Here is a 72089-nt window from a genome sequence, read left to right as displayed (position 1 = left end):
ATCAGCTTACTCAAATTGGCATAGAACTCTCAAACTAACTCTTCTTCAGGCAATGATCATGCATCATAAAAATAATTCCAATTAAGGGCAACAATTGTCTTTCGATTTGGCAAAGGCACAACCATCTTATCATTGTTTTCCAAGTTGAAGCCTTTTTTCAGCATCATAGGTTAATTCTTGAAGATGGAATCAAACCTTTCTTTCACCTCCTCATCTTGAATCACATTGGGATTGTCAGTAGAGGTCTTGGAAGATCTAGTTCTTTTGCTAGACATGGTGATTTTTCCCAAAAAATTGGCAAAATTTTGACAATGGATGAAGCAAGGGATTTGCGGCGGTGATTGACTTGCAACAATGACGGGCCTGCAGTGGCGTGAAGCTTGCAATGGTGGTGGCAATAAGAGTACGGCAGCGATAGGGTTGCTTCAGAAAAAAGCTTGTGACAGCAAGACTAGGTTTTTACAATAAGGAAAGGATTTTGGGGAAAATTTTCAGGATTTCAGCCAACGGCTAAGAGGAAAAAATATGGTGCTAGAGAGGGGATTATATAGAGGTGAATTAGGGAAAATTTGCAGCAAAATTTTAGCTACTTTAAGTGACTTGGGCAGCAAGTAAAAATGGAGGGAAAAATGGTGGATAAATTAAGGTTTTAGGGAACCCTTATGGATGGCAACAATGGGTAAATTTCTCCTCTTTGTTGTTCAAGCTTTAAACCCAAACTGTATTTACAAACTAAACTGCTTAAAAGTAAATAAATTGATTAGTACTTGGGCCAATTTGACCCCCTTTATTAAACATAAACAAATTAAATTAAAATTAAAGACAAAGATAAAGATAAAAATGAAAAATAAAAATTTTTAAATTAATTAGAAATTTTATTCTCAAAAAATCCCAATTGATATTGTTCATCATAGGGTAGTACTCATCTTCCTAAACATCAGGTAAATTAAACAAATCATTAATGGACTTAGAAGTAAGAGATACATTTTTCTTTCGAATGATCACTTTAGTAACATCTTGTGTAATCAAACTAGCATAGAATTCTCGAACTAGTTCATCATTGGGAAGTGAACGAGCATCACTAAATCGTTCTCACTTGAGAGCATTGATTATCTTTCTAATCGGCACAGGGACAACCATCACATCATTGCTCTTCAGGTTAAAACTCTTTTTCGGCATCATAGGTTGATGCTTGAAAATTGAATCAAATCGCTCTTTCACTTCTTCATCGATCAAAATTGGGTTTTCAAATGTAGTTTTTGACGATCTAGTTTTTTTGCGAGAAATGGTATTTTCCCGAAAATTCAGGAAATTTTCTCCTTGCAGAGGCAAAAGAGAAATTGACAAAAGAGGGTGGATCTTACTTCGACAAACCTTGTGACGACGAAAGAGTTGCGGCGACGATGACAACGTACGGCAATAATGGTGGTATGTGGCGGCAATAACGGGTGCGTGTGGCGGCGACGTCGATGCTTTGGCAATTCTCTTGCGGCGGCACTAGGTAGTTTCAGCTAAAGTAAAGAAAAGGGCTAGAGATTCCTTCCGGGATTTGAGGCTAGCGGCACAAAAAGAGAGATTTTAATGAATTTTAGGGTGTAAGCAAATTACTTTGAGGGATATGAAATTTAGTAGAATGGAAAAGGGTTTATATAAGGAAAAATTAGGGCAACATGTAGCAAAATTTTAGCTAAATTAAAGTTACTTGGGCGACAAATAATGGGTGTGACGACAAGGGTTAAATTTTTCCCTCCTTTTTGCTATCTTGGGCCTCAAACTCTGACTGGTATCTCACTAAAAAAAACTTATTAGTACTTCGGTCAAATTTGACCCTCTTTATTAATATAAAAATTTAAAATTTAACAAAATAATTTAAACTAGAAAAACATTTTAAAACCTAATTAGAAGATTTCTTCTTAACAAATTACATTAAATCAATTCCCAGGAAAGGTTGGACTGGTCACAGCGGTCCCGCTTAAGTTTCAATCTCCTTAGACAGGATTAATTAAATGTACTTAATTAAGAAAAATAAATTCTAATTATTTATTTATTTACATGACGAGTTTATGAAAAATCAAGGGTTTGTTAATTTGAACGAAGATTCAACTTGCTCAACTTCACCATCCCAGTAATGCTTGAGACGTTGACCATTAACTTTAAACGTACCTCCGTAATTGTCGTACAATTCAATAGCTCCACAAGGATAAACTCGGTGGATGTTATAAGGTCATTTCCATCGGGATTTCAGCTTCCTAGGAAATAACTTTAGCCTTGAATTAAACAATAACACCTTCTGACATTCTTTAAACTCGTGAGGTTGTATATGACTATCATGCCATCTCTTTGATCTTTCTTTACACATTTTGGAATTCTTATAGGAAAACAACCTCAGCTCTTCCAACTCATCAAGTTGTAACATTCTTCTCTCACCGGCTTCCTTAAGATCAAAATTTAACTGCTTCAAAGCCTAGTGAACTTTATTCTCCAATTCTAATGGCAAATGACATGCCTTTCGAAAGACTAACCGATAAGAAGTCATTCCTAACCGAGTCTTGAATGCTATTCGATAGGCCCATAATGCATCATCGAGCCTTCGAGACCAATCTTTTCTGTTAGGGCATACTACCTTTTCAAAGATACCTTTGATTTCACGGTTCACTCTTTCAACTTGTCCATTAGACTGGGGGTGATAGCCAGTAGCAATCTTGTGCTTCACATCATATTTGTCAAGCAACCACTTAAGCCATTTGTTCACAAAGTGAGAACCTTCATCACTAATAATAGCTCTTGGTGTCCCAAATTGTGTAAACACATGCTTATGTAGGAATCGCATGACTACCTTAGCATCATTTGTAGGGTATGCTTCAACTTCAACCCACTTGGATACATAGTCCACAGTAACTAAGATGTATTTGTTCCCATATGAAGAAGGAAATGGGCCTAAGAAGTTAATGCCCTAAACGTCAAACAATTCAATCTCTAAAATGTTTATCAAGGGCATCTCATTCCTCCTTGATATATTTCCGGTTCTTTGGCACTTATCACGGTTCTTCACATAAGCGTAAGCATATTTAAATAGTGTAGGCCAAAAGAAACCTGCTTGAAAAATCTTTGCCGCAGTATGTGAACCACCAAAGTGTCCCCCACTTGGAGATGAATGGCAATGATATAATATCTCAGCAATCTCACTTTCAGCTACACACTTTCAAATTATATTATCTGCACACTATTTAAACAAAAACGGATGCTCCCAAAAATAATACCAACTACCATGAAGGAATTTCTTCCTTTGTTGGTATGTCATTTCTCGAGGAATTATTCCACATGCAAGATAATTGGCAAAATCAAAAAACCAGGGTATTTCATGAATTCGACTTACCTCAAATAAGTGCTCATCTGAGAAATTCTCGTTGATAGGCACACCAGACTGGGTTACCTTATCTTGCTCCAACCTCGACAGATGACCAACTACTTGATTTTTGACACCTTTTCTGTCTTGGATCTCAAGGTCAAATTCTTGGAGTAAAAGTATCTAACGAATTAGCCTTGGTTTTTCATCTTTCTTCGTAAGCAAGTATTTAATGGCCGCATGGTCAATAAATACTGTAACTTTGGTACCTATAAGATATAAACGAAATTTGTCAAAAGTAAAAACTATAGCAAATAGTTCCTTTTTAGTTACCATATAATTGAGTTGGGCTCCCATCAAAGTTCTACTTGCATAGTAAATGGGGTGGAATACTTTATTTCTTCTTTGACCCATCACACCTCCAACAGCATAATCACTTACATCGCACATCAACTCAAAAGGTGAGTTCTAATCAGGTGTAACGATTATTGGGGCTGTAATTAACCGATTCTTTAGATCTTCAAAAGCTTTAAAACATGTTTTGTTGAAATTGAACAATGTATCTTTCTCTAACAACAAGCACAACGACTTAAAAGTTTTTGAAATCCTTGATAAACTTTCGGTAGAAACCAGCATGGCCTAAAAAACTTCTGACTCCTTTCACATTAATTGGGGCCAGTAATCTTTCAATTACATCCACATTTTCTTTGTCAACTTCAATTCCTTTCTTTGAGATCTTATGACCTAAGACAATTCCTTCATTGACCATAAAATGGCATTTTTCCCAATTAAGGACAAGATTTGTCTCTTCGCATCTCTTCAGTACCTTAGCCAAATTACTCAAACAGATATCATAAGTGTTACCAAAAATAGAAAATCATCCATGAAAACCTTGACGAAATTTTTGACCATATCAGTAAATATTGCCATCATGCATCATTGAAAAGTTACAGGTGCATTGCATAAACCAAAAGGTATTCGCCTAAAATCAAACGTGCCATACGGACAAGTAAAGGTTGTTTTATGTTGGTCCTCCTAGGCTACAACTAATTGGTTATATCCCGAATAGCTATCTAAAAAATAATAGAATTCATTACCTGCTAGTCGATCTAACATCTGATCCATAAAAGGCAACGGAAAATGGTCTTTTCGAGTGGCTTTGCTCAGCTTTCTGTAATTAATATAGATTCTCCAACAGGTAACAATTCTCATTGGAATTAACTCGTTATGCTCATTTTCAACAATCGTGATTCCACCTTTCTTCGGCACACACTACATCGAACTTACCCATGAACTATTTGAAATAGGATAGATGATTCCTGCATCTAACCATTTAATCACTTCCTTTATCACAACTTCTTTCATAATAGGATTGAGCCTCCTTTGCCCATCAATCCGAGCTCTTTCACCTTCTTCTAAAATGATTTTATTCATGCAAAAAGAAGGGCTTATACCTCGAATGTCAGCTATGGTCCAACCAATTGCTTTCTTACATTTCTTTAGAATAGTAATTAATTGCTCATCTTGATTTTTTGTCAGTTCCGCTGAATTAATCACAGGCAAAGCAGAACAATCACCTAAATACACATATTTCAAATGGGAAGAAAGTACCTTTAGTTTGAGTTTAGATGGTTCTTCGATTGACAACTTGGGTTGCACAAATTCTCTAACTTCCAACTCCAATGGTTCAAACCGTATGGACTGAATATAATTTCTCGGATTGGCTTTCATCAGAGCCATGTTTTCTTCACCTTCTTCATCCTCCAAAGGGTCAAGATCTAAAGCTTTCTCCAATGGATCTTCTTCAAAATTGCTTTCCAAAGAAACCAAAGTTTCTATCTCTTCCATAACTGAACACTCCTCTGCCGGATTGATAAATTTCATTGCTTTAAGAATGTTAAAGGTTACCTGATCGTCTTGAACTCACATGGTGAGTTCACCTTTCTGCACATCAATTAATGTTCTTCCCGTGGTTAGGATAGGTCCCTCAAGGATGATCGACACTTCCTTGTCTGCATCAAAATCTAAAATAACAAAATCAACAGGAAAAATAAATTTATCAACTCTTACCAAAACATCCTTGATCTTTCCTTTAGGATATGCCAAAGATTGACCCGCTAGCTGAAGCGTCACAGTTGTAGGTCTTACTTCACCTATTCCTAACATCTTGAAAATAGACTTAGGCATCAAGTTGATGCTCGCTCCTAAGTCACATAAAGCTTTACCACAGTACGATTCACCAATGTTACAAGGTATAGTAAAGCTTCCTGGGTTTTTCAATTTTGGTGGCAGTTTGTTTTACAAGAACGCACTGCACTCCTTTGTCAAAGCAACAGTCTCATACTCACTCAGTCATTTTTTCTTGGATAGTATATCCTTCATAAACTTCACATAATTTGGCATTTGTTCTAACGCCTCCACCAATGGAATATTGATGTGTAACTGCTTCAAAACATCCAAAAACTTCTTGAATTGCACCTCCTATTTCTTCTTGTGTTGCTGCAATCTTTATGGATATGGAGGTGATGGAACTTTCGGTTGAACCGGACAACTTTTCTAAGTAGGTAAATCTGCATCCAAAGAAGATGTTAGAATATCTGAATTCACTAGGTCAGGGTTTATCTTGTCAGACTTTGCAGATTCTGATTCCTTTGGTGTAGGAACTTCAACAGCTGGTTGACTTTCCTCCTTTTCAACATGCTCATCATCGACATCAATCAATTGGGGTTCCAGAGTCTTTCCACTTCGCAATGCCACTGCCTTGATATGTTCTTTACCCAAATTTCTTGGATTCTCAGTATCGCTCGGCAAGGTTCCTTGTAGTCTATTACAAAGCTCCGTAGCCAACTGATCCATTTGGTTTTCCAAATTTTTCAGTGTTGCTGGTTGGCTTTCGATCAAAGCGTCATTCTTTGCCATGTACACTTTCAACAAGTTCTCCAAACTGTTTGATGCCTCTGCTTGTGGTGGTTTTGGAGCTTGCTGATTAAACCCTTGAGATTAGTTTGGTCTTTTCTGTAATAAGTTATTGTTCGGTCCATTTTCATGGTTGCTCCGAGTAAAGTTAGGATGATTACGCCATGAAGGATTGTAGAAGTTGGACTGGGGTCCTTGTCCACTCTTATTTTGATATCGGTTCCCCACATAGTACACTGACTCGAGATTTGATGGACAATTCTCAAAACAATGACCTTCCCCAAAATACACATAGGAAACTACTTCAAACAGACTTGGTGGCTAAGCTGCAAAATTATTAGTACTATTAGCGGTTAACTATTTTAACATAAAGGAAATAGACAATACCGAGCCGATAACGGAGTGAGGGAGTCAACTTGAACTCCGGCTACACGTCTTCCTGAAGCTATTTGATTTGTTGGCCATTGATAGATATTACTCGCGATCCTCTCGATGATCTTATAAGCCTCATTATAAGACTTAGACAAAATTGCACCATTTGCGGAAGCATCTACCATCAATCTTGTATGTGCATTGAGACCATTATAAAATGTCCCCAACTGGATACAATGAGGAATCCTATGATGAGGACACTTACGAAGTAACTCCTTGAATCACTCCCAAGCTTCATACAAAGACTAGTCATCTAGTTGCTGGAAAGTTGTGATCTCGTTCCTCAACTTAGCATTTTTGTTAGGTGGGAAATAGTTAACCAAAATATCTCTGCTAATTCTTGCCATGTAGATATGGAACTTGGTGACAATGAATTGAGCCATGCTCGTGCTCGATCTCACAACGAGTACAAAAACAACTTCAACCTCAATGCATCTTCAGTCACACCAGCTATCTTAAATGAATCGCTCATCTCCATAAACAATCGGAGGTGGAGATGTGGATCTTCCGTGGGCATACCACTAAATTGGCCCACCATTTGTAGCATTTGAAACATCATTGGTTTCAATTCAAACTAGGTTTCCTCAATATCTGGCCTTCGAATTCCTGTGTTTAACTCGCTAAAAAGTGGCACAGCATATTGTCTGATGTATCGATCCCTATCATCGGCAATGAGGATGGGATTTCGTACATAATCAGCTTCATTACCTTGGTCTTGATTCTGATTTCTAAGGTCCATCTCGACTTCTCTTTGAGCTGTTCATTCACGTCTTCTTTGTTTGAAAGTTCACTCAATTTCAGGGTCTACAGGGAGTAAATCGATAATTCGATCTATGCTCATAAACACCTAAGAAGAAATTCACAAAAATTAAAAAGAATAAGTTAGTAATGTTAGAAATAAATCAAACTAAAAATAAATAATTTCACAAAAAAATGATTATGGCAACAGTTGACAATCCCCGGCAACGGTGCAAAAAACTTGTAACGCTCGGGTTTGTGCAAGTGTACATAGTCGTTATCAAGTAATAAGTAAGTATCGAGTTATCGTCTCCACAGGGATTGTATTTGTCCTAAGTCACTTAATTTGTAAAATTATATTAACAATTTGAAAAATAAAAACAAAATATAGTTTAGAAGTGGTATAAACTAGATCCAATGATCCCTAATGTAAATTATCCTAATATGCAGACTATATGAACGAAATAGATTTTTGCAAAATTTAACGCAATTTGCAACAACTATAACATAAATAAAGTAGGAAAATTACTTTAATTAAACTTAATTTATTATCATCATGCTTAATAATATTCAGAAAAACATTCCATGCTTAATAATATTCGGAAAAACATTCCATGGTAACTAGATCTTTCATGAGTTTAGAAACCAAATTAGGTCCTTTCGGAATTCTTTACTTAGTAAATACGTATTTTACCGATCCTTATTTACTAAGGGTTTCTTAGAATTAGTGTGAGGTAACAGGGACGTGTTAGGTTTGAAACAATTTAATCACACAAATCTAAAGACTATACAAATAACAGAGCCTGGTTAGGGTTGTTATGCAACCTACAATTTTATCAGGTTAGGATCTAAATTGAGCATGCACATTTCAATTATGCATCCATTAGCCATCGTCTGGCTAGGATCGCTCAGCTAATTCAGGTGCATTTCAATCACATATGAACAAAATACAGACTTGATTTTAATTGAAAACATGATCGATTGAGGCACAAACATTATAAGCATGAATCAAATAAATATTATCTAATTAAAATAATCATCCTAGCTTAAATAAAACTAAGGTATCATTGTTGTAAACAAGAACAAAGAACTCATAGCAAACATCTTTAAATTAAATTAAAGAAAAGAAAGATTAAACCTAATTCAAAGTGGTTGTCACCCAAGACTCTGACTGACGAGGCTCCTTCGCTTCTTTGCGTTGCTCCTTTGCTGATGGCTCTCCAAGGTGGCCGACCAAGGGCTTTTTAAGATGCTAATTTGATAAAATCCTTATGCAAGGATGATGATAGGCGTGAGAGCTAAGAGAGTTGAAAGAGAGGATGAGAGATGAGAGGGATGAGGGATGATTGAAAAAGTGAGAAATGAGCTCTTATTTATAGGTGAGGCAATGGAGCTAGTTTGCTAAAAATGGGAGTGTCCATCCTTTGAAACCTCCTCTAAGAAGTTTTTTCTAAAATCTTCTAAACATGCTCTGTTAAAATAAAAAAAACATTATCTCTTTTCTAAAAGCATACATAAAGGTTTAGAATTTTTTTTAAAATTATTAATAAATCTACGATAAAATTCGACATGGCTTAAAAAAATTTTAACTCCTTTCACACTAAATGGAGTGGTAATCTTTCAATTACATCCACTTTTGCTTTATCACTTCAATCTTGTTTTTGGAAATTTTATATCCTAAGAAATTTCCCTCATTAACCATAAAGTAGCATTTCTCCCAGTTAAGGACAAGATTCATCTCCTCGCACATTTTTAGTACCATTTCCAAGTTACTCAATCACACATCATAAGTGTTACCAAAAACAAAAAAATCATCCATGAAAATCTCAACATAATTTTCAACCATATCAGTGAAAATTTCCATTGTACATCGCTGGAAAGTGGCAGGTGCATTACATAAGCTGAAAGGCATTCGCCTAAAAGAAAATGTACCGTACAGACAGGTAAAAGTAGTTTTATGACGGTATTCTGGGGCTACAACTATTTGGCTTTATCCTGAATACCCATCTAAAGAGCAATAAAATTCATTACCTACCAGTCGATCTAACATTTGATCCATGCAAGGCAATGGAAAATGATCCTTACGAGTGGCTTGGTTCAACTTTCTATCGTCAATATAGATTCTCCAACCCATGATAGTTCTCATCGTGATTAACTCATTTCATTCGTTTTTGACAATCGTGATCCCACCTTTTTTTGGCATACATTGTACCGGACTTACCCAATAACTATCTGAGATGGGGTAAATAATTTCTGCATCTAACCATTTGATCACCTCCTTCCATACTATTTCTTTCATGACAAGTTTAAGTCTCCTTTGCCCATCAATTTTACCTTTTTCACCTTCCTCTAAAATAATTTTATGCATACAGAATGAAAGGCTTATACCTCGTATGTCAACTATGGTCCAACCAATTGCCTTTTAAAATTTCTTTAAAATAGCAATCAATTGTTCCTCTTGATGTTTTGTTAAGTTAGCTAGAACAATCACAGCCAAAGTAGAACTGGATCCAAGATAAACGTGTTTTAAATGGGATAGAAGTACCTTTAGTTCAAAACTCATGTAATTAAGCACAATTTAACATTCTTTATAAATTCATACCCAATATTACTAATTAAGAAAAATTCACTTATTTTAATAACAATTTCCCAAGATTAACATATTTATTAAGTAAAAAGGTGGTACAAATATATAGAAAAACCCTATACATTTTCGAGTTTACAACTATTCGGCAATTTTATCCTTTTTGCCTATGTCAACAACTTGATCTAAATAATATTTAAAATTCAAATATCAATACCAATCTCATAATACTACTCAAATTCATGCTTATAATCTTTAAATTTTTATTTTACATACCTTTTCTAAACTTTTACATTTTATTTAATTCACCCATAAAATCAAACTTATCATAGCTTTGAAATTTGAACTTCAAACTTTAAACCAATTTCAAATACATTCTATTACACCACCTATTATAAAAAATCATGGAAATTTCATATCAATTTCAAGATATTAACAATCAGTCCTTATGTTCAAAATTAACAAAAATCACTTTATAAAACAGTCCTTAAACATTTTATAGCTTCCAAATCTACCATTTTCTAGAAAGAACATATAATATTCATCAATGGCAAGTTTTAAAATCTTTAACAGTTTTGAAATTGGAGATACATGTTAGCTGAACCTAGTTGCAACGATATCAAAAATATAAAAATTACAAGAAACGAGCTAGAAATCACTTACTAATTGAAGCTTTAAACTTGGACGAGAGTTAGGGATTGTTTTTCTCTTCACATTCGGCTTGGAGGTTGAAGATGACAAGCCAATTAATTGTTCTTTTCCTTTTTTTTATTTAACTTTTAATTGTCATTATCTTAAAATATAAAATTAACATATTATTATAATAAAGACAAACACAACCATTCACTATGGTTAAATACCATTTAAATCCTCAACCATGGTTTCATAGCTAATTAACTCAAATAAACTCATAGCAATTAACTTTTACGAATTTTACAATTTAGGCATTTTTCTTTAATTAACTATCCAAACGTTAAAATTTTTTGATCAAATTTCAATACACCTATATAATATTAAATATTTAAGGGCTCAGTTTATAGAAACAAACCACTTATACTTAACTAATTATCCAATTAAATGAAATTATCATATCAAAATTCACTATATCATAATGCTTGACTCGTAAATATTAAATAATAATATTTATAGAATTACTCTTCAGAATTGTGGTCCCGAAACCACTATTTTCAACACCACTGAAAAATAGGTTGTTACAGTCGCTCAGCCAGCCACATGTAAGAGTTTATCGCCATGTCCTCGATAAGTTGACAAGCCTCGGCATATGTCTTTGACATGAATGCTCCCGCGGATGCTACATTAAGACTAGAGCATAAGTTTCCATCAAGCCCATTGTAGAAGACTTGAAGTTGCGGCCAAGCTTGTAAGCCATGATATGGACACTCATGCAGCATTAGCTTAAAGCTCTCCCATGCTTCGTACAATGACTCCTTCCAGTTGCCGAAAATTTGTAATATCCAGTCGAATCTTCACTGTCTTGCTCGGGGGAAAATACTTTACCAAAAAAATTCTCACTGGCTCGTCCCAAGTATTGATAGAATCTATCGGCTATGAATCTAACCCCACAAAAGCATCATTAGTAAGAGAGAAAAGGAATAACCATAGACAGATAGCGTCATCAGATACCCCCATTATATTTAAATGTATCACAAATTGTTAGAATCTCTTGAGATGTTGGTTTGGATCCTCATTCATTGACCCTTGAAATTGAAAGTTCGATTGTATCATTTGGATCATGGCCGGTTTGATTTAGAAGTTATTAGCATTAATTTTGGGGAGATTAATGCTTCCTTAAACAGCATCTAAGTTGGGCATCGTATAGTTGTGCAAAGTTCGTTACTCCATGGGTAGGCGTGGTGGTTGTTGAATCTCTACTTGCAGATATTCGATGGGTTCCTCTCTTTGTGGAGGTGGGACGTCTCTAGGATGTTGCGGCCTCTTCACGTTTGTGATGATACATTCTGGTTCTGACTCAAATGGTAAGACCCCGTTACCGATCTGAGTCATACAACGTCTCCTACAAGCACAAAAGAGCGACGAAAATTAACTAAAAATTACAAATGAAATAAACACAAATAAGAACAATGTCGTATCTATAAATCCTACTTTTGCTACTTATCTCTACTTAAAATGTTTACTAAAAATTGCTCAATCTTACACCGTCACCCCAGCAATAGTGCTAAAAATTTTGATCGCGTTTGTATGTGCACAAAAAACAAATGATTTTATAAAACAATTTTATAAGCGTGACTTTACTTCAAGCGTACAAGTCAGTTGTAATATTTATAATGTTACAATGGAACATCAAAGCATTCCAAGGATCGAACCCAAAGGAGAAGGCGATTATGCGATAAATAGCATACACGACAAAGTCTAAGTGGTTACTAATATGATTTTAGAGTACGGAAAATCATAACAAGAAAATTTTGCAAGAAAATTAAATATGCTAATCTAAGGACTAAATTGAAAAGAGTATAAAACTAAGAAATTAACCAAATAAATAACTAATAGTGGTTGATTGATTTTGCTATGGTTCATCGGTTATTGAACTAGGGACTTAAATTGCTTACATTACTAAATGGCCCCATTTTATCTTTCGATCTCAATTTTACCTACTTAGATGAATTAATTTTGGTTTATCTCTCGCTCTCACCGATTAATCCGAGACTAATGAGCGAGTGCGCAACAAGATTACCTTTTGGTCTCACTTGCCTAGATATTTCATTTGGGGATTCACTTCTTAAGTTTTTAGGTCTCTTTGATTTAGTCCAATTTATTATGATTTAGACATTTGTCCAAAAAGCTTACCCACATCTCCATCAACCAACCACTTTTTAGGTTTAGCTACTCATGCTGAAAATAAAGGGAATGAACATGGAAATGAAAAGCAAAGAAGCCATTAAAGTAAAACTAAAGAAAAATATAAAAGTTTGGATTGTTATCAAATAAAACTTCAAGAACAAGAAATTAAAAGCATTCAACAAACAAATATAAAACAATAAACATAAAAGGAACTAACTTTAACAGATTTAAAGTAGAAGAAACTGAAAGTGTAAATAAACCTAAGCTATAGTGATAAATAACTTAACTAACACTAAGAACATCCAGAACAAGAAGTAAATGCAAAAAAATAAACTCTAAAACTAAGAAAGAAGAAAAGGAAATGAAAACCCTAGAAAATGTGCAGAAAAACTAAGGGAAAACCTAGAGAAAACTAAAGCTAAAATTAAGTTGATGTGTGTGTGTCTCCTCCTCAGCCAATTTTGGCTAGTTTAGGTTAAAAGTTGATGGATTTTCATTGCCAAAATTGCCCCTACATAGGTCTTGGGTGATTCGTGGCCTGGGTGGACAAAGACTACCCTTTTTTTCCAATTTTGTCCCCCTAACAATGTCTATGTCACGATACCAATGAATGGTCTCTCCAATTTTCCATACTATTGGAGGTATCGCGATTCCAAGGTGTGGATATCACGATACCCTTTCCTTTGGTTCCATTCTCGCTCGTTTTTAACCTCCAACATGTCCCTACACTGGTCAATCATAGGTTAGGCCCCCCAAGGGCACTATTGGCCAAATTAGGTCACAAAATGAGCAAAAACGAGACATTTTCACTTATTAACTTAAAATCTAAAAATTATGAAAAAAATTTTATTTTGCTCGAGAATAAGCTCCTTAAGTATTTCGGGAAAGCCTAATTTGCCACATCAATTGGCAGATCAACTTAACATCTTAAATCTATTCACAGTGTAATAAATTAAACTAATTAGTCTAAAAGTAGAAAATTTAGAATCAATTATTATCAAACTAAATTTATAGATTATCTACAAAATCCTATTAACATGTTCTTAACTAATAACTTGTATTTCTACAAGCACAAGAACATAAAAACACGTAAAATTAATAGTTTAAAAATTACTAAAAGTAGAAAAACAACATGAAATAACAGAAAATTTTAAAAATTTTCCTAAGTCACCCCACACTTTATTCGGTACATTTTCCCTAATGTGCAATAAAAATATAAAGGAAAGAGGTTACCCGATTGGTGTGATTCATGCAAAACAATTGGTGGGACTACTCATTTCAGTTTTGGCTCGCATTGGTAGTGTCGTTAAAATTTTAGGGTTCCAACAAAGAAAAATTAAAAAAAACAAATATATGTATAGAACACTAAATCCTAACTAATTAAAACAAAAACTAAAAATCAACCCAAATAAAATTACAGTACAAAGTTCAAAAATTTAAAAAAATGTTCAGAACTAGTAAGAATCAGGTTCTGACTCCTCCATCATAAGGGCCTTGCCCCTCTCGCACCTTGCCAACGCTTCAGTAGCTCGTCTTTTCGAAGTCTAGGTCGGGATGCGATGACTAGGGTCGCAGATCACCACTCCCTTCATCGATGAGCGATCTGGTCGAAATACGCACTCATAATCTAATGACACGATCAACATCTCCTTCTCCTCCTCCTCCTCCTCATCATCATCACCATCATCTTCGCCATTGGTGCCCTTCTAGCCTAGTGGTGGAAATTGCTTGAACATTTCTAAGAGTGGTATTGGTGTTGGCCATCCATTTTGTTACCCAATTTGAATTAGAATTTCAACCATATCTTGCATCCATCGTGTCTGCCACTCTGAAATAGGCATGTCTGTGAATCTTGTCGTCTTCGACGTATATGCTTTACTTTTTCTTTTCATCGACCCTCTAGGGACCGCTCCTATGTTTCATCAGTTGCTCCTTCTTCCTATTTTGTTTCCATTGGAGCTCAATGAACTAGCTGTATAGGTTGACCCCGATCATGCTCCTCGTAGGTCTCATAAATAGCTCGATTAAGGACATGGGCACATCAGCTCGGCGGCATAGAGCGGTAATCAAATGCGAGAAGTACTTATTTTTCTTTCTACTGCATATGACATTAGCCTTTCCTCGTAAATCCAGTGGATGATACAATCTCATCTATCTGTAAAATAAAATAAAGCATAATCGCTCGATAGGCGGTAACGTTAGAAGGATTATATGTCGGTGCCAGACGGGTGCAAATAAATTGCATCCATATCTTGGCCACGAAAACATGATGGCCTTATTGACTTTCAGGGGCACCTCAGTATTAGCACGGCAAGTCCACTCACCAGGCCCCTTCATCAAATAATCTATTATACCCTCCATAATGAAATCCTCAAATGTGAATAAATCTAAAGTCTCTAAATGGTCAAGGGTATAGTACGGGGCATCATAATATCGACAAACCTCGCCAGGTGGAATCGACACCTCCCGTTTCTTATGATTCCCCCTATCCTTCAGGGAGGAATACTATTCATAAACAATGGCATCAACCACTGGTTCAGTTAAGGATAGGCAAAAATTGTTCCAATAGTAGGATCGTACCCAATCCCACATCTCATGCAAGCAGACATGGTGGGATCGAACCCATATTCCTGGATAAACAAATGCCCACTCTTTTAGAGGAAGAACCTTTCAACTTTCGGGTTATGAAAATGATTGGTATCGATGTTCCTCAGTGCTAGAGTGGTGCATTTTTGTTTTTGTGGTTCCATTTTTCAAATTAAAACAAAATAACAACAAACCTAATTGATAAATTACAAAGTTAGTATACAAAACCTTGGGTGGTTTGTAACACCCCTCACCCGGCCAGGTCTTCGAACTCGAATAATAGGGTGCTAAAAGCATTCACCATTCAAATGCAAACAATTTAAAATTTAAAAGAAATAATTAAATACGAGCATGCGTATGATCATTTTTAATCTAATTCACATAAATATTGAATAGACAGAACCTTAAAGACAATTTAGAAAAGATTAGATATTGATTTGACACAAAATAAAAATTTGGGAAACATTCGAAAACATGGGACATATGGTAGTGTCCCCAGACTATGTGAAAATGTTCAGCCCATTTGCCTGGCCACATGACCGTGTGAGATAGTCACACTGCCATGTGGATAAGTTATGTGGTCGTGTGAGCAAATCATGTAACTCACTGGCCCCATGTACAATAAAATCACAAATAAATGTTATAGACCACTTGACCATACCACCAGCCCGTGTGGGGCACACGACCGTGTGCTAGACCATGTGTACCTAAAAAATGCCTTATAAAACATGTAATTCATCTTGATAACACTTTTACCATAAGTAATAATTTGCAACCACTTTAACCTATTCAAAAGCATTTAAGTCAACCTAAATCATCATTGGAATCAAACATCCTAACAATCTAACCAATATGCCACAATTGGCACCTTAAAACACATTTCAGAGTTTACAAAATGACCATCTAAGACCATAGACAATTTAGGTACATGCCAAGGCCAAATGAACAAACCATCAACGTTTGAGTCCACGATTACCACTGGATGCTAAGTCGACAATCCGATCAATGAGTACCTAATCTATGCACACAACGTAAATTAAATCATCACTGAATAAAAGTTTAGTAGTATTTCTATAATCTGAATACTTAAACATTTTTCAAAGTTTTCAAAATTTCATATTCCATTTTATTGCCATTCATTATTCACATTTTAATTCTTACTCCCATTTCCTCTCATTATCTTCCTTAATAATGTACTCGAACTCGTACCTCTATGCGATTCTGACTAACATACCAAATTTGGCACCCAATGCCTGACGGATAAATCTGTAGTAATGAATTGTGCCCTACACTAGCTAGTAAAATCGAAAAATGAGTGTACCTGGCATTGGTCGATATAACAGACAAATAAATGTACCCTGCGCTAGTCAATAAAATCGACAATGAGTGTTCATTCATTCAAAACCAATGTCTTAATTTCATTTTAACATTTCACCAATTTGTCCCAAAGACTAACTCTCTTTATATACTTGCCAAACAAAGTAATATAATAGGAACAATAATTGAAATAGTCGGGCTATAGAAGCACCAATGTCTCAATTCCATTTCAAAACTAATTTTACATACAGTTCATATTATTTTTAAAACTATTTAATTTGATTCTCTATCTCAATAATCAATTAAATTTACACCAATATGATTGATCCGCCATAATCAACTATTAATTCATTTTATAACTCTTCTATTGTTTTCCTCCTCCTCCTCTCCATTCCACTTCCTTCATTTACAAGTATCTATACAAGAATCTTTAGTCTTAGTATGACATGCTTTTATGTAACATCAATTATCCTTTCACTATTTATATATATACTTTTAACAAAGTTGTCTTCTTGAGTAGTAGCCACTAAATTGTTCATATCCAAAACTACGAATTCAAAATTAAGATCTAATTGTTTTATTAAAAAACTATACCTAATGACATTTTACTATAAAATTTCAAAATTTATTTCAAATTAGATTAATACCACTTTTTTAAAACCTATCCTATTTTGTTGCTAGGTAGCTTCGACTCTCCTTCACTAAAATTAAATATCTTTCAGTACAAGTCTCATATTATGTTTTTGTTTGTTCCATTTGAAAATAGGCACATTAATATTTTAGGCATATAAATTTCATCTTCTACAAATTTTTGTACAATTTTAATTATTTTTCAAAGCTAGAACAAGGGAACCCAAAATCATTCGATATTGCCTCATAAAATTATTATATCTCCTAATATACAATTTCATTGATTTCATCATTGATTTTATAGATAACTAGACTCACTAAGATTTAATTTCATGCTTGATTCAACCTCTAACTCTATTCCTACAATTTTTGGTGAATTTTCAAAGTTGTACTTCCACTGCTGTCCATAAAATGTTTAATGAAACATTTTGCTCTTCCATGATTTGATTAAGTTTTTCTCATTTCATTATATGACATACTACATTCCAACCAAATTCAATACCAAAACATATAATCAATAAGTTAGACAAATTTTCATTTCATTTAAATTAGTCATCTAGTTCGATAATCAATCTCAAACATAGAATTTCGAATTCAAATAATCGCTTTTAATTTACCTCGGTATCATACTTTGCAAAACAAAATAAATAGGTAACAAATATAATGATTCAATTTATAGAAATACAAACATAACATGAATTAACTTAGTAAGTTCCATATAAACTTACTTGACAAAAATAGCGAAACACAAAACACCGGTGACTAATCCGCAAATTAGCTCAAATCTCGATCTATATAAAAATTTATTTCAATTATTAGTCCCAAGTGTTTTATAACATTCAATATAATGCATATTTCTTCCTATTAATATTTTTCACAATTTCTCTAAAGTTTTTCATTTTATTCAATTTAGTCCTTAAAACCAAAACAAGCTTAACTTTCATATTTGAGCTCTAATTTTAAACCCATTTCTATTTCATCCTTCAACAGCCCTCTATTGTCAATAACTACAAAAATTTCATATCAATTTTGATTTACTCATGATTTAGTCCCTATGTTCAAAATTAATAATTTTCACTTTACAAATTATCATTTTTTTTCATATATAAGCTTAAAGGTTAATCATTTAACACCAGAACTTCAAACATCCAAATAAAGTAGAACCCTCAAATTTTAGCAATAACAAACACTACTACATGGGTCAATTAACTTAAAATACCGAAATTTCAAAAACTTAAAAATTATGAGAAAATGACTAAATTGAACTAATCAAATTGAGCTCAAACATATTGAGCCCTAGGCCGTGCGCTTCTCCCTTTCCTCCCCTGCTACGAAAGGTAGAAGGTGAAAGAAAAAAAATGTTTCTTTCCATTACCAACGACCACTAATTTAACATACTTACTTATATATATTTCTTTACTTTTTCTTCTTTTCTTTTTACTTATATATATTTCTTTACTTTTTCTTCTTTTATTTTTATTGACTATGTTTATATTTCTTTTCTTTTTTTTCTTTTCTTTTATTTACACAAAATGAATTTTAGTGGTTAATTGCCACTTTGGCCCCTTTATTTAATTTCAAACTAAAATCTTTTTATAAATTGAATTTTACATCTTATATAATTTAGTCCTTGTACTTAATTTAAGCACTATGTATATGAAATTACCTATTCAAGATTCAATTAGCCTAAAAATTAACTCCATAAATATTTATAAATATTATTTACGAGACCGATTTGCGAAAATAGGGTCCCGAAACCTCAATTTTCAAAATTGCTAACTCAAGAATCGATGCACTTGTACTTTTACTACTTTTCAAATTAGTAAATTTATTCTATCACAATTTAATATAAAATTATAATTAACTTGTAAATATTAATAATATTTACTGACTCGGCTTATGGAAACGAGATCTTGGATCATAATTTTCAACTCCACTAACTTTAGTATCATAACCCTTGTACCTTAATTTACTACCAATTAAGCAAAATTACTAGACCAATTTAATATGTTTCTATACTAGTCTCATAAATATTAAATATTAAAATCTACGAACTCATTTTACGAAAATGACATTTCAAAATCGTAGTTTTTGACCCACTAGAAACCAAGTCATTACATAGTTGCTGACAAAATTCATTCTTCAATCAATGTGGATGTAATCTGAAATAGAAAAAGAATACTAGAATACTATAAAAAGAACAGAAGTGGAGAACTTACTTGTAGAAATCAGAGGTAGGGAATGCGAAAAATCGAACCTAGATCTTAAGGGAGAGTGTGGCGCCTAGTAGAGAGTGTTTGCTCTTCTTTGGGTGTTTGAGATGTATGTTTTCATGCCTAGAACCAATGGGTATAAATAGACTTTTAATGGGCTTTATTCTTGAGAGGGCTCATTTTCGATTGAAAAACACAGGCATGTTGCAACATAGCTTATGGATGGCAAGACACGACGCCCTGAAAACATCCATTTTAGCTTCAAAGTGCTCGTCTCATGCCATAGCTTGTGCATGGCACGACACGAAATCTTAACATCTGGTAATTTGGATTTGAAGTGCCTGTGTCGTGCCATGGCCTATGCGTGGTGTGACACGACATTGCTCCTAGCCCTTCGAGATGTGTCAAAGTCCTCCGGTCGTCCGTTTTTGTCCTCGATTAGCTTCTCCTTGTTCTGTTGTGTCTGAAAACTTGTTTGCTCCTAATTTTAACATGCAATTATGCAATTCTTATCTAAAATTTGACTACAAATGAAAAAATAAAAATAAATTACAATATGTACAAATCAATTAAAGTTCAATGGTTTAACAACTATGTCGTGCTACTAGACTTGTCTGGCAATTCTCTAAATTTCATCATTGAAATCAATTTTCGTTCATGACCATTGTAGGCCTTCCAATCATTCTCATTCCTATTAAGATCTCACCATTTTTCTTATTCTCTTGCATTACGAGTACCTACACCTGCAGAACTCAGAAAGTACCTTTAATCAAGGCCATTAGGGATTAAATTGAATAAAACGTAACACTCTTCCCTAATTGATCCCACACTTTGGGAATCACGGATACATTTTAACACTTCTATCTCAACATTGATTTTTATAATTAGTTTATTTTACTCGAGATCAATTGTCGATTTAGAATGGGCCAGAAATGGCCTACCCAATAGAATGGGGATTCCCTGCTCTTTTCCAAAATTGAGGACTACAAAATCAATAAGGATTATAAATCCCCATACCTTGATCAATACATCCTCGAGTAAACCTTTTGGGCATACCAAGGATCTATCGGCTAATTGTAGTCTTATTGAGGTATTTTTAAGATTCCTGAGTGTAAGTTTTTGATAGATCGATAGGGGTGTTAAGTTTGTGCTAGCCTTAAATTGCAAAAGGGCCTTGCTAAACTGTCGATCCCCTATCTATATTGGAATTATAAAACTAACCAAATCTTTTAACTTTGTGGGTATTCTTTTACCAATTAGCGTGCTACACAAGGCATCAATGTCAATTTACTCACCCTTTTTCATTTTTTTATGTCGTGCCATAATTTCCTTTAGTTACTTGCCATATTTTGGGATTTTATCAATTAGTTTTAAGAGCGACAAATTGACATTGAAGGACTTAAATAAATTAAGAAAATTTATTAAGCCTACCTTGTCCTTCTTTTTCTTGTCCTCTAGTCGTGTCGAGAATGGTACCTTCGTTATGCTCGGATTTAATATTACTAGATTAGGCACCGTTTCAGCCACCTCCTCGAGTAGCTCGTGGTGCTTGGTTTCCTCCTCCTCTGTGGTTAGTCGATGGCTTCGGGAACCTCCTCCTTTTTATGGATGGGCTCTCTAGGTGTTTTAATTCTTTGCCCTATCGCAAAGCAATCGCCTTTTAGTGTTCATTCCTATCTCTCTAAGGGTTGTTCTCCGTATTAATAGGGAGATGTTGACCATTTTTCTTTTGGAACATCGTCATTAATTGGCTCATTTGGTTATAGAGACTACCCATTCGGGATTCGAGTCATCTAAATGTAGCTTGGACTTGTCAAATGTATGTCTTCATTGTTTGCATCTCCCCCTCTAGTCGATCGAAGCATTGACCACATGAAGTATAGTCACTCCCCTCAGTTTTTTGTTACATGGGTAGGGGTTGGTAATGAGGGTTTTGTCGAGTTTGCACTTTATTTGTACCTCATTGATTGCCGCCCCATTTGAGGTTCGAATGATCCATTCAACTGGGGTTATAAGTATTTGCATAGGGATGTCGACCCCTATTGACTATGTAGCTTGCCTTATCTAGCTAGTTTCCAAAGTTTGACTCTGCTCTCATCGTCTTGAATGTCGTCTCCAAATGGTTAAGCTTCTCTAAAATTCGTCGTTATCAATCATCTTCATTGTCTTCGTTTATAGCTTTTACCGTTGGTGTAACACCCCTAACCCGTCTTTATCACCGAATTAAGGTTACGGAGTATTACCGTACAATCAAAAATATTTAAACAGCATAACATTCAATATTTTAAATATATCATAAACCATTTAATCACATGCATTCTATCACTAAAATGAGCCTTCGAGGCCCTAAAGATAGCTTTGAGGCAATTCGGGACTAATTTGAAACAAAACAAAAAGTTTAAGAAAAAGTTGTAGAAATTGAAAAATAGGGGTCACACGGCCATGTGGCCAGGCCGTATGACATAGGCCCAAGTCGAGTAACTTTCGAACAAGGGACACACGGCTATGTCCCAGCCCGTGTCCTCACTCATGTAACTCACTGAGTAGGGTCACACGGTTGGGTCACACGCCCGTGTGCCAGGTCGTGTAACTTTCTGAGTTGCCCCACATGCCCGTGTGACAGGCCATGTGCTAAGCCGTGTAATTCACTAACTTGGAATCTTAAAAAACTTCAAATGACACACGACCATGTGACAACCCGTGTCCTAGGCCATGTGAACCTAAAATTTTACCTAAAATCAAGCCATTTCATACCCAATTCATGCATAACTAACCAACCCACTTATGCACACTTTCAAGGGACTAAAGCATCATTCAAAAACACATAAGAATGCCACTCCAAACAACTTAATTCGTCTAACCAATATGTCATTCAAAGGAACCACAATTGTATTCAAACATCATTGACCTAAACATGCCAACATTACCTTATTTCATGCAAAAAATCGTATTCAAATACTTACCAAAGCACATCACAATTGACCATTATCAAACCATTACAAACATACCAAAAGAACCTTATATACAACCATTTGAAAGTGACCAAAATGACATAACTTGGTAAGACATTAAAGTGCACCAAACCAAACATAACATTCAAAGCATAAACAAACCAAAACACCATTACAAAATATCCTATACATGCCATCATAAACCTTGGCCAAAATACTCAAAATCTACCAAATTGATTGCTGGATAGTGTGATAGGTCTCCTACAAGATTCCAACCAAATCGAGCTTCTGATAATCTATAGAATAAAAGAAAGAAACTACGTAAGCAACGAGTGCTTAGTAAGCTCATATAACCCAAAACATAACTTACCATTTCATTTATACAATTCATAGAATAAGCATAAGTCAATACCAATGCCATAAGCTTAGTATAAGCCTATACAACATCACCAACTCACAAGTTAGTATAAATTCCATGATACAAATGAATTCAACCTTAAGATAAGTAGTTTTCATATGTAAACATATCATTTAACTCATCAATATTGTAATGGCCTAAATTCAAGGTTATCGGAACAGTGGTTTCGTAGCCACAAATCCGATTTAAAGATAAATTTATTTTAATATTTTTGCATGAATATTGATATGATAGGAAGATCGTATGAAAATATCGATAGAAAAATTTTACCGATTTAATGGTTAGTTAGAAAAAGAAATTATTGAAGAAATTGGGTAAAAATAAGGTATCGAGACCTCGATCTCATAAAACCAAGTCAAAAATATTTTTATAAATATTTATTAAATGTTAGTAATATGGTATTAAAATTTAGTTAGAAAATTTTAATGTTTGGGTAATCAATTAAGTGAAAAGGACTAAATTGAAAAAAGGTGTAAAAGCTACTAGAAGAATTAAATAGCTCAATTGTTAAATGAGGAGGGAATTAAATTGCAAATAAGCCCAAAAGGAGATATTTTGGGTGGCATAAGCTGAGAAAAATAGGAGAATTGGTGAAATAAGGGCAAAATGGGAAAATAACAAATTTTACTAACATAAAAATAGGACCAAATTGGAATATCTAGAATTCTCTTCATATTTTCTTCATTATCATCAGCCGAAAAAATTTCCTATGGATTTATTCAAGCTGGTACTTCATAATTTTTGCACCAAGTGAGTTAATCCTTGCCTTTTTCTTGTAATTTTTGTGTTTCTAAGACTTTTACAACTAGGTCCTATTACTAAATTCATTAGTTTTTGATTTTATGAATGAAATTGAAAGTTTCTATGAATATGTGCTGGAATTTTATGATGAAATATCATGAAATTGAAGCTTTAATTTGTTTATGAGATTATTTTATTAGGTAATTTCATTAGAAATTGATTTGTAGAACCTAATTGTGAAAAAGTTTGGAATTAAAGTCTAGTGCTAAAATGCTGATTTCCAAAGGTTATAAAGTAGTCTAAAGTGATAGAATAAAGTGTTAATTGAGAAAACTCGGCTCAATTGAGAGGTTAATTGAGCAGGGATGAAATTATCATTTATTGAAAGCTTAGGGGAAAAATGGTAATTAACATCATGCACTAAAACAGTTTTGGACAGCAGCAGTAGTCTAAATTTGAAAAATCACCAAAAATTGTAGGGATCGAATTAGAGAATTAATAAAATGTGAAATTAAATCTTATTGAGTCTAGTTTCTTATAAAAAAAACGGTGTAAGCAATGAAATTGTAAATCATGAGATATAATAGATTTTATGGGATAAGGTCAGAATGAATTCGGGTTCCCCTGTTCTGACTTTAGAAAATCATAAAAAATTGGATAAAAATAATTAGGGGCTTAAATTTATATTTTTAAAATCCTTGATGAGTATATTTTCAAAATAAACAAACGAGAACATCATCTAAATTCTGTACAATGAGATAATTAATTTTTAGGGAAGAGGGGTTGGAACTATCAAACAGTGAAACAGATGAAAATTTAAAGAATAAACTGTTCTTATTGGCTAAACCAAAAATTCTAAAAATTTTATGGTAAGAAGATATGTGAGTTTAGTTTTGGGAAAAATTAGCAGATCTTAATTTGGAGTTCTGTATCTCAAGATATAAATAATTTAGTGACTATGACTCACCGAGATAGCTTTGAATGCACTATAAATAAATAATGGAATTATAGGAATGTTACATATGAACATGAAATGTATTAGATTAATGATTAAATTTATTTATTTAGATCTAGAAAATTCAAATACGAAGCTAGATTGAGGAAAAGAAAAAGTTCGGGATTAGTAGATTTTTGTTTACGAACAAGTATTGAGGTAAGTTCGTGTAACTTGAATTATATTCTTAAAGCTTGAAATATATTTTTCTTGATGTGAATATGATTTGGATGTTTATTGTGTGATAATTGATGAAGTATTGATATTCTTGATGAAAAGAGAAAATAAATCTCGGTTGAATGAAAGGAAAATTCGATGGATCTCTGAAAAGGAATTGACGGTAAAAAGGATCTAGCCCGGACGGGTGATCCTATCCTGATATAGCCCTCTCGAAGAATATGTGTAAAATGGATTTAGCCCGGACGGGTAATCCAAATTAGGGACTGAATTTAGCCTAGACTTGTAATTCAGATCCAAGCTCATTAGAGTAATTGCCATTGCAGGGGATTTATCTTGGACTGGTAATCCCGACAATACTCTATGAGTTTATATTACAGGGGATTTAGCCTGGACTGGTAATCCCGCTGTAAGGATGAGTTCGCGGGAGTGTGCTCTCTGAAATGGAAATGTGCACACATGAATATGAATTGACGAACCCGGATTTGTAACCTAAAGTGTACCCCTGAAAATCCATCGAAATTCCGAGAAATTCAACGGGATAAATATGGAAAAATAACAAGGAAATGGAAATCATGGTATTGATGAGCTCATCAATCATGGTATATATTATTGATACATGGAAATTATTGGACTAATTTGAATGTTGAGTTTGTGCATGATAGGGGAATAATGTATTGAATGGGTGTATGAATGTTTATTGCATTGTATTGAAAATATTAGGTAAGTATAATTCTTGTTACATGAACTTACTAAGCACAAAGTGCTTATCTTGTTACTTTTTCCCTATTTTGTGGTGTTAAGAGCTCAGAGGTCGGACTCGATCAGAGACGTATCACACTATCAACCTCAAGATCTCGGTATATAAAGAAACTTTATTTTGGAAATCACTAGCATGTATAAGCTAGTAAAGTAAATGTTAATGTGAAATGAATGTATGGTTAACCATTGGTATGGCTAACAAATTTTGGTTTTGGTATGTGATTGGGTTATCTTATGAATACGTTAAATCTATCTTGAAAATATGTTGAAATGGATTGGTTGTGTTGGATTGGTCTCGGTTTAAAATTGCAGGAAAGATTAGATATTTATAAAGGGGTTATATTGAGTTCAAAAAAAAAACTTTGGGATTTTGCAAAAAATTTCTTATGGTTTCGATTTAATCCCGGTTTGGTCCCGATGTATGTTTTGGGCTTCTGAGGCCCATCCAAGGGACGTCATGACATGTTTCGATAAATGAATAGTATTTAACTCGTAATAACAAAAAAATTATTCAGTAAAATCCGGTAATGCCTCGTACCCTATTCCAGCAACGAATACGGGTAGGGGGTATTACAAATATCTTTATGAGATCATGATTCATTCCATTTGCATACTTACCTTTTTATTTCCTTTTCTTACCTGTTGAACCATCTAGAATTACATCGAACACTCAAGAAAACTCACATATACTGTGCCTTTACATATAATTGTAACCTTTCCTTTACATCATTGCTCACACGGGTTGTGAAATGGGCATGCTCACACGAGCTGTAAGTCGAAATGCAAGCTACACGGTGCTGCTCACACGAGCTGTAGAGAATCTGCAACAAATGTAAGACCTCAACCATCGGTAGGACATCCAAGACCAGCACCCGAAACTTGAATTCCCTAATGACATGTCATTTGTATCCTAATAATTCTTAAGGTTCAACCGAGATTCGATATCCATCAATTCATTATAGCACTGATACATTCATATGGCAATTCATTTATATTAAAACAACATAGTAAACATTCAATTTAGCTAACCTTAAAATGATTACAGTTCATACGAACTTACCTCGATAGCTAGGGCTTAGAAATATCGTTAAACTAATCTGAAGCTTTAGCTTTTCCTCGATTGAAGTCTGATTGTGATTTATCTTGATCTAAATAAATAATTTCATTCAGTTAAGTACTTATATGATTCAATTTAACCCATAATACATATTAATGACAAATTATCAATTTGTCCCTAACATTTTAACTTTTCACAGTTTAGTCTTTAAGCTCATAACTTAAAATCTAACCATTTTAACCTAAATTCAACTTAACCCATGTTGCAAAGGACCTTAAAGCAACTCATAATCATTAAAAGTTCATAAAAAAAACCTAGGATTTATACCTTTAACAATTTAATCCCTATTTCTAAAATTCATCAAAAATCACTTAATAAAACTTGTTTATTTTTCAACAAGGATTCATAATCTCTCAATTAACATCAAAAGTCATTCAAAAGCATCCATGGAAAATCCCTCAACCTTTAATAGTTTTACAAATTAACCCTCGGGCTAGCTATATTAAGTTAAAACGAACTCAAAAACATAAAAATCATTAAAAACGGGGCTTGAACACATACCATGCAAGTGAGAACAATGCTTAGCCAAAACCTAGCTAATCTTTCATTGATGAATCGATTTTGAAGAAACAAATGTGAGGAAGATGATGATTTTAGCCTATTTGATTTTAACTTTATTTATCATTTTACCATTTAAAAACTATCAAAATTTTATTAAAACATTGTCCATACACATCCACTAACACTTTAAATGGTATATTTACCATTCAAGTTCTTTAGTTTAAGATTTCATAGCCATTGAACCCCTTTAACTAAAAGAACTGAACTAGTCATTTTTACCTAATTAACCATTTAAACATCAAAATTTCTTAACAAAATTTTAATACGACCTTAATATTCTCCCACAGACATTTAAATAATAATAAAATAATAACTCACTCATTGGAATTGTGGTCCCGAAGCCATAATTTTTGACACCACTGAAAACAGGTTGTTACAATTGGAGGCTTGTATTTGTATATCAATCTCTTATTGGGCCACATGTACAAATTCATGGCCATGTCATCTATGATTTTGTAGGCTCATTCATACGTGTGAAACATGATAGATCCTTCGGTTGCTCCATCTAGGCTGGATATAATATTACCGTCTACATCGTTATAGAAAATCTGAGTTTGGAGCCATGCTTGCAGTCCGTGATGTGGGTATTTCCTCAGCATCGACTTGTAGCGCTCCCATGATTCGTATAGGGATTCACCTTTATATTGTTTAAAATTGGTGATTCCTCACCTAAGCTGAATGGTTCTACTTATCGAGAAAATTTTATAAAGAAAATTTTTCGCTAAATCATTCCAGGATGTAATAGAACATGGCTCTAATGAGTAACCAATTGGCCTCGTTATTGCACAAAGAGAATGGGAATAACCTAAGACGCACAACATCATCGGATACCTCGTTGTACTTAAAGGTGCCATAAAGTTGTAGGAACCGTTCCAAGTGTTGATTCTGATCTTCCACCACATTTCCCTTGAATTGCAGTGTATTCTAGATCATTTGAATAGTAGTCATCTTTATCTCAAAGTTATTGGCGTTCATCATTGGTCGTTTGATACTATCTCACACCACATCGAGGGTTGGTAACGTGTACTCACGCAACGTCTGCTGATCCATTGGGACTTCTTCTCGTAGATTAACTTGTTGCTCTCATGGATCTTCAAATAACGGATTTTCTCGGGGTAAATTTATTACCGTGGGTGTATCAATGTTCATTGACTAATGAGTGCGCCTGAGTATTTTCTCCAAATCTGGTTATGGTTCGATTGGGGTGCGGGAGTTTCGGGTCATAAACAAACTAAAAGTTAAGAATTAAAAAGAAACTAAACAAATAAAAATAAATAAATAAATAAACAAAAATTAAAAATATCGTATCTATAGGCTTTAACGATCTTATTTATCTTATTAATTGTAAAGGTATTTTAAAGATTTAATGCCGAAACCTCCCTGACAACGACGCCAACTACTTAATCGCCTATAAATGTGTAAAAATATCACACCAGAAATATATAAAAGTAAATCGACAGTGCCCGCAAGTATACAAGTCAAATTGTAACATAGTATATATGTACAACGAAACACAGGAAGTATTCCGAAGATCATACCCAAGGGAGGATGGAATAAATCCATAGAAAACCTCTTTACAATAATAAGTCTAAATAGTAATAATTAAATCATATATTACGAAAAATCATAAAAGGGAATAATAATAGAAATTAAGTAATTAAAATAAATAAAATAAATTAGACAAACAACTAAATTTATAAAACCAATTAGGAAGGTTAACTCGTTTTAGGATTTGTAATTAATTTTGGATTAGGATTTTAGGGTGGATTAGCTATCAATTAATCAATTATTACCTCCCGACCTCTAATTAATTAATCAATTGCTTGATACTCTCTTATCTCCCGACCTCACTTTCTCAACCAAGATAAACTATGATTTACTCGGTTAAACTTATCTCCCGATCTCATTTAACCTATGATTACTTTCTAGGGTTGTCAAGCCTAGGGTTTAGGAACACGTAATCTATACCAACTAATCCTCTCGAGAAACTTTAAATCATTCGTTAATTATGTCCCCATCCACTCATTAAACTTCCTGAGGGATTTAGCCACTCATGTTATTCATAATCTTAATCTCAATTAAATAAAACATGAAAAGATCCTGATTGAATCAAAAGAGAAAATAGATTAGAATAATCTTGAATTTAATGTCAAATGAAGAATGGAGTGGTAAATCTCTCAATTGGAATAATGGATATCATCGCTTGCAAAAGAAAATAACTAAAATACTTCAATAATATAAAAAGAACTCTTGGATCGAAATCAATTCCAAGAGGAAAGAACAAAGTTGTTTATAAAAAATCGAAAGAAAACTAAGTTTAATCCTACTCCTAAACTACGAGGGTTTTTGAAGGCATCTAAGATGACTTAGTTACATCAAACCCTTAAGGTCTTATTTATAGGAGTGTTGGAAGCCCGAATTAGGTCTTTGAAGTGTCCTAGGTTTTCATATAAAGTTGATTATGCAAATGAAACTAACCCTGGAAGACTTAGGCAGCATGTCAACCTCTGTTGCACCATACAAGATCTATGGCATGGCATGACATGTGATTCACGCCTTATTTGGTTGGTTACATGCTTTGACGGCTCGGGAAGCTTGTGCATTAATCGTCCCTTGCTCCCACATCAATTGAGCCTATAATTCGTCATCCTACATAATCAATTCAACACATTAGAATTACCTAAGGCCCATGTCGGCCTAATAGGTAACAACATTCACAAATTGTGTTAAAAACTCTTATTTTTATTACATTTTAATACTAAGTACTAAGTATCGAAAATGCAATCCTAAATACTAAATTGGCTAGAAAATAAGGTCTTTAAGTGCGGAAATAGACTGAAATTACTACTACATTTGACGACAGGTCATTAAAACAAAGGGAAATTCCCCCAATTAAGTCTTCAGAACTACTATATATAATAACAGTATTACATGGTTGAATTAGGTTAATTACAAATGTCTAATCACATTTAATTAAGGTTGTGTAGACTAAAACACCCTTAGCTGTAAATTAGGCCTCGTCGAACTGGTGTCACGACATTCATAAGCTGCTGTCGTGACATTAAACATCAAACTGGACTTCCTTGGCTTCAAAGGTGGATGTCGCGACATTGATGTCTTCATGCTCCTTGGTTACTTTGAAGTTGGTTGTTACGACATCCTAGTTGGATGTTGTTGCATTGAAGATAGTCCACTGACTCCTTGGCCTAAATTGATGTCCTACACAGTTAATCAACTTGTTAATCTTCCCTTAGGCCTGGATTGGCCTAAAAGGTCATAAAACACATCAAAGTTCTCATTTTATTAATTTTAACTAGGAAAGTACTAAAACATAAAACTAACTAAAGTAATTCTAAATCACTTGAAAACAAGCTCATTAAGTGTTAAAAGAAATGTAATTTGCCACAACGAATTGTGGCAGATCATCAAGCTTTAAGATGTGATGAGTTTAGTAAGTACATCAAGAATTAAACTTACCATTTAAAAAAACCTATGTTATCATTTAAAGTATCTGAATATTAGTTATGTACAGTGAAATTAAGTGAAAAGTAACCATAGTGAATTATTAAACTAACATTCTATAGATCACTTACCAATTCATTTATATGACCACTTACCTTTTATATTATTTTCCCAATTGTAGACTCAATAGAACACGTAAGATATGTGTATAGAAAATTAATTCATTTGCACAACGGTGCCAGTACTACCTTACACCAAAGTGTAAAATAAACAAACGACACCGAAGTGCCACTGTCACTAGCACCGAAGTGCCACTATCACTAGCGCACTTGAAAATCTCCTAATGGCATGTCATCTATATCCTACTAGCTCACACCTTGTCTACATGAGCATTTATATGTTAAATTCAGTACATTTACTCAACAATTAAAAACAATTTAAATTTTACACCTTTTTCCGTATAGTCTTTGTTCAGATGAAAATTCACTATACTTTCTAATTTCACTATAACTTTACTTTTCGTCTATTCACTAATACATTATACTTCATTCAAACCCTATTTATCAATATTTTGGTTCACATGTCTAATTTTTTACGCTTGACAATGTCCTTACTACAATTTAGTCTCTTCATTCAAATCTACTCATTTTGAAATTAGAATCCAATTCATATTTTCACTTTTCATTCATCAAATTTTATACATATATACTTGACATATTCACATACAATTCAATCATCATGTAGAGCCCCAAACCTGGCCAGGATGGTCTGACCCAATCTAGAACGTCACTTACGTGACTCTCCTTACCGACCACCAAACACACCAAAAAATCATCGTTCACACCTCAAAATATGCATGTAACATATTTATATGTATAAGCATCAATCATATAGTCCAGGGTAAATATATAAACTCTAAATCATGCTTCCGTTACGCTACTCTAATCAATACAACAATATGGGTATATTCATCTTTCCTTATACAATATACAAATCATACATACCTCAACAAGTTAAGCATACATACAGTTTAAAGCATCTGAACTTAGACTGTATTTGAAAGAAACAATTTAGAAAAATAAGAAAGACTCATTTAATTACAAAACAAAGATTTAAGGACTCCAATTGCAAAGTATGAAAATCAGAATTGTATTGCAAAATTATCAAAACATGGTTCAATCACACAATATATCATGTCGTGATCACACAACATTCCTCGTCGTGACGTCGATCCTTCATCGTAACGTCGTCTATAATTTCTGTAGAAAATAGCCCAAAACTGCATATGACACTTTTTCACATTACCAAGCATATCAATTCGCGCATTTAGCTTAATTTATCTAATCCAAAATATCATAAAACATAGATAGATCGTATTAAGTATTATCACACACTTCAAAATTTCTCAACACACAATTTGACATCCAACGTAAATAGTTATGCTAGCATGCAATCCTAACTTCATAAATCAATTACTTAGCATACCAATTTTACATTAATAGAATTTTTATGTGCATAAAAGGTCTATTTCATACCAACAAGTCATTTGAAACTTGCTACAACTTTCAGCATACACTAAAAACATCTATGTCATTATTCGCCCATAGGCATACAAATCATTTATCATGCAACTCAAACCATCATAACATTCATATTCAAAATCAAAATTCTCAAATAATCAAAGAAAATATCAAAGTCTAACTCCCAAAGTAAAGTCTCATATTGCCATCCTTATTGAAGTAGGAAACACATCACATACTCAAGAAAGTTTGGTCTTGTTTTGGATCACTTGGATGGCTCACTTCTCCTCCAACAAAACAACTATTTATCTGTAAAATATACATAAGAGTGTGAGCTTTTACAATCTTAGTGAGTGCTGAAAATGACCATAAATAAACCACAATCTCAAGGTTATAAAAAAGCATACTGTATCATTCACTCATGGCATAGCATTAAGCATAACTCCTATCAATCATATTGATATATTAGCATATTGTGACTAAGAAACATGTATAAACACATATGTATTGGATAAGCAGATCTCCCAACACACCAAATGACTCATAGAGTCTATACTAGTCCCATAAAAGTGTAGCATGAAGCTAACACTCTCCAAACACACCAACTAGTCCCATTGAATAGAGCTAAGTTCAACATTCCTTTGTCTCTCCAAATCAGTCTCGAGGCCTCAATGCCCACATAAATAAGCAAATAATGGTGAGTACTCACAATCCTATGGCTTGCCAATGATATCAAATGGTTCCAAAAGATCACAATGCCTACATATCCAGTTAAACACACATGAACTTATTATTTTATGCACATTTTTACATATCGTATAATACATGTCCATATCACTTAATCAAATCTAATATAAGGCACTTTCAAGTGCTCACATAACAGTCAAAGAGCCTTATAACATTGATCTCATATCTTGTGCATAAATATCAGCAAGCTCATATCATATTTATTCATAATCACATAACATTGTCATTGACATTTCAGGATAATTCACATAGCATATCACATCTCATAAACATGATTTGAATAATGATAATAGATCGAATAGGGATACTTACACTCGAAACTTAGAATAGGTGTCTAGGCTAACCTAAGCTCCCTAATAATGGATTGAATTGTGCCTAGAAGAAACAATTTCGGTCACTCACCGGATTACTTTCGGTCGAATGTCAAAGGCTAGGTAAGCTTCTCTTTGCCTTTTGCCTTGCTGGTAGAAGCTCCCGATTGATCCAGCATTTTGAATACATAATAAAAACATTACATACTCATTAATTACATACTTATTTGCATCCAAACCATAGCAAAACTGCAGATCTACACTCTTTTATTACTACCGAAAATTAACTAGTTTTATCGAAATAAGAGATTCCTTGCCAAATTTTCATTTTTAAACCTCGGATTTGATTTCAAACATCCTAAATACCATTTAATTACAAATATAGGTCTTAAATTTCATCTAATTAGTCAGATTTAACTTTTTCCAAAAAATCAAGCTCTCATGAGCATTTAAAGAGAGAAAATGTTCTATTCTTAAAAATTCATTAACGATCGATTAAACCGAGTTGAAATACCTTCTAATTAGTTCAAAATGGGTCAAAAATAACTTTAAAATAGTATGTTTACTTATGATTTCAGGATTCATCATTTTTTAATCAAAGCTTGGTTTAAAAACGTTGGATCTATCAAAATCTCCATACAATCAAGTAAAACTCGAATTGAATTAACAACATGATTTGTTTGATCATAAAAATTCAGAATGTTACCTCAATTTTTAAAAAATGGAAAACTATGGATCTAATTCAAGGATGAACATGAGAAGAACAATGGAAAAATTGATGGAGAAATCATAGTTTTTTCTTTGAAATTGGAGGTTATTTTGGTGTTTGGAAGGTTAGAGAGTCTGAGTTGTTTGGCTAATTTAAGAGGAAAACTTAAATTGGGATTTTTATAGAGATTTCAAATGGAAGAGATGGAGGTAAAGTGACAGTAAGGTGTTTAAATAGCCAACCATTTTTCAAAAATTGGGCAATTGCCCTTTTAACCACTTTGGATTTCCACCCTTTTTTAAACCAGTCCAAATTTAATTAAAACCCCATTTCATCAATTTTTTTCAAAACCGGCTTTATATTTAGAATCCGTTTTAAATTAATTAATAATCAAACGCTTATTTTAATTTCCCTACCTAAATTTTAATCTCATTTATTATTTTAATATTTTTACCTAATTATTACTACGATCCTAATTCTGGTATTTGGTTCACTAACACGATTCTACTAACCTGATTTTTGGGATGTGACATATCAATCCATTTTAATATGACTTACACTTAGGTTGAATTAGGTAAAGTAAAATTCTGGAAGTACTTACAATCAAATGCTTGGATGAGCTCTTTCTTCTTCCTTCATTCTTTTGCTACTTTTTTCCCCTTATAAAGACCTTGTTAATCACCTCTCTTCTCTTTCTCTTCATTAACATATCACACACATACAATATTTAATTTCAAACCCACAATCACGCATCATTTCCATGCACCTTTAATGAAATAAACATGAAATCCTTAAAGAAACTTTATCATCCTTACCTTGAACTTTTACTTAAATCCCTAACTTCACTTTTTTCTCTCCATAAATGTGAACACTAACTAACTTTACAAGAAACTTAGCTTGCTATGAGGTTGCTTTATTGATTTCACTAGGAATCAATGGAAAATTTGATGGTTTTGAGCTTGAGGAGATTGGAAATGGTGAAAAAGAACTAAAATAAAAGAAAATAAAAATTGGCTATAAAGAAGGTGGAAGGTGACGTGAAAGAGAAGGGATGAAGATAATGGAGAAGATTTTTCTACATCTTTCTATATTAAAAATCTATTTAATTTAATATTTAAAATTATTAATAATATCTAATTAAAAATCTAAACATCATCATACACTGGTCCACATTCAATTTCAATCTCATCCAAAATTTATTGTAGTTCTTGGTTAAATTAGACTTCTAATCCTTCCTCTTTTCCATCAATCTAATGCAATTATTCTATTTTAAAAAAATTCATACTTTTACCCCAACACTTTTCATATTATTGCGATTTAGTCAATACCTCAATTTAATTTTTTTCTCAATTCAAAAGTCTTTTTAATTTCCTACATGATCCAACTACCTTTGCTACTCATACTCATAATTCCCATTTTACTTACTTAGAAAATTCTAACACACGCAAGTTCCAAAATAGCACTACTCTCATCTTAAGGGGTGTTACGGATATTACATCCATGATCTTAGTTCAAATCCATGTAAATGTGTAATTTTTTAAAAAAATTTAAAATTTTTCTTATATTTATATTATGAAATAATAGGTACCAAATCTTTTCATATTTTTATTTTTAAAAAATCATTTTCATTTAAAAACATGTTTTTAAGAAAGAAAATTTAAAGAATTAAAATTATTTTCTAAAATGAAAAGAAAATAAGAAACTATTTTCCTAAACCAAATGGAGGTGTGTTTGGTCTTAGAAAATATGGGTTATTTTGTGTTATTTTTTGGAAAATAGATTTTTCTTTAAATGTTAGGGTTGAAAATTTTGAAAAATATTATGAAAAAGTGTTTCATTATTTCCGCTAAAACTATTTTGAAAAATTAGAAAATACATAATTTTTAATTTGGATTTAATCGATGAATTGATCCTAATTTTAATCTATAAAGCCAATAACTTTTCTTAACGAATTAGTGACCATGGTTTGAGTTAGCAATAACTTTTTTTATTTTTTAGACATAATAAATATTTATTTTTATTAAAATAAAAATATTTCATTTTCTATGATCACTTATGTTTATTTAAATTAGTTTTATTTTATTATATTAATAACATTTTATTTATTAACAACCTTTTAATATCAAATCATTTATCATGACTTGAGTCTATATACATTTAGGGACTTCTTTTATTAAAATAAAAATATTTTTACTTCAAATTTTTATTAAAAAATTCTCATTACAATATATTTTTAAATTTTTATCACTTATGTTTGTTTAAATTAAATTTTTTATTATATAATTAACATTGTTTGTTTGTCTTTTAATTTAATTACTATTTAGTAATTGTATTTCATATTTTATTTAAAAGAATATGTATCAAATATAATTTTATTTTCATTTAAAAATATATGTTTTCGATTTATAGAAATTAAATAATGAAAATCATTTATTAAGAATAAAAATAAAAAGTATTTTCATTATTTTCAGTTATTAAATAAAATAGTTAATAAGAATAAATAATACTAGATTTTCCCCACGGTGTGAAAGGAAAATTATATTTATAAAATATTTAACAGTCTTTGAATTAACATTTTTTAATAATTGAAGATATAAAGTATTTCATGAATAATTCTTCCTAAAGCTCAAATTCAATCCTTAATTTATCATTTGTTTTATTAATATTTATTAAAATTAGTTTATAAATAGTTTTAATAAGTATTTCAAAAATAATAATTTTAATGAGTGATTAAAATTAAAATTTAGTTATTTAATTGATGATAAGTTGATTCATAATACCAATTGATACATTATCTAAGGAGTAAAATAAAATAGTTTCGTTTCTATTTTGGTTAGTTTAAATTTTTTATTAATTTAGTCACTGTTATTAAAAAATTTGTTCAAAATAATCACTCAATCGTTTTTTTCATATGATTGAAGGTTTTTTACATAAATAGGTTGAAAAAAAAAATTACTGAAATAGGGTGTCAGAAAAAGTATTTACCAAAATGGGTTACTTTTTTCATTGGAGCCTATTAGATAGGCGCCAATGAATAAAATAATAATAATTTTTTTTTGAATAAAAAATCATATGCCCAAGCCCGGCCCGGCCCGACCCATTTTTAAATCATATGCCCAAGCCTGCCCTGCCCGCCCATTTTTAAATAAACACCAAAAAATTTTAAAATAAAAAATTTATTTTAAAAATAAAAATAAAATATATTTATTGTATTCGGCGAACCTCCTATATTTCAGGCGGGCCATCGGCCGGGCCGCCCACCATGGACGGTCTATGGCCAAGGCCTCATAAATTTAGGATTATGTTATAAATTTTGTGTTTGTAATTATTTAAAATTTAATTTATTAGTAATAAATTACTAAATTACTAATAAGTTACTAATAAATTTATAACATAATCTTAAATTACTAACAAATTAATTATAAAATAATTACAATATTCATACAAAAATTACAATATTACAATATATACCGACATTCAATATTCATACAAAATTATAATATTACAATATTCATACAAAATTACAATATTCATATAAAATTGCAATATTTTTGTTATTAATTATTAATTATAAATTATCTATATTTAGTATGAATATTGTAATTTTTTGTATGAATATTGTAATACTATAATTTTGTATGAATATTGCAATTTTTTGTATGAATATTATAATATTATAATTTTGTATGAATATTGTAATGTCGGTATATATTGTAATATTGTAATTTTTGTATGAATATTGTAATTATTTTATAATTAATTTGTTAGTAAATTAGGATTATGTTATAAATTTATTAGTAACTTATTAGTAATTTAGTAATTTATTACTAATAAATTAAATTTTAAATAATTACAAACACAAAATTTATAACATAATCCTAAATTTATGAGGCCTTCATTGGCGCCTAGACTGTCCATGGTGGGCCGGCCTAAAAATTTTCGGCCCGACTCTAGGCGGGGGCCCAAAATATGGGCCTGAAATTTTGTCCAGGCCCGGCCCGGGCAAAAATCATAGGCCCAAGCCCGGCCCGGCCCGACCCATTGGCGCCTCTCAGAATGGCACCACCATTGGCGCCTCCCAGGTAGGCACCACCATTGGCGCCTCCCAGATAGGCGCCAATACTATGTATTATAGGGGTTCTATACTAACCCGAAAAAGTATAAAATTATATTTTATTCAAAAAAAATTTTTATTATTATTTTATTCATTGGCGCCTATCTAATAAGCTCCAATGAAAAAAGTAACCCATTTTAGTAAATATTTTTTCTGACACCCTATTTCAATAATTTTTTTTTTCAACCTATTTATGTAAAAAACCCTATGATTGAAGATGCCACATCATCAGTTTTTCCACCTATTTCCACGTAATTAAAGGGTTAGAAATTTAAATAAATTTAAAACATGTTTTTGATTTAATTAGTTTATTTAGGAAACATAAAAGGAATTGCATCATTTCCCTGAAATCTCTACTAAAGATTAGATGATGATGACGACGACGACGGCCCTCCTTCTTCCTCTCCTCCATTATTTTCGTTCTCACCTGACATCTTTTCTAAAGATTTCCCTTTCGATTCAGGAACCAAGAAAGTGAAAAAGCCTAGTGCATTGATTACACCTAATACAATAAGTGAATTCTTGACTCCAATACCTGCAGGGTACCCTGCATCTGCCATGGCCTTATCCTTATTCTGCGCCAAATACAAGAACCCAAATGCACCAAGCTTTCCTGCGGCTGCTGTTATACCAGGGCAAGTGGACCTCAACCTTGCAGGGAAATCTCATCCGGTACCACAAATGTTGTGGCGTTGGGTCCGAAATTCGAGAAGAAGAAGGTTAATGAGTACATCACAACGAAACCGATTCGGCTGTCCTTATGAGTCTAGTGGTTGTAAGGGAAGGCCAGTGCAAGCACGAACATAGTCATGAACAAGAAGCCCATCAATTGGATGGCAAAACTTCCCATAATATGTAATATCAGTGAACCAGTAGCCTAGAATGGTGCTGCAAAGAGCAATCAGTGTTTGTGCCCTTGCAATTTTGTGAATTTCTTAGAACCAGCAGAAATAACTTCAAACCACGAAGTCGTTAATGCTGTTGGGCACCCACAATGACATGCTGGGATGGAATTTCATTCATGCACCTTCTCCTCTGGTCTAGGTTCTACGAGATTAAGAAACTCAAATTTGCAGAAAGAGTTGAACAAATTTATTTGGAAACAAACATTTTATGTTTCTTAAATAACCTAAATAAATGAAAAAAAAGTTTTAAATTTATTTAAATTCCTAACCCTTTAATTACGTGGAAAATTTGATGATGTGGCATGACCGGTCATCTTTTCGTTAGGACTAGACTGTTGAGCGACTATTTTGGGTAATTTTCCTCGGGACTAAATTGACAAAAACAAAATTGAAGTGATCAAATTCAGAACTACACTATTTCAGGGTTACTAATGAGCTAGTTTACCCATTATTTCAGTATAGAAATAGGGTGTGAGACGGCGAATGGGAGATCTATTTTGTTGAGGCATAACGCTAACAATTGCTGTTGAGAACAAACAAACGCAGAGTTGGGCTTCAATGGCGGTGAAATTCTTGATAGCGTCAATCTTAGTAATTGCAGCATCTCTTTGCTGGGTATCGTCGGCTGATTCGTCTGAAGCTGCTTTCGTCAAAAAGACCATCTCTGTCCACAAGATCGTCATCTTCTCAAAGTCCTATTGCCCGTACGATTTCTTCACATCAATTATGCTTTTTTAAATCAACCAAAGTGACAACAAATCAATTAATATGCTTTGTTTTTCTTCCCGATCTATACTGTTCTGATTTTTCTCTTAACTTTTTTTCTCATTGGTTTTTATTAATACTCATATTCGATACAATTTTCCTCTTTTCAAGTAATAATACACTGTTCATTGTTGTACTGAACAATTCCTATATATTTTGGGGACCGAGTTTGAAGTTTGGGCTAACAATTATTCTCCTTTGGTACTGTGCAGGTACTGTAGGAAGGCAAAATCTGTGTTCAAGGAGTTGAAAGAAGTTCCATTCGTTGTGGAGCTTGATGAGCGAGGTCTGTTGACAAATAAATTCCCATTTTTATATGCAGGCCAAATTACTGTTTAGCTACAAAGTTCGTTTTGGTTGTAAGATAAAAAAAAGTTGAAAATTGGTATAATAGCAAAGCCTTGTTTAAAATATATTAGCAGCTCCATATTGACTTATGGAATATCACTCCTTGGTTTTGAACTTATGGAACATCAGTCCTTAGTTTTGAACTTGAAATACTTTGTTAGCTTCATCTGAGATTTACAGTATCAGGTCCATATTTACATATGGAGCATTATTTCTCGGTTTTGAACTTGAAATACTTGAAGTTAAAATTGTTTACGAGCTTCAACTGAAATTTACAGTAGCTGCTCCATATTGACATATGGAACATCATTCCTCGGTTTTGAACTTGAAATACTTGAAGTTAAAAATAGTTTACTAGCTTCTACTGAAATTTACAGTAGCAGCTCCACATTGACATATGGAACATCATTCCTCGGTTTTGAATTTTGAAATACTTGAAGTTAAAATAGTTTACTAGCTTCAACAGAAATTTACAGTAGCAGCTCCATATTGACATATGGAGTATCAGTCCTCGGTTTTGAACTTGAAATACTTGAAGTTAAAATAGTTTGCTAGCTTCAACTGAAATTTATAGTAGCACCTCCATATTGGTATATGGAACATCATTCCTCGGTTTGGAACTTGAAATACTTGGAAGTTAAAATAGTTTCTTTTCTTTTTTATTTGACAGATGATGGATGGAATATTCAGGATGCCTTGAGTGAGATTGTTGGTAGGCGTACTGTACCACAGGTTTTCATTAATGGAAAACACATCGGAGGCTCAGACGGTAATTTCTTCCTTTCTTTACCTGCAAAATTAATCTTTCTATCTTCATGCAATTGAAATATGTTTGGAAGATAGTATTTGTAGAGGAATTACAAATTCCATTCCTAATTTCCAGATACTGTTGAAGCATATCAGAGTGGAAAATTGGCTAAGCTGTTGGGTATTGAGGTAGAGAACAAGGATGATCTCTGAGTCCATAAACAAAATTGAATGTTTGTTGCCAGAGTAAATTTTGATTTTATTGCTTTTAAGGTACTTCTTTATTTTACTTCAACTTTGAACTGTGAATCTTATGTTCCATAAAGCAACTTTCCGATGTCCTAAAAGCTTTCATACTTGAAATTCTGATGTTCCTGGTGATGCTTAAGTATTAGGTAAGAAAACTTTAAGACAGAACTTTTACTATTGTAATTGGGATTCTTACTTTTTCTTTCTTCACTGAGTACATGTGTTCATTAAAAAATATGATAGGAACTGTTTAAAAATTTTAGAAGTTGGATATATGACCATTTTGCAGGGTATCACTGGGTATCAATCCAATTAGATTGATCTTTAAGACATATAACAACACTAACCAGAGCTGGTCTTGGGGTTTTGAGATGATCTGCTGGGTTTTCTGTAGTGGGGAAACATGACAGGTTTCTTGTATTGGATTAATAGTGTTCTAAATACTTTTTCTATGAGCTTGAGTTGGATACAAAGATTAATGGCCCGGTTCATCAGAAATCGCTAGGTTCAACTTTACATATTTTATTGAATATTAAGAAATCGTAAAGAATCAGGAAAAACCGGAAATTGGAACTGGAAAAAATAAGGTAGAAAACCAATAAGACCAGGTTCATTTCAAACTTGCAGCTTATTTTTTACACTTAAACTTCGCAATTAGGTCTACTTTGTTACTTGTATTTTTTTTTTTGTCTACTTTAGTTTTTGAACTTGGCAACTAGATCTATTTTAGTCATTGAACTTGGATTCTGTCAATATTTGATCATGTGGCCATTGTTACTAGAATACGATCGGATCAAGACAAATTGAGAACTGATCGATATAACAATCCTAACAAAGGGGATTGAACTAATTGACTTAGAAACTACTAAAAATTGGTAAAACTAAAAAGTTGAGACAAAAATTGAAAGTTGAACATGTTGAACTAAATAATTTTTTTTTTGTTTTAAATTATTTTAGATTTTTATGATTTTTAATTATTTATTCAATTATTGTTGATCCGCGGTTGAACTAGTTGAATTGGAAACTATGGTCTGACCTATTCAACCACCGATCTGATTATTAAAATACTAAATGTGACATTCTAATATTGTACCACATCATTTCTTGAAAATTTATATCATAAAAATTTATATAATTTTAATTTTAAGTAATGATGTGGCACAATATTAAAATGTCGCATTTATATTTTTCAAGGAAGTTCTGTTTTACTTATTCTAAGTTGAACAAGAAGTCAATGTTTTACTGATATTGTATCGATTTGGAAGTCTTGTTTTACTTTTAGCTTTAGTAGTAAACTGGAAAAAATAAATTTTAGCTTTCATTTTGGTTGATACCAATCGTATGGGTGTGTTTTAATTTGTTTCAGTCTGTTCTAGTGCGTATCAATTCGTGCTGATTAGTGCAATATTTAATACTTTTAATATTTTATCTTAATTGTTTTTATTTTTATAGTTATGTCTAAAAATAAAATATAATCATAAGCAATAATTTTAAAATTAATATATTTACATGTATGTAATTGGCATGTATTTGTATATGAAAAATATTTGAATAATAATAATAGATCTAAAATGATACCAAAACAAAAAACATTACGTTAACTAGTACAATACTGATTATCTTGTTTTTACGAAATAAGAGCAATATGAGAGGATAGAAGAAGAAAGACAAATTACGAAAGGAAAAAGAGAGGAGTTTCAGAAGAAAACAAATCAGAGAACTATTTTTACTTTTTTAAAAAATTTGATATTTTTATATTTAAATGGACAGGTTAATAATTTATTTAAGATTCATTTGAATTGTAAAATGTAATTAAATATGAAAAGAAAATTGAAGTTACATGAAAGACGAAAATGGAAGTAAAGGATTTTGCACTTTTCTGTTGCGGGTGGGGGATGTTGCATGTGTATCGGAGAGTGTTGTGAATAAAATATAGGCATAAATCCCCTTATTCTATAAAAATTTATTTTAGTCATTTATTTAATATTTTTGGATTTTTTAGCTCTTAAATTTGTATTATTTGTTAAATCATTTTAAAATGGATGGAAAAGTTAATGTTTTTAACTTTGTTGGTATGGTATATCGTGAATTGCCATGTATATGTCACGTCAATAATTATTTTTAAAAAACATTAAAAATATTTAAAAATATATATTTTATGTTGTTTATATTTATTTAATAATTTTTTATTTAAAAATATTTTTTTATAAATTATTTAAATTAAAAAATTAATTGTTAATGTAGCATCCATGTGGCAATCCATATATATGTCACGCTAGTAAAGTTAACAAACATTAATTTTTTTCATTTATTTTGGGCGATTTGACATATAACACAAGTTTAAGTACTAAAAGGTAAAAAAATTAAATGGAGGACTAAATTGACTTTTTGTAAAATTAGAAGACCAAATAAGTTATTATGCCTAAATATTAAAAAGTGAAGAAAAATCAATAGAGTTTTTGTTTTAATGGGAACAGGTTGCAAAAATAATTTCTAAAAATTGCTTATTTTTGGAAAAATTAATTTTCTTTTGGTGTTTGGATAATTTTGTTTAAAATATTTTTGTTGTTTAGTAATTTCTTTAAAATCATTTTCTAAAATTTATTTTGTAATGTGATAATATTTTATAAAAATTAATATCATATATAAACTTAATAATCAATAATGTCTAATTAAAACTTAATTTAAATTACATATGTTACATAAATAAGAGTGGATAGGGATAAATAAAGCTAAGCATAAATTTAACAAATACTCATATTTATATAATTAAAATATTCATATTTTACACTGTAAAATATTTATTATTACATATTTAATATTAAAATATTAATATAAATATTCCTCAATAATACATCAAGAATATTATTTAGAATTTAAAATTATTTTTTTAAAATTTATTATTAAAATAAAATTGTAATATTAAATAATTTATTAAAATAATATAGTATATTAATTATATTAATAATTTATGATATGAAGAGATATGAATAATGAAATATGTATATTGTAGATAATATTGAACATTAAAATATTTTAAAAATTAAATGAAAATTTATTATTAATAAGTTAATTTTATATAAAAATTTTCATAAAAGAGTTCTTTTTCAAAATTGACTTATCATTTTCAAAATGGTAAGTCAATTTATAGGAAAATTAGCTCATTTTCTATTGACCAAGGTATTTCCTATGAAACAAACATAGGAAAATGTATAAAACATTTTTTATAAGTCATTTGCCGTGAACAAATGGACCCTAAATTCATACACAATTAAGCCCTTATCATTAATTAAAAAAATCAATGAAGCCCTTTCATTAACGATTTTCATCTTCACCCACACTGATCATTAAAATGAATTGATGAATTAATCAAATGGTTACATGTGACAACTTTTGATTTAATATTATATTTTCTCATAAAATTATTAAATTTATTAAAATATTAAATTTGATATAAACTTTTGAAAATTATAAAAAATCATAAAAGTTATAAATAATATAAAATTCATAATAAATTATATTTTTATAAAATTAATAAAACATATTCAAAATATTTAAAATTTTATAAAAACTTATAAATAATATAAAATTATAATCAATTAAGCCCTTTTGTTAACAGTTTTTATCTTCGACCATGTTGACCATTTGATGCAGTCGTAAACCAATTAAAAATCTAACTAAGACAATTGCATCTATCAATTAATAGTATAGCTATGGTGAGTAAAGATATCGTTCCCACAAAGATTAAAAGTACTAGTAATTACCATCTTTCTATTATTTAACTGACAAATTGGAGTGATTGATTAAAACTAAAATTAAGGGCACGTTTGGTTCGCTGTAATGGAATAGAGCTGTAATTGAATAGAGCTGTAATAGAATAAAGCTGTAATGGAATAGAACTGTAATAGTAATTCAATTGTTTGGTTGAATGGAATGGAATAGAACTGTAATAGTATTCTTGTGTTTGGTTGAATGGAATGATGTTGTAATAACATAAAGAAAAAAACTAAAATGACTAGAATACCCTTAGCAAAAAAAATTTTAGGAAGATGATTATTGTTATTAAATTTTAATAAGGTTATTAATATAAATAATTTAATATAAATAATAAATAATTTAACCATATATTAACAATTATTATTAAATATAATTTAATAAAATAATATATAATTTAATAAAATTCTTAATATAATTATTATTATATGAATTAAAAATCATAATATATAATACTATAAAATAATATATAATTTAATAAAAATTTCTTAAATATATGTTTATGTTTTTATGAAAATGATATTGAGCTTAGCATATGGTCTTTGCATGCCAATGTAACTAAGCTCATTTGAAACCATGTAAGAATCCTCGTTTTGTTATAATCCATATGGTATTTTGAGATGCATGTCTTATTGTCTTTTCAAAGCTATTTATTAAGACCATATTCTTCTTTCTAAACTCTTATCGAAATTTCCCCGTCAATTGTTTGTCCATCTAATTTCCAAAACATTGAAAACCAACTATTATCATAAACAACCAAGCAAATTAAATGCAACTTTTGTTTAATTTTTGAATATAGGAGAGATTTCACGTACAGTATCTTTCTCGTTGAATGAATGCAAATGATTCACTATGAATGTTTCATTCATAAGATCTCCCCTGCTGTAACTTCTTCCTAGATAAAGATTGAAAAACAATAGCAAACAAATAATTGGGGAGCATGCCTCTAAAAGGATTTTTTTTCATTAATTTTATAAATGTAAATTGAGAAAAACAACTCCAGAAATTATTATATGTTGTAAATGATTCTGCACTTATAAGCTAAACAAAGGAGCTTGATGATATCCCAATACACAGGTTGATACAAACTTGATAGCAATCTTCCATCAAAAGTGTACGGATGAAGATAAGAGATGGTGACATTTGGTAAGATAAAGGTTCCGGATGACTTATTGCCCCAAAAGCGCAACACGATCCTTCATCAGATTGCCTGTGCAGTTGATGTCAAAGAGTTCGCATCGTATAGGCATCTTCATCTCATAAAAGGGGTTCTTCAAAACATAATCTGTGTAGAGCTCATAAACAACTTTCAAAAGAGCCTCCATGTGCTGTGTCCCAGGTTCGCAAACTACAAAGAACTTTGTCCCTGCAAATCATAACATGCATATTTGCAAAATCAACAGTGTAGAGAACATAATGCCTAGTTGTCTACAAAATCATGGTGTCAAAAAACATGCACATGAGACTACCTCCCAAACAACCCATGTCTGGAAAATGCCATTCCATGTCAAATGCAAGAACAAGAGATTTATTCAACACAAATTGTCAGGACTAACAAGGAGAAATAAGTAAACCACCCTTCAAGTTTGTCAATTTTCTGATAATATGGTCTCAAGTGTTATACTTATCATTAATGGCACAATTGGACTAACAAATATTTTGATACTATCATCCTATCTTCAAGTTGAAGCATAAAAAACTGCTCGACAAGCATTAAATACAAAGTTTTCACTGCCAACAGTTCTCGTCTCGTAGTTTCAGGCTTCGAGAAAATGTAAAAACAAGCATTGCCAACTGTGTCCATAACAAATTATTCAAGCTTCCTATATTTATATAAAAATAAATTTCTAGAAAGTTTCATTTTCTATTCATCATCTTACATGATATGAACTCCCAATATTCGTATTTTAAGCAGGAAAAGGGCAAGATTAATTTCCTTAATCGAATCAACGAACATCCAAACGATGGCTGACCAATCCTAGTCTACAACTTTCAGTCAACCGAGTGGGAAAATCAGATCTGCAAATCAGTTTTCTCCAATTCTACTTTCACACTTCAAATTTCCCCAGTATTCAAAATAGTACAATTGATATTTTTAAACAAAAAATTACCGGTAAGAGATTGAAAACAATAGAGATCAAATGTATCAGCTTCAAGTAACTCAATTTCAGAACAACCAATGGTAGGCGATAGCTATTGTGAGATAGCGTGCATCGAATGCCATAGACTAGCCACTCTCAAGCTATCATTCGTATCTATGAGCCCTTTAGTTCCATAATCTTTTAGAAAAAGAAAAACTTTACCAAATATTCTCGAGAAACAAACAGAAAAGGGTTTCAAAGAAATGGATAAAGCAACCAAAATTGTAAATAAGAATACACCATAAAACAACCAAATTGATAAGAATTCAGAAAATAATAAATTAAAAGAACATATATATTAGGGTATAAGGGAAAGGGAGAGAATATTTGAAGGGAGAAAACTTACATATAGGTGAAAAAAAGAAAAAAAAAAGAAAGAAAGAAAGGATTCTCACCTTTCTGTTGAGAAGGAAAAAGAAAAAGATGAAATCAAAATCAAAGGGGTTATTGGAGGTGGATTTGGAGATAACTGGAACAGAGCGATGGCATACACACTATACTTAGCCCAAGCTTTTTCCCGTATATCTTCCTTTTACTGTAAATAAGAAGGTTCAACTAGAAGGAAGATGAAATGGCGAATGGATGCTTGATTTGTCGTCAGTTAAGAAGAAATCTGGTGAGGGTAATGTCGAGGAAGAAATCTGGTGAAAGTGAAAACGATGAAGAAGAAATCTGGTGAAAGAGAATATATGAGTTGGGGATTTCAGATTGTGAGAAAGAGAGGAGAATGGTGAGGGTAAAATTGAAACATTTCTCTAATTTGCTATTCCACCCATTACTTGAATCACCATTCAGTAGGGGGAGGACAGAATGATGGATTTTCACGCTGAATAATCCCGTAACGAATATGGTTGTAATAATTATTCCATCCAACCAAACGTTGGTTTGGTGGTGGGGCCACCGAATTGGGGGGAATGCATTCCTATTCCCCCGAACCAAACATGCTATAACTAAATTAATTAACTAAAGAACATAGAAAATAACAAATCGGGGAAATAATCGATTAACAACCAAGAAGCGAGACAATTCTCAGAAAAGAATCCACCTAGACTTCATCTGTCATTATCAATCTAAATTACACAATTTCTTCACTTCGTATCTTGATCCGTAAAAATCCCTAAATTATGCTAATATCTCTTTTGATAGTAAGAGCAACTGACTCTAGGTTGATTAATTGAAAATTTTTTCTAATTAAAACCCCTATTATCGCATTAACTCGATCTATGGATCTCCTATTAGATTTGACTTTAATTCGGTAGATTTATGTCGTCTTATTTTTAGAATTGCATGCAACTCCACTCAATTATTCTAGATCTACTCTTAAATAGGGACTTTTCCTCCTCTGATTTAAGCACATCAAACGTGGATTAATAGTTTAAAATTATTAAACTAAGAATTAAGCATATATAATTGAGAACAAGATCCAAGTATTTATTGCGTAAAAATAGAAATCAAATAACAAATTCCATCCTAGAGTTCATCTCCCTAGGTATTTGGAAAATTAGTTCATAATCGCAAATAAAAACATCTAAAAGGCATTATAACCACAAGAAACAAAGAAACTTATAATAAACTTCAAAGGAATCAAGAGGAGATATTCAATCTTGATGGAAATTTGCTTCAGATTCAGCTTTAATGGTGTTTTTCGAGTCATTTTATTGAGTATTCTCTGACGGCTCTCTCCTATCTTCTTCTTTTTTTCATATATAGGTCTTAGAATGCTCGAAAAACCTAAAAATTGTCTTTTTTCGCATGTTCAGAGTGCGATTTGCGGAATCCACACAGTCTGACACATGGCCGTGTGGTAGCCAGTGTGGCTCACATGGTTGTGTGTCTAGCCCGTGTGGAATGGCCTAGCCCTTATGGCTCTTGAAACTTGCTCCGATTTTTTAATTTTCACTCGTTTTTCGCTCTTTTTGCTCCCGAATGCTCTTCTAAGTATAGAAACATGAATTTAAAGGATTAGGAGCATAAAATTCACCATTTTAAATCGAATAATCATCCAAAAACGCATTAAGAATGAGGCTAAAACATGTTACTTTTGACATTTATCACCATTAAATTCAATTGACAAACTAATTAGATGATGATACGTGATAGATCCCGATTTAATATTATATTTTCTCATAAAATTATTAAAATTGATATATACTTATAAAAATTATAAAAAATTTATATAAACTTACAAAATTATAAAAAATTATAATTTCTTTATGAATTACTAAAACAAATTCAAAATATTTAAAATTTTATCAAAATATAAAAATTCATAAAAACTTATAAGCAATATAAAAATTCTAATAAATTATAAAAATATAAAAATATATAAAAAGTCATTTAAACCGTTAAAATTATAATGAACACATGGTATCAAACCAAATGTTGAGTAATGGGAATCCTCATATCATTAGGATAATTTTTTTGAATAAAATGTTCTCGATCTCCTATAAATAAAACGATAATTGTGAGACCTCCATTTTATTGATAAATTATTATATTGTTTTTAAATTTTATCTCCAATTTTGAAGCATAGTGCAATAGTTTGGACGTTGAAAAGTTGAAAATTGTTTGTTAAGTATTGTTTAACATAAAGTAATTTTAGTTTAGTTAGATACTATTAAATCAAAACTTCATTATCATGTCATAATGAAATATTCTAGCTAAGGTTTTTAAAATCGGACCGTGTTCGAATCGATCAGGCTACTTGTTCGTCGATTCGATTAAAGAAATCATTAAAATTTTAAAAATATTAAAAAAATAAAATTTTGGTTCAATTTCCTGTTCAATCCATCTATATCAATTTTTGAGTCAATTGATTTAGTGACTTTCTTTGGACCAGTACCCTTTTCAATTCTTAATCCAACTAATCTGACCGACCGATATAGTCTAGTATATCATTGGTTTAGACAACTATTCCCATTATCCAATGGTTAGTATAACGTCACATGTTCATTTTGATTTTAAGGGTTTAATTTCCAAAATGAGAAACTAATAAATAAATTATGATTTTTATTTATTTTATAATTTTATTAAAAATTATATATTTAATTTATTAGGACTTATTATGATTTTTATAATTTTTAAATATTGATAATTTATTAGAAATTTTATTAGTTTTTATAATATGTTTTATAATTTTTTATAAGTTGGATAAATTTATAAAAGGTTATAAATATTTTAATATGTTTTTATTATTTTTAGGATTTATTATAATATTTATAAATCTTTATGAATTTTTATGAATTTTATCAGTTTATATAAATTTTAATATATGATAAAATTAAATGAAAAGTTGTTATGTGCAGGGACAAAGTTAGAAATTCTTTTAGGAGACAAAATTAAATTGTAATTTTTACAGTAATAAAATATAATTTCATTATTTAATAGCTTATATTTTATAAATTTTGAAGATTAAATCAAATTTTTATTATTTTTAGGAGTCAAAATATAATATTATCTTTATTAATTTTAAATTTTAAAATTTTTTCATTTTAAAAGTGTGGCGGGCCTACTAACCCCTAGCTACTCCCCTAATTATGTGTCATGTGAGTTGATTTTAACAGTGGCTTAGAGTAGCCAAGAGTGTTATCCCTGGTATCCTAGTGAAAACAGTGGCTGCTGCTGCTTGGGATGACGGAAATTGGTGGCAACGACGGGTTTGGGGGAGATGAGGTCTCCCTATTGGCAGAGGAACTTATTCAGCTATCGGTCAAAAGCTCGATGGTGGAACCAAACGACAAACCAACTCTAATCTGCACTATTTGGACAAAGAAATCCTACAATCCGGATAGCCTCAAGGCGCAGATGAAAAGTATCTGGAAAATAAAGAAAAAGTTTGAGATCCAATCGGTAGGGCAAAACCTTTTTTTGATTGTGTTTGAATTGGACGAAGATTTAGAAACTGTTATGGAAGGTCAACCACGGTTGTTCAGGAAAAACTTAGTTATCTTTGATCGATTGACTAAACCGATAGAAAGAGATCAAATCAGGCTTGTTTCATCCCCGTTTTGGATCAATATTGGGCCATGCTTACCAGAATTTGATAAAAAAGACCTCTTGCATGCTATAGGGGTCACTTTTGGAGGCGTTCTCAGATCTGAAGTTAATGGTGAGTTCTATCGCCTTAGAATTAAATTAAATGTACAGAAACCCCTTTATAGGGGTAGATTTGTCTCAATAGGCAATGATAATAGAGTTTGGATCCCTTTCAAGTATGAAAAATTACCGACATTCTGTTTTGGTTGTGAAAGATTGGGGCATGGTCTCCAAGAATGCACAGTAATAAAACCTGCAGAAAAAAATAGAATTAGAGAAGATCTACCTTTCTCTTTAGCATTAAAAGTAGAATTAAATTTGGTTAGAAGGGAGAGTTTAAAGTTTAATGCTCTATCAAAAAAACTACAACCACAATGTTTGTATACAGGAAGTATCAAGGAGAACTAGGAAACGTACTTACATTGTGAAAAAAGCAGCGATATGATTCAAGGAGTACAAGAGGATTCTTGGTTGACAGCAACAGGAACAGGGATAAAGATGCAAAAAGAAGGAGAAATCGATGAAAACAAGACAGAGAGAAGCAAAACAGACGAAGATATACTGAAACTAGTTAGAAAATCCAGATGGAAAATAATTGAACCAGCGGGAGTGATGAAATATTATGGAGCAGAAAGTAAATTGCAGAAAAGGACATTGACAGAGATTGAATATGATGATTACGGTACAGAAGAGACTCGAGAAGATGCAACAAAAAGAATGAGATATGGTGGAGAGGATTTAATAAATGAGGTTGAAACAAATTTGTCAGTAGACAACCCCAACCAAAATAGATCGGCGGCTACCAAAAGGCAAGCCGACCGGACGCAATGAAAATTATATGCTGGAATGTCCGTGGATTGGGGAGTCCACGGGTAGTGCGAAGGCCTCAGTTTTTACTGAAGCAAAATAACCCATAAATGGTCTTCTTCATAGAGACTAAAGTTAATGAAAGACGTATGGAGAAAATTAGGAGGAGGTTTGGTTTTATGAATGGGTTTGATGTAGGAGTAGTAGGTACGCGAGGAGGGATCTGCCTAGCATGGAAAGAGGAGATTCAGGTTAGTCTAAAAACTTTCTCAACGAGTCATATTGATGTGTTGATCAAAGAAGAAGGTGTTAGTAAATAACAGAGATTCACAGAGTTTTACTTTTATGGGTCACCTTATATACCCAATAAAAATGCCTCATGGAATTTACTAAGAATTTTGGGCCAGGAACAAGATCACCATTGGCTAGTGAGTGGAGATTTTAATGAAATAATGTACTCTTTTGAAAAAAGGGGAGGCCAGCCAAGGGAGGAGAAAAGGATGGCAGCATTCCGTGAAGTCTTAAAAGAATGCCAACTTATAGATGTGGGCTATACGGGAGCATGGTATACATGGGATAGAGGAAATCTACCGAAAATAAATATTAGAGAAAGACTGGATAGGGGTGTTGCAAATGAAAAATGGATGAAACTCTTTCCAATAGGCAATATACATCATTTAACGTCTTCACTTTCAGATCATTGCCCCTTTTTTTTATCAGCACAACTAATGAAAACAGTTTCAAGGGAAACCCAAGATTTAAATTTGAAGCATGGTGGACCACAGAGGAGTCGATTGAAGAGGAGATTAAGAAATCATCGAAGTCCTCAAATGGATCTATTTTTAAAAAGATTGAAAGACTACAGATGAGTCTGTCAATATGGGCAAAATCGATAAAGAAGGTACGAAAGGGGTTGACGAACAAGCTCACAAAGGAGTTAGAAAATTTAATGGAGAAAGAAAGAGATGATGATATAATGGCACAGATAATTGATACGAGAATTCATCTGAATATGGAGATTGAAAAAGATAAAATGTATTGGGAACAAAGAGCACAGGCCAATTGGCTTCAGCTAAGGGATAAGAATACGTCATTTTTCCACAAATATGCCTCAATGCAAAAACGAATCAACACAATAAACAGGCAGGACACAGATGATGGAAATGAAATTTTTGAGGAACCAGAATTAAATGAGACTACTACAAAGTACTTCCAGAATTTATTTTCGTCTAATGGAATAGGGAATCTATCCCATCTTTTAACAGGTCTTAACAATAGCATTTCTTCAGACATCAACATAACCCTATTGGCAAAATATACGGCAGAAGAGATCTTTATTGCAGTAAAAGGAATGGGGCCCACTAAAGCACCAGGCTACGATGGCTTTCCGGTACTATTTTTTCAAAAATATTGGCACATTGTGGGTAAAGATATTGAAACTTTTTGCTTGGAAGTTTTGAATGACGGCAAGGATTTCGAAGCTTTAAACCTAACAGGGATAGTACTTATTCCAAAGATCTCTAACCCCACAAATCTTGTTAACTTCAGACCCATTAGTCTATGCACAGTTATATACAAAATTGTAGCCAAAACTATTGCTAATCATCTTTAGAAATTTATTGGAAGGTGTATTGACAATGCTCAAAGTGCGTTCGTTCCGAGAAGGCTAATATCCGACAATGTGTTGATAGCCTATGAAATTCTACATACACTAGGCCAAAAACAAACGGGGAAAAAAGGATTCATGGCAGTGAAGCTAGACATGAGTAAAGCTTACGATAGAGTTGAGTGGGCATTATTGAAGGAAGTAATGCTTCGTATGGGTTTTGCAAAGGAATGGGTGTCACTAATTCTGAGATGTATTTCTACAGTCTCTTACGTAGTAACCATCAATGGGAGGAGAGGCAATGTTTTCAAACCTACTAGAGGACTCCGACAAGGTAACCCACTTAGTCCTTTGCTTTTTCTGATTTGTAGTGAGGGACTTTCATCCTTGCTCAGGATAGCAACAAAAGAGGGTTTGATAAAAGGAGTTAAGGCTAGTAGAAAGGGCCCGGCGATTTCACATTTACTATTTACAGATGATTGTATTTTGTTTAGTGAAGCTACAAAGGGTAGAACAAAGATTTTAAAATATATTTTGAGGGAATATGAGATTTGCTCCGGTCAATGCGTGAATTTTAATAAATCCATGATTTTCTTTAGCTCTAATACAGTAGAAGGGGACAAAGAAGACATCTCGACTGAAATGGGAATAAGGCGCTCGACAAATATGGAGAAATATCTAGGACTCCCTAATGTGGTAGGAAGGTAAAAGAAGGAATCTTTTCAGAACCTCAAGGATAGGATTAAGCAGAGGATCGAAAATTGGAGTACACGATTTCTATCTCAAGGGGGAAAAGAGGTTTTCATAAAATCAGTACTTCAAGCAATACCAACTTATGCTATGACATGCTTTATTCTACCAAAATCACTATGTGGGGAGTTTGAAAATATTTTTGCTAGATTCTGGTGGCAAAAAGGTAAAGGAAAGAAAGGAATTCACCGATGCCAATGGAAAGCTATGTGCAGTTCTAAAGAGGAGGGGGTATGGGTTTTAGGAATACGGCTCAATTTAATATATCATTATTAGCTAAACAAGGATGGAGGATTATTAATAACCAGGATGCTCTCGTTATGCAAATATTTAAAGCCAAATATTTCCTAAATGACCATTTTTTAAATTCCCGTTTGGGAAATTCTTGCTCCTATGTGTGGAGAAGTATTTGGGCAGTTAAAGCTATATTGGCAAAAGGACTATGCTGGAGGGTTGGTATGGGTACTAATATATCCATTAATGATGATGCTTGGATTCCAGATACAGTTAATTTTAGATTATCAACAGCGACCAATTCTATGCATGATTTTAAAGTAAATGAGTTAATTGATAGTAATAATAGACTTTGGAAGAGGGAGCTGATAAATAGTACCTTCACAGAAGAAGACGCTGCAAGAATCCTTTGAATCCCCTTGGCACGAACACCTTATGAGGACTTCCTCATTTGGGGAGGTGAATTGTCGGGTGAATTCACGGTCCGAAGTGCCTATAAACTATTACAGAGTTCAGATGAAAATCATAGAGCTTATGCTTTACAATCTATCTACAGAAAATTCTACAAAAAACTTTGGAGCCTGAATCTACCAAAAAAAAATAAAGATTACAATCTGGAGGCTATCATGGAATTATTTGCCTACAAAGGTGAATATGCAGTACAGGAAGTTATCAGTCAACACAAGTTTCCCCCGATGTGGAGAAAGAGCTGAGACAATAGACCATTTATTCCGAGAATGCCCTGTTACAGTAGAAGTATTGACAACACTATTGTCGAAACCACTTTTAAATTTTGAAAAAATGGGGATCGACTTTGAAAATAAGATGGGAGTCGCTACCAATCTTTTATTAAGGTGTGACCGGTTCACCATTTAAAAATAAATTTTAGGTTTGAGAGATTTGAGAAAACAGGTTCGGGAGTCAGTTACGCGCGAGGAAGGGTTAGCACCCTCGTGACGCCCAAAATTGGTACCGAATTGATTGTTTAATGTCTTAATGTCAAAATTTTGAAAAGATTTTAAAATACGATCCTTTTAACTTGAATAAATTGAATAATAAAACACTCATATTTCAAAGAAATAAAAAGTCACACCCAGTGAGTTAGGGCGCAACATTTTTAATCTTCAAAATTAAGTTTATCTTTTAACTTTTAAAACCCATGCATTTGAGAAGGATATTTGATTATTTGGGTCAAATGAGAAAATCAAAACCCAGTAAGTTAGGGTTTAATTTCACAAAATTCCTAAATATCGAATATTGCCTTTATTCTCATTTGTTAGAAAAATCCTCATCTCGAGAAAATGATATGACATATCCAATGCGTTAGGACACCGCGCATCGAATTCTCGAGAATGAGCTTTTTATTTATGTTTTTTTAATTAAAGAGCGTTTTCGACCATTTAGATTCAACGAAGAAAATCGGAACCCAATACGTTAGGGCTCAATCCTCTCGAATCTAAACATGAAATTTCACTTATTCAAAAGTCATAATTTAAAAGGATATTTTGCTATTTAAGTTAAACGAGAAATCGATACCCCGTAAGTTAGGGTACGATTTTCTCGAATTGCCAAAACGCAAAATATGGCCTTGTTTTCGAAATTTTATTCTTGAATAGTTGCGAGTATAACACTTAAAGGCATACATTTATTTTGTTTGGGAATAAAATAACGTGGATTATATCAAACAAAAATCGTTGGCACATCCACGATGCAATGACATGAAATAAAATATAGTAGCATGCATGGAACAACAATATACGAATACAATATTTATGCAAGTGGATGCCAATGATATGTAAGCGAATAAGCGAACTAAAGTGCACACAATAGCAATAGTCTCACAATATTCATCATCCAAATACAATCATTGATAAATAAAGACCCATTAATTAGACAACAATTTGGGGTAAATAATAAGGATTTAAAATGAATAATGCAAGATATTCAAAATTAACGATGCACAATTTAACATAACTAGAACATATAATAGATTACAATAAACACTTTCAAACAATTTAAACAAACGTTGCACAAGACAATTTAAAGGAAATGATCTGAAATCTAAAGAAATAACACATGTAAAACATTTAATAAAATAGCGTGAAAGCAATTTAAATAGGTAATATATGAAATAACTTAATGTAGATAATATCAAACATTTTAATATGAACAATAAAATGAAATGAAATAAATAAAATATAAATTGATAAAAAGGGAATCATAAATATAAAAATTTAAATGAAGTAAAATTTATAAAAGCGTTAAATTAAAATCTGAATAAAATTTGAGGGTTTAAAATTGCAAATAAAGTGAAAAGCAGCTCGGGACTGAAATGAAACGCGCGCCATGATCGAGGGACCGATCTCGCAATATTTCCAAGCCCCAAAACGCGACGTTCAGCGTGAATTAAAGTGAAATCCCAATTAAATCACTGGGCCAAAATGAAAAAAACAAAAGAACCGAATTGAAACCGGTGACAAAGCGGAAGGACCCGCAGTGCAAATATCCCATTAGACCCAAAGCGTGCGAATCCTTCCCTCGGGTCGGGTCACCGCGCGGGTCGTAGGTCTTCAAACGGCGCCGTTTTGAAACCATTGTTTCGGCATCAAACGATGCCGTTCCCTTCAGCAGATAAAGGCTAAACTAAACCCTAAAAAAAACAAAACCTAAATGTTTCATTTGGTACTGCAGAAGAGAGGTAAACACCGCCTCTATTTTTTCCCTTTCTCTGCCATTTCAAATCTAAGGCCTCTGCCCATTCGACTCCGATTCGTGCAGAGGAGAAGAAGGCTTCATCGGCGCACCCACGAAGGTAAGGGTCCCCTTTCTCCTCTCCCTTCGTTTCCGTTTTGCAAACAACAAATAAAAAGAAAAGAAAGGAAAAAAAAGGAATCAACAAAAGATAAAAAAAACGAGAAGAAAAAAAAAAGTAACTTTTCTCCAACGCCGCTCAGCAAACCAACGCTTGGAGGCCCTGATCCCTCGCCCGACTCCGATTGCGACGGAGTGAACGACATCTCGGCTACCAGGTGAATTTCTCTTCGTCCTCTCTCTTTGCCTTTTGTTTCATACTATTAACGAACCACAGTAAAGAAGAAGAACGAAGGAAAATAAAAAGAAAACATAAACCAGCGAAAATGGGATTCAAAATCACCTTTTTTTTCTATTCTGAATGCGTGGTCCTTTACAATATTCGAATGGCCCTTTTTTATGGCCAGCATTACAAAGAAAATAAAAAAAATAAAATAAAAAGAAAAATCCTCTCCCCATCCCCTCTGTTTCCCCTTTTCTCTGTTTTGTTGCTCGTTTCTTTTGTCCTTTGCAGGTACATGATCGTACAGAGGCGCGTGTGAGGAGCGGCTCGAAGGTGTGGTGGCGCACGCACGAGAGGGGAGTGTGCTGGTTGTGCAGTCATGCGGCGCTTAGGGTTTTCTAGTGTTTCCTGCTTCTGATTTTTGTTTTGGGTTGCGTTGTGCCTTGGGCCCGGGTTAAGTGTTAGGCTAACTGGATTGAGGAAATTAGGATAGGCTAGTGGGTTAAAAACAATTTGGGCCTATGTATATGGACTATTTCTGGACTGTTATTAATTTTTATTTGGTTTATATTTTGATTTGGTTTACGGGCCGGGCAAATTGGCTTATTACAACTATCACTTCAGAATATTATAATGAATCAGAGCATAGACTTCGTACAGTGGCTTACTTGGGTGTTTGAACAGCTCACCCCTTGTCAAGGTCGCCTTTTCTGCTACGCACTTTGGGCCATATGGGGAGATCGAAACAGAAGAATACATGAGGAAAAAGTCAGTAATGGAAAAAAATTGCAAACTTCATCAGTAACTACATTACTGAGCTTACTGGTTTCGAAAAAAGAAAATCGGTAAGAATAATAGAAAACAAAAGATGGAAGCACCCACATTGTGAGTTCATCAAGATTAAATTCGACGGTGCATACAATGAGAGTCAGAACCGTTCAGCTTCAGGTATTGTGGCCAGAGATGCGGAAGGAAAAGTTCTTTTATCCTGTTCAGAGATCCACAATGACATAACCTCTGCATTTGCTGCTGAAGCAATAGCGTGTTGGAAATCAGTTCAAATAGGAGTCGAAAATGGATGGCAGTCAATCATCTTTGAAGGAGATTCCTTCGCAATAATAAAGAAATGCAACACAAAGGGTCAAAATCGATCACTGGTAGGGGCATATATTTATGGTATCCAACAAAAAATAAGTGGCTCCAATAATATCAGATTCCAACATACACCAAGAACTGCAAATAATCTTGCACATATTCTTGCAACAGAAACTCTAAGAAGAAAAAAGGAGATATACCTGGAAATGGAGGTCTTTGAGTATGTCGAAGAGCAAAAAAGGTACGATTGGGTATGTGAACCAGATTAGGAAAGCTTTAGGAGATGAAGAATGGAAGAGAGAAAGTTTCAAAACAAAAAAGAAAATGAAATGTTTTAGAAGGAAAGTTTTGAAAAATGAAATTGTCAACTGGGCAATGAAATGATAGAAAGAGGAGAAGACAGATTTCATCAAATTCTGATTAGGCAATGGTTCGGCGCATTAAGTGTCGTCTCTAGAGTATTCTTTAATAATATCTAGATATTTGTTTAACTTTGGCCATCTGAAATCTTGGGCCGTTTTTCTTAGGATAATAGGTATATATTTTTATTTTGTACATATGTTTTATCTTATTAATAAAAGCCCAATCTAAAATAATTAAAAAAAAAACAGTGGCTTAGAAATAGTATATAATGTAAAATTATGATATTGGGTTGGGCTTGGCTTTTTGAGTTGAGGCGGAAGGTGATGGGACCAACACGCAGGGGATGAGAACAGGACATGGTGTTCAGGCAAGCAAGGCCGAACTGGCCGAGGACATTCCCTTTATTTCATTCATACGCTTTATCCCTTTTCTTATCCAAATCCCGCTCCTCCCAGACTTCACTCCCCTCTCACAGCAACACTCATAGCACTATCCACACTTGCTTTCTTTGCGTTGCCTTCCAGTACATCCCCATTTTAAAGCCTTGGAAAGCAGGTATGACGTATTGTTTCTTCTGTTTAATAATAAATGAATGATAAACATGGGTATGTTTTTGATGCTATTTGTTTAAATTGAAAGGCAGACAGACAGCATTAAGGAATCTCGAATCTCAACTGGGTATGGCAATTACTGCAACGGCTATGACTATGACTGTCACTACGGGATTACAGTTTGCTGGTTCTCTCAATCATAAACAGACTTCTTTTTTAGGAGTTCCCTTGAGGCTGTCAATGTCAAACCCTCAGCCATCTTTACCCTCTGTCTTCCTCAATGTTCAAGCCAAAGCTCGCACCCGAACAGAAGATCGTGAGGCCCGCCATTCTCGCATTAGGAAGAAGGTTGCTACTATTTCTTTTTAAGCATTATATTTTATTTGTTTAAAGCGAATCCTATTTCTTATATCAGTTATACTCTCATTAAGCAAATGCAAATTCCTTTTACATTTATCCCCATTTCTTATCTTATCAAGTACTGATTATCTTTCAAATTTACTCATTTATTAAAAATGATGTTTCCGTACATGTTTTGGGACCAAATGGGGTTAGATTATTTTGTCCATAGGATATATTAGATTAAGGAACCCTGTTATGTTAAGCTGTGGTAAAACTTTGTAAGAGTCATGCTATTTTATGTGCCAAAGAAACAAATAAGAGCTATAATATTTTCTTCTTCTTATATAGAAGAATTGATGGGAGTTAAGTGTAAACTTTATCTTTAATAAGTTAGAAAAGAGGGGGATGGGCGGCGGATAAATGAGATTCTTTTGATCATCATCATCATCTTTCTTAATGGTTGGTTTCCTCTCCGAATGGACTTGATATTGATATAGTGAAATCTATTGGCTTTGGTTCCTATGGGTTTAAGTCCCTCAAGCATACAGAGTTTCCCCTATCTTACTACAGGGGGTTTCTTGCTTTTGTAGATTGAAGGGACACCAGATAGACCAAGACTGTGTGTCTTCCGCTCGAACAAGCATCTCTATGTCCAAGTCATTGATGACTCAAAGATGCACACACTAGCTTCCGCTTCAACAATGCAGAAACCGATTTGTGAGGAGTTCAACTACACATCTGGTCCTACCATTGTGAGTTCATAGATAAATTTAGTTGTCAGCTGAATCATTTTCAGCTTTTTCTACCTGGCTTTCATTCATTGCTCTGGTTCTGAATGATAACTAAAGGGTTTTTGGTTGGCCTGCTTGTTTTACTTAAGCAAATAAATTGCTTTAATAAGCAGTTATTTATGTTTTTTGGGTGTGTTTCTTATTTCCAATTGGTCAAAAGAAATGCCAAAGGAAAAAAAGTGCTTGAGTTCTGTTGGTGAGTATTATTCTGGATGGAAGAAAAATGGAAAGAAGTGGTATTTAAGCCTTCAACTGTCTCAAATATTAGGCCCTTTTGGGAGTTATCAATTATTCTTGATTTGCCATTCTCTCCTACGATTACCTTCTCCCTGCAATTTTGAATCTCATTTGTTGAGTCCATACATGTTGAGTATGTGCTGATAGTTATTTCGTTTTGTTTATGTTTGTGTCCATAGTTGAATTTACTTCTCATCATCCTTCATTCTGTTTCAGCGTGGAGCTTGATCTTTTTGTTGTACAATTTCCTTAGCCCAAATCTGCTTGATGTGTTGTTCATGGTTTATTCCATTTCCAACTTGTATTTGATAAAATTGCCTAAAATTTTCAATCTTCTGGCTTCAGGAAGTGGCGAAGAAAGTTGGTGAATTCATTGCAAAATCTTGTTTGGAAAAAGGGATCACAAAGGTTGCCTTTGACAGAGGTGGATATCCCTATCATGGACGCGTACAAGCCCTTGCTGATTCTGCTAGGGAGCATGGGCTTCAATTTTAAAAGTTGTGCAGTTAGCATTCTTTTGAACTTTGTCACTTTTCCTTGTTTCGTTTTGTAACTTTCCTTTTACTGTTTTTCCAAATCCTTTTACTAAACAGCATGAAGAACGCTCTTTCGTATCATCTAGCAGTGTATTTTATGACTTTTTTGCTTCTCTCATGAGCTCATTGTTGGAATCTGAAGTTAAAAAATACTTTAAAGAAAATTGAAGGTTCCAGTTCAACTCCTAAATTGCTGCTGTTTATTAGAACTTGGGAATAGTAATATATTTTGTATCATGTGATAAAGTTGGCACGGGGCAGCACAAACAGGGCGAGGATTTGTGATATATAGGTTGCTTGAGTTGAGATGCCAACTTCAAGTGATTCTTTAGAAATGAGCTATTATATAGTTTCGAGAAACTTTACTGAAAATTGAAGGTGGGAGATATGATGGCAAAGAAGGACTAAAAGAACATTTACATGTCCTGGCAGGAGAACTAGACCCGATAGTTGTCTGCTAATGATAGTCTTAGAACGGAAGTCTCATTTTCTGCGCAGTGTTTCAACTGAATGAAATAATCTTTAGACTTCCAACATTTTTGTCTTTTGGTCTTGACCTGTTGGTACAATGATGGGTTTTTAATTCCAGTGATCTGTTCTATATATTCGGGCCAAAAATTCTGATCGATGTTCAACATGGTCATTAAACCAGTGGATTAATCTTGGTCAAATAAGTCTGCTGTAGATCAGGTGCCTTTGTTTGGCGGTGTAAATCTGGATTTGGAAATAAGCTTTTTTTTCAAAAATTTAGAAATATTTTGAATTTTTTATTATAATTTTTTGAATTTCTATAATCCTTAAAATATTATATAATGTTTTTCATTTTTTTCTTTTCAACCGATCTAGGATGGAAGCATTCCGATGCATTTCACTTTGGAATAGTATAAGGTCTAAATTGCCTTGTATAATTTGAAAAAGGATTAACTTGCTCCTAATTTAATAGTTAATAGTTTATTAACAAAAAAATTTACGATATAATCAGATGTCATTTTGCTCTTTTAATAATATATGGGTTAAATTGTTGCCTTTATTTTAATAGATATTTAAATTACTCTTAAACCTTATGGTACAAGAACTATTTGAATATTTATTTATTTATTTTTTCATTACGACTTTGAAAAAAGGGACCATTAGAGGTGGCAAGTGAGTGGACTTGGTTTGAGTTGTTTTTGGATTTAAATTATGTTGGGGTCGGAGTATCTTGGATTTGGATTAGCTTGAGCATAAATTTTTGTAACCCCCTTACTCGGTTTAACGATCAAGATAAAAAATGCTACAATGATACTTTTATAAGAGATACACAAATTTTCCTTTAACAAAAACATTTATTTCACAATCTTAGTCAAATTCCCCAAGTCATTTGCAATGTTTAAATAGGTTTAGACATCATTTTGTAACATCGAATGAGTAGATGGACATGTTCAAATAATAAAACGAGTTTTTAAAACTCTTTAAGCTCTAAGTATAATATTTTGGATGTAGAAGAATAGAGATTTACAACAATAAAAACCACGTTTATACTTCACATACTTATATAATGATTTCTAAGGTACTAAAACATTTTTCAGAACATTTCTAAAGTAACTACACAAAACTATAGTGATTAGGCTTCGTTCGGGGTGATTTTGGGGCATAAAAATACAACAATTGGGGTACATAAAAGTGTTTTCATAATATTCTCAATATAAAATTCTTTTAAAATGATACAGGGATAATGGCATATTTGTTCCCAATACTCGAGCAAAACTTGGTGTACCTAAAATTTTTAAATGTCCAATGTTGCTTTGGTCTTTCAAAAAATATGACGTGACAGTACAGATGGACCACTATAGTACTGCCACATGGCATTTAAAAAAAAATTGGACCAAGTTAACAGAAGGATCTCTAATCGATTATACTTTTTCATACTTTAAAAGGTAAAATGAAAAACTTTAATAAATTTTATAACCTAAACTATTAATTTTTGTTTTCTTTTCGAAAAAAGAATAAATGTTTCTTTTCTTTTTATTATGAAATTGATGAAGGATATAAAAGAACAAATCTAATTCAAGGAACAAATAATTTATCTAAACCATCTGTTGTGAGAAAACTAGAAAAAACGAGAAAAGAAACAATAGAAAGAAGAAGAAAAACAATCATTTCCCATACAATGAAAATCTAATTCAAGGAACAAATAATCGTTTCCCATACAATCATCTCATAATGCAACAGCTAGAAGAGTGGTTACCGTGGCTGTGCATAATGTGAGAAAACATAATAAAACACACCGTTTTCCTAAGGCTCTCGAAATAGCTAAAATCAATTAATTGGTTCATTGAACTAATACGCTGTGCATTGACAACGGTCTAAAAGCTTAGCAAACTAACAAACATTAACGGAATCAATAGAAAACATTCCTTCCATAACAAGTACTTCCTCCCTTAAAGAGATCATTGTCCTTAAGGATTGAAATTTGTGAACTTCACCAGTAACTCCTGCAGCACTTCCCAGGTAGAATCTTCAGGGAACGTATTAGCCCATTCTACCAGAACTTTAGTGATGGCATGGCTCCTTCTTTTCACCAATCTCCTATCCAATACTCCAACTGGTTCCTTGGTCATGGCTCCATCTTGGCCAACCAGTGGTAGACTCTTGTGACTTGGTGTTTTCCTTACATGTTTCTTTAGTTGAGAAACATGGAAGGTGGGATGGATCCTAGACCCTGCTGGAAACTTCAGTCTATAAGCTACATTCCCCACCTTGGCCTCAACAACATAAGGTCCTGTTGGAGTTTTTCTTAAATAGAAAACAACAAAGGCAAGAGGAATATAGAAATAATTTCTACGGAAAATGTATATTTTGTTGAACTGAAAACAATCGTTTACATAGGAAAAAATTCAACAACCATTGACTAAAAATAGGCTACTAAAAAATTCATAATCTCTAAAAAATCTCTAAAAATCAACAACAAATCAAAAAATGATAAAATTAGCTAGATTATTTTGTTATAGTAGCTGAAGCAAATCTTCAACACACCTCCTTGCTTCACTTGCTGCAAACTCCAAGTTTATCTCTAAGAAACTCAAACTTGCTTATTGCTAGCTCTTTTTGAAGCAGTAGAGAATGCTTACACTTCTCTGCAAGTTGAACCCTTATGCGCGAAGCTCATGTTCCATATCCAATACCTTGCTTGGTTGGTGCGGCATTTTGATCCGTCTAGCCTCTTGAACCTCCTTCATTAGTTCTTCCAGGTCCTGTTTGCCTGAAGCTCGAGACATCTGTTTTTTTCTGTAGAAGGGCCTCTTCCACTCACTGAGCTGCTGCTCTAGCATTTTCAATTTCAGCACGGGGCAAATAACCAATAAAAGTCCCTTTATTTTTAAAATTACCGAAATGGGCCAGGTCCTGAATTAATTACCGAAATGGATCATTTCTCCCAAAAATACATCCACGTCAGCGCGTTGTCAGGGGATAAAGCAGGAAAACACTTTCCCAAGGAAGCGCTTTGTCCACGTGGACAGAAAACGCTTCCTTGAGGGCGCACTTTGTGTCCACGTGGACAAAACGCTTCCTTGAGGAATCACTTTCCCCGTTTGTTAGGGTTAGGATTTTCGAATTTTCGAGTTTTTAGATGTTAGGGTTTTAAGTAAAAAATTAAATAAATAAATAAGGGTTTAAGGTTTAGGGGTTCTTAATTAAATTAATTATAAATTTTAAAAAATTATAAATTAATTATAAATTAATTATGAAGTCTAACTTTATTTAAATATATTTAAATATTAATTACAATTATTATATTTTTCTCAATTTTGAATTTAAACTTCTACAGTTTAAAATATATATTAAATTAAAATATTAAAATTTATGTTAAATTCCATTAAATAAAGTTATTAATACTTATTTATAAATCATTCACTAACAACCAATCAAAAATTACCCATGATCTTAAGACTTTAAGAAATTATTATCCCTAAAATATTCTATTATTAGTATGATTGTATTATATTAAATTTCATGTATTTTTTGCCTATTATATTATATTAATATTTTTAATTTATTATAAATTTAAAATTACAACAAAAGATATATATATATATATATATAATTTTAACTCTTTTCTTTCATAAAAACTCTTTTCTATTTTAAAATTTAAAAATACAAAAATTCATTATATATTTTATTTTTAATTTATTATTAAAAATTCTTTTAATAAATTTAATTTTTACTAAAACATTTAATTTTATTAGTTTATTTTTAGAAGAGTTTAAAATATATAACGAATAACAACTAGCTTTATTTGATTTTTCCTTAAAATCCTAAATACAAAACCCCAATCTAATTTTTAAAATTTATAATTAATTTACTCAAGTAACCCTAAACCCTAATTTATTTTATTTTTACTTAAAACCCTAAACCCTAAACCTTAATCTAAATTTTTAAAATTTATAATTAATTTACTCAAGTAACCCTAAACCCTAATTTATTTGATTTTTCCTTAGAAACCATAAACACTAAACCCTAATCTAATTTTTAAATTTATAATTAATTTAATTAAGAAACCCTAAACCCTAAACCTTTATTTATTTAATTTTTTCCTTAAAACCCTAAAATCTAAAAACTCCAAAACCCTAACTCTAATTGCAAAAAACCCTAAATCCTAAAAAACGAGGAAAGTGCTTCCTCAAGGAAGCGCTTTGTCCACGTGGACACAAAGCGTGCCCTCAAGGAAGCGTTTTCTGTCCACGTGGACAAAGCGCCTTGAGGAAGCATTTTCCTGCTTTATCCCCTGACAACGCGCTGACGTGGACGCATTTTTGGGGGAAATGGTCTATTTCGGAAATTAATTCAAGACCTGGCCCATTTCGATAATTTTAAAAATAAAGGGGCTTTTATTGGTTATTGGCCCTTCAGCACGACTAAAAGCTCATTCCTCATCGACAAGTTTTTTACATCTTCCCAAGCTTGCTTCAGGAAAGTTGCTAGCTTCTTCACTTCTAACTTTTCTTGAATCAACTCTCCTTCTCTTTGAGTAACTTGAACATCCAGAGCTTCCACCATGGCAATAGTTTCCTTTACATCATCTTTGTTTCTTCCAGCCATGCATCCTTTTAAAGATTCCAATGCATCTCTAAGCTTCTTCAAGTAGACATGTTTCTATAGTGATGTTGCCTATTTGAGTTTAGCCTTTTAAAGATTCCAATGCATTTCTAAGCTTATTCAAATAGACATGTTTCCCTAGTGATCTTTAACCGGAGTATAAAACTTTTCCTGAGAGTTCACCAAATTATTGATAGCGGACTGTCGAGCCAAGGCAACTTGACCTCCGAACATGTCCTCTAGATTGTTCATTATCTCTTTTGCCATTAGATAACTCTCATGTTGCTTTTGGAAAGTACTGTTACTGCTAATCAGGATGTACCAATGACCTATCTCATTTGAGTCCCTCCAACGAGCTCTTGCCTCGCTTTGGTTACTGCGAGGGCATTCAACATCAAGAATGAACTTGTTTTTTTCCTTTTTTTTTTTTGCATCTTAGAGCAATGTGTAGGTTTCATTTCCATTCATTATAAGTTTCCGTTTAATATATTTTTTTATAAGAATATTGATCAATGGATTTGATGTCATTTTGAACTGAATAATAAAATTTCCATTAATTAACTATTTTTATATTAAGCAAATATTTTGAAAAATAATTTTGCAAGATATCTTGTATCGTTAATCATGATGCATGCATCTTACATTAAACCTTGAAAAACTTGTAAATCATTGCAATGGTAATTCTCATAATTATTGAATTAAGTTACCGTGAAAAATCTTAATCACTAGTAAGAATATAAATTTTATCCAATTAATATGTAATCTGTAACCCTTAAACACTAAACATATTAATAATCGTTTCACATTTGACCATTATTCTAACTTAAATAGCAACTAAAACAATCTTTGATATAACCATCATCTCAATACTTCACATAAATATATTCTCTTTTATGAGTCTGTCACAATGATGGTAAAAATAGTCACACATACTTGGCCAAATCACTAATTAAGTGTGCCTCCTCACTCCACCTCAGTACAGCGTTCTCCATATTTAGTTAATATATTTTTCTTCTTTTGATCATTATTCTTAGGGAACATATATATATCATTACTTTTTGACTACTTTTACCCACTTCCAAAATACTCCCATTTTATCGAAAGGAATTATTTCCAACTCATTTTTTCCCATTTCGGAATTTTTCTGCCCTTCAAAGTATTTCTTTTAAAATTTAACATTAAGCAGGGAAGAAAGTTGGCTGGAAAGCATTTTCTACTTATTTCCTCCAACCATTTTTGTTTCTATTTATTTATTGAGTTTTTGTTTCCTTTACGCTATTTTTAGGCGGGAGGGTGGGGGAATAAAATGTTTTTACACTTTTGAAGAAAATATTATGCTTTAATTTATCGTGTTAAACAATCAAATTTATCATTATTATTAATTATATATCAATTTAGAAAATTTCCTAATATATTAATTTACTTTTTTTGTTTTACAATTAATTTCATTTTAAAAAGAATTAAAAGAAAATGTATATCCTAAAATTACTAATGAATTTGGTTTGATCTATGCAGAGAAATTTTGATTTTAATTTAATTTTAAATGGTAAAACATGACATTATTTTAATTATACTTATTGCATAAATAAAAAATATTTTCTTAACATATAAATTATTGGATTTAGCTTTTAAACGTGGATAACTAAATAAAAATTAAAGCTATATATTTGTAACAAATTAAAAATTCCATATTATTGAGTTTTACAAAAATCTTTACTCGAATGATGCATCCCCTCCTGTTGAACAATTTTTCTATCGAGGAAGATTTTCAGCCTTGGATAATGCTGATTTGAGGGCTCTTAGTGCTAAGGTTTCAATTGATGAAGTATAGAAGGCATTCTTCAGCATGGCTCGTTTAAAGGCCCCAGGGGTGGATGATTTTCATGCAAAATCTTATTAATCGCAGTGGAAAATGGTGAGGAAAAATGTGTTCAATCTCATTCAAAGTATCTTCAAGGGGTATCCAATTGATCCGAGACTCAACAATACTTTATTGGTGCAAATTCCTAAAATGGAGGGGGCAGAAACTTTAACACAATATCGTCCAATCAGTCTATGCAACGTAATCTACAAAGGCAGTACTAAAAATTTAGTTAATTGACTTCGGCGAGTAATGCAGAAATTGGTTGGACAACATCAAGCTAGCTTCATAGTTGGGTGCAACATCTTGGACAACATTATTATTGCCCAAGAAGCTATTCACTCCATGCGGGTCATGAAAACCAAGAATACTTAGATAACTATAGAAGTTGATTTAGAGAAAGCATACGATAGAGTGTAGTGGGATTTCCTTAAAGATTCATTAGAAAATGTTGGGTTCCCATCTTTTATTATTAATGCCATTATGCAGTGTATCACTACGACCTCTATGGAAGTGCTCTGGAATGGGGTCACCATTGATGTTTTCCTTCCGACAAATTGGTTAAGACAAGAGGATCTCCTATCCCATTATCCTTTTGTGTTGGGCATCGAGTGATTGGGACACATGATCGATTTGGCGGTCGAGAATAATGAGTGGGAGCCTTTTTTTCTTTCTCATCTAGTTATGGGTCTATCCCATCTATTTTTTGTTGATGACTTACTTTTATTTTGCAGAGCTGATAATAAAGGCGTAGATTGTGTTAATGATATTTTATACTATTTTTTTCCCATTTTGGACATAAAGTCAATAAGCGCAAGACTCAAATATTTTTCTCTACCAACACCCCAAAAGATATGGCGATGGCCATCAATAATAAACTTGGTTTTGTTAAAGTTAATGACTTGGGGAAGTACCTAGGCATGCCATTGTTTCACACTCGAGTATCTACCACTAATTTCCAGTTTGTGGTGGATAAAGTCAGAAGGAAGTTAAATGGTTAGGACGTTCGATGACTCTCCCTGGTTGGTCGAATAATGCTGCAAATTTAGTTTTCTTGGCGATTCCAACTTATTTGATGAGCACTGTAAGGTTTCTAATCACAGTTTGCAAGGAAATTGAGAAACTAGCAAAGGGTTTTATTTGGGGCTCTACTGCTTTAGGAAGAAAGTCAACTTTAGTTAATTAGCAAGACGTGTGTTTACCTGCTGACAATGGTGGTTTAGGCATTCAATCACTTATGGATCAAAATAAGACTTTGTTGAAAGTTGGCAGCAATTCAGCAGCATGCAAGTGTCCAAGGAACAATGCAGCAGCATGCATGCAACATGCAAATGTCCATGGTGTATTTCGGTTATTTAACTTTTGTAACATGTGACATATGTTTGATTTGATTGTAACTTTTTGATTAACTAAGATTCAATCATGTACTTAGTAGTTTTAGTAGGTTTTAGGTTATCATCAAGCTAAATTTACAGCTTGGTTACTTGCACAAGCAATATTTCTTTTCTTCCAATGTAATAGAACTATATATGTACATGTTATTTTGCTTAATGAAGCAATGAGAGAAGTTGACTTCTTTTCTCCTTCAGCATCTTGCTTCTGTTTTCATCTTTCAACACAAATTTTAGTTGTTTTTGATCTTTGGTTTATTTTAAAACTCAACAAATGGTATCTGAACCTGTCATCTTTGAGGGCCTTTGCTATGTGTTAGTTTGTGTTGATTCTTTGAGTGATTCGTGCTTGAAAGAAAAGAAACAAAAGTTGTCTTTGTTGGCTTGTTTAGTTGCTGCAAAAGGATGAGTTTTTCACCACCACCACCACTTGTCTTTGCTGGTGAAAACTACAACATTTGGGCAGTGAAAATGAAGACATATCTATAGGCTCATGATCTGTGGAGTGTTGTTCTAACTAACACAGAGCCACCACTCCTAAGAGCTAGTCCAAAAATAGCTCAAATGAGACAGCACAATGAGGACTGTGCCAAAAAGTATAAGGCTACGCCATACCTTTAAAATGGAGTTTTAGATGTGATTTTCACAAGAATAATGGCTTGTAACACTCCAAAGTAGGCTTGGGACAGACTCAAGGAGGAGTTTCAAGGGTCAGACAAGACTAGACAGTAGCAGCTGATCAACTTGAGAAGGGGCTTTGAGAATCTGAGGATGAAGGAGTTTGAAACCATCAAGCAGTATGCTGACAGGATTATGGCCACAGTCAACAACATAAGATTGCGTGGATATGAGTTTAGTGACAAAAGGATAGTTGAAAAGGTTATTACCACTCTACTAGAGAAGTATGAGTCAAAAATCTCTACTTTGGAAGACTCGAGGGACCTATCAGCTATACCCTTGACAGATCTGATAAATGCTCTCTATGCACAAGAGCAGAGAAGAGCAAACATAATGGAGAAGCATTCTGAATAAGCTTTTTAGGCCAAGAGTAGAGAAAGCTTAAGCTCGATCTTAAGCTACAAGGGCAAGAAGCCTTGGCTAGAAAAGAAAGAAAAAGGGAAGAATGATACTGCTAAGAAGAAGTTTCCACCATGTACTCATTGCAAGAAGTCAACTCATTTGGAAAAATATTATTGGTACAGGCCTGGCATTCAATGTAGAAGCTGCAAGCAACTTGACCACATTGAAAAGGTCTGCAAGAATAAGGCAAAAACACAACCACAGTAGTAGAATCAAGCTCAAGCTGCTGAGGATGATCAAGCTCAGGAGGAACATGTCTTTACTGCCTCTTGCTTTGCAAGTTTGAGCAAAGTCAAGAAAAATTGGCTGATTGACAATGGCTGCACTCATCACATGGCTTCAGATAAAGGTATGCTAAGGAGCTAGACACCAGCTTTGTGTCCAAAGTCAAAATTGGGAATAGTGAGTTCATCGAGGCCAAAGGCAAAGGCAAAGGCAAAGCTTTGATCTACACTCAGTCAGGTAACAAAACCATTTTAGAAGTTCTTTTTGTACCTGACATTGACCAGAATTTGCTTAGTGTTGGTCAATTGTTGGAGAATGGGTACTCTCATCTTTGAAGATAAGACTTGTGTAATCAAAGATCCCTCTGATCAAGTGCTAGTGACAGTAGCCATGCATGATAGATCATTCATTTTAGATGTGAATCTGTTAGAAGCAACGACACATACAGTTTTGGCTGATGAATCATGTTTGTGGCACAATAGGCTAGGGCATGTGAATTATAAGTCACTAAGTTTGCTGCATAAGATGAGCTTAGCTGAAGACATGTTCGAGATCGAGCCTAGGAAAGATGTGTGTAAAGTCTGTTAGTTTGGCAAGCAGACCAGACTGCCTTTTCCTGTCAACAAAGCTTGGAGAGCTCAAGAGAGGCTCTAACTGGTTCACACTAACATTTGTGGACCCATGAAAACTTCCTCATTGAATGGAAGTAGGTATTTTACATTGTTCATTGATGATTGCACCAGATTTTGTTAGGTAAGCTTTCTGAAACAAAAGTCAGATATGGTCGACTTCTTCTGCAAGTTCAAGGCATTGGCTAAGAATCAAGCCAATTGCAAGTTAAAGATTTTGAGGTCAGACAATGAGACTGAGTATGTGTCTTAAAAGTTCCAGAAGATTTGTGATGAAGCTGGAATTCAACGCCAATTAACCACCATTTACACACCACAGCAGAATGGTGTTTGTGAAATAAAGAATAGAAC

The 72089-nt window shown here is 32.8% G+C and overlaps 2 protein-coding genes, 2 long non-coding RNA genes, 2 other non-coding genes and 1 pseudogene across 6 annotated transcripts; 4 read left to right on the top strand and 3 right to left on the bottom strand.

The window, feature by feature from the left end:
* Positions 1–6877: 6877 nt before the first annotated feature.
* On the top strand, positions 6878–6984 carry LOC128032075 (small nucleolar RNA R71). Its single transcript, XR_008188205.1, has one exon. It is a non-coding gene; the product is annotated as a small nucleolar RNA R71 (small nucleolar RNA).
* Positions 6985–27873: 20889 nt separating this feature from the next.
* LOC128032214 (small nucleolar RNA R71) lies at positions 27874–27979 on the top strand. The gene has a single exon (XR_008188342.1). It is a non-coding gene; the product is annotated as a small nucleolar RNA R71 (small nucleolar RNA).
* A 2191-nt stretch (positions 27980–30170) lies between these two features.
* Positions 30171–35089, bottom strand: LOC128042962 (uncharacterized). Its single transcript, XR_008198585.1, has 4 exons — positions 34868–35089; positions 34654–34749; positions 33435–33493; positions 30171–32594 (listed from the first exon to the last, which is right to left on the bottom strand). It is a non-coding gene; the product is annotated as an uncharacterized LOC128042962 (long non-coding RNA).
* A 3433-nt stretch (positions 35090–38522) lies between these two features.
* Positions 38523–39520, bottom strand: LOC128043003 (inorganic phosphate transporter 1-4-like; annotated as a pseudogene).
* Positions 39521–39530: 10 nt separating this feature from the next.
* LOC105790909 (glutaredoxin-C4) lies at positions 39531–41390 on the top strand. Its single transcript, XM_012618716.2, has 4 exons — positions 39531–39775; positions 40049–40122; positions 40855–40953; positions 41068–41390. The coding sequence occupies exons 1-4, from the start codon at positions 39630–39632 to the stop codon at positions 41142–41144; spliced, it is 396 nt and encodes a 131-aa protein (XP_012474170.1). The 5' UTR covers positions 39531–39629; the 3' UTR covers positions 41145–41390.
* A 16275-nt stretch (positions 41391–57665) lies between these two features.
* Positions 57666–59011, bottom strand: LOC105790910 (uncharacterized). The gene is made up of 3 exons (XR_001132655.2): positions 58857–59011; positions 58444–58669; positions 57666–58281 (listed from the first exon to the last, which is right to left on the bottom strand). It is a non-coding gene; the product is annotated as an uncharacterized LOC105790910 (long non-coding RNA).
* A 349-nt stretch (positions 59012–59360) lies between these two features.
* Positions 59361–61666, top strand: LOC105790908 (50S ribosomal protein L18, chloroplastic). Its single transcript, XM_012618715.2, has 4 exons — positions 59361–59574; positions 59659–59918; positions 60503–60664; positions 61286–61666. The coding sequence occupies exons 1-4, from the start codon at positions 59376–59378 to the stop codon at positions 61433–61435; spliced, it is 771 nt and encodes a 256-aa protein (XP_012474169.2). The 5' UTR covers positions 59361–59375; the 3' UTR covers positions 61436–61666.
* Positions 61667–72089: the final 10423 nt, after the last annotated feature.

This window comes from Gossypium raimondii, chromosome 8 (assembly GCF_025698545.1).
Source record: "Gossypium raimondii isolate GPD5lz chromosome 8, ASM2569854v1, whole genome shotgun sequence".
Taxonomy (NCBI): domain Eukaryota; kingdom Viridiplantae; phylum Streptophyta; class Magnoliopsida; order Malvales; family Malvaceae; genus Gossypium; species Gossypium raimondii.
This window is presented reverse-complemented; position numbering and strand designations above follow the sequence as displayed.

Coding starts and splice junctions, on each gene's coding strand:
- LOC105790908 (XM_012618715.2), top strand. CDS start 59,376: ATGGTGTTCAGGCAAGCAAGGCCGAACTGGCCGAGGACATTCCCTTTA. Junction 59,575..59,658: donor TTTAAAGCCTTGGAAAGCAG/GTATGACGTATT, acceptor TTAAATTGAAAG/GCAGACAGACAGCATTAAGG. Junction 60,665..61,285: donor ACACATCTGGTCCTACCATT/GTGAGTTCATAG, acceptor TTCTGGCTTCAG/GAAGTGGCGAAGAAAGTTGG.
- LOC105790909 (XM_012618716.2), top strand. CDS start 39,630: ATGGCGGTGAAATTCTTGATAGCGTCAATCTTAGTAATTGCAGCATCT. Junction 39,776..40,048: donor TTCTCAAAGTCCTATTGCCC/GTACGATTTCTT, acceptor GGTACTGTGCAG/GTACTGTAGGAAGGCAAAAT. Junction 40,954..41,067: donor ACACATCGGAGGCTCAGACG/GTAATTTCTTCC, acceptor CCTAATTTCCAG/ATACTGTTGAAGCATATCAG.